The 72,089-nt window shown below is 40.1% G+C and overlaps 2 long non-coding RNA genes across 2 annotated transcripts; one reads left to right on the forward strand and one right to left on the reverse strand.

The window, feature by feature from the left end:
- Positions 1-26,110: 26,110 nt before the first annotated feature.
- Positions 26,111-31,381, reverse strand: LOC127143076 (uncharacterized). Its single transcript, XR_007814248.1, has 4 exons — positions 31,291-31,381; positions 30,938-31,010; positions 26,711-26,859; positions 26,111-26,475 (listed from the first exon to the last, which is right to left on the reverse strand). It is a non-coding gene; the product is annotated as an uncharacterized LOC127143076 (long non-coding RNA).
- A 1,957-nt stretch (positions 31,382-33,338) lies between these two features.
- Positions 33,339-42,428, forward strand: LOC127143078 (uncharacterized). Its single transcript, XR_007814250.1, has 3 exons — positions 33,339-33,438; positions 33,629-33,739; positions 34,710-42,428. It is a non-coding gene; the product is annotated as an uncharacterized LOC127143078 (long non-coding RNA).
- The last annotated feature ends 29,661 nt before the right edge of the window (positions 42,429-72,089 follow it).

Raw genomic sequence — 72,089 nt, forward strand, 5'->3', positions numbered from 1 at the left:
AATTAGCAGATGTTTGAATGCCAGCATGCTACACTAAAATGATGAACATAGTTAACTTGCAAAACATCTTGCATGTTAGCACTGCGGCCATGTTAGCATTTAGCTCAAAGCACCACTGTGCTAAAGGGCAGAGAGTTCTTAGCATGCTTGTCGACTCTGATGTCTATTTTTTGCTTCTTTTTTTTCAAGTCTCTCTTTGCTGCTTTAGCAGGTTTGTCTATGTGTGAATTTTTTTTCATTCAGCTGCCGGTCCTTTGCCGCAAAATGTCAGTTGTCTGCTTTTAGACTGAGAGGAAAATGCAAGAGCCTTTAGAGAAAACAGGAAGACATCACTGAGACCCCACACCAACCCCCGACACACACACACACACACCTTTTATTGTAAGACTTGATGTGTTGATGGGAACTCAAACGGAACTGAAAGTGGGCTTCCAGTGGGTGTGTGTGTGTGTTGTGTGTACGCGTGCGTGAGGAAGTCACCAGTGGGCTGGGTGAGTACTCACTAACGGATTGGGAGGTTGGGGTCTTGTGTGAGTTGTAACGGCCTTTTCACACACTGACAGCAGCAGCAGCCTCTTTATTCATGTCAGTGAGACCACTACGTTGGTGCAGTGGGGGGGTATGACCACAAACACGGGGAAAAAAACACAGTGCAACGTCATCTGACAACCACACACTCTGGGCAGCGAGTGACCACAAATCTCTAAATACAGTAACCAATAACAAGTCTAGAATACTTGTATTTACTTTTGGTGTGGAGCTGTTTTCTCTGGTTTGGACCCTTTAGTTGAGGGGGAGTCAAAATTCTCCAGCGTACAATCATAGACAATAGTCAAACTTTGTGGCAACAGTTGGGGGGAAGGCCCTTTTCTGTTTCAACATGACAGTTCACCAGTGCACAAAGCCAGGTCCAGTGTCGTTCTTTTGTTTCACTCGCTGTATGTCTATATATGTGTATACATATATATTGAGAGTCAAATGTCTTGTAATGTGCCAACAAAAGAACACAAGGGAAATTCTGTATGTCACATCTAACCTATTTCATTTTACAAGTAAAGGTTAGATATTAGTGTCCAAGATCACATCACATGTCTGACCAACAGTTTACAACCCACAGATATTCAGTGTCCTGTAACATTGTGATATTCTGTGTGATATGACCTCTGACAGGACAAGGCAACAAACATTCACAACTGTGAAGCTGGAACCATCAAATGTTTGCATTCTGCTTGAAAAATCCCTTAAACAACAATAGTTGCCAATAAAATATATCTCAAATCAATTAAATGACCAATATTGTAGCTGTACTTTAAATGAATGCAGCATTTGGGAGGATAAATCATGCACAATAGTTATTAATTTCAGGATAAAAACTGCTAATTTATAACATTAAAACTCGCATCAGCTCAGTACATACAAGATGATTTCTTAATTCGTATCCAGCAGCTTTCTGACTGAGCTAAACCACATTCAAAAGCGGAAAACCTTGCACTGTAGTAACCTTTTAATCAGTGTATACATGAATAATCAAATTCATCAACCCTTTCTCTACAATCAAGCACAACTAACTTCAGCTGGATATCCAAAAACCGCAGATGCCAGATGGGAATTTATCACATGAATTGCACTGATAATGCATGTGATAAGTCTACTGGGGTAAACTATAAATCTGGAGGTGTGTAGAACTGCTCTGTATTATCTTGATGTTTGATAATCCTTCAGACTGGACACCCTGATCTGTATCTTATACCTGTGCCCTGTAGTGACACTCCCACATCAGCACAGACCATTGTGTTGTGTTGCTGCAGGGCTGTTCTTCTTATAATGTAAAGAAATTCCACCAAATTACTGCCCCCCCCTCTAAAAAGTGTGGTGTGTGTGTGTGTGTGTTTTAACACCCCTCCCAATCCGCCAGCTTGTCTTCACTTGTCTCCACCAGAAGATGAAAGGCTTTTGTTGAATATCAAACAACCTGACACTCGACCAGACTAACACCTCTCCCTCCAACTCACCTTCACTACATTCCACTAACTCCTCTAGCTTCCTCTGAAGTTGAAATGTATTTCTCAGTCTGATCATCCTTAAGCACTTTACCCTGACAATCATCCTGCAAACTGCGACTAACACCTGAAAGATGTGTGTGTGTGTGTGTGTGTGTGTGTGTGTGTGTGTAAGGTTGTCTCAGGTCTGGACCTTGCCTGTTGAATATGCGGGTTGTTTCTCCTTTGCACTTTTTCCATCTCTTATTTTTTTTACTTTTTCTACTCTGGATGCATGCATGCATGTGTCTTTGTGTGTGTGAAGTCCTTTAGTAGGACATTCCAATTCCACACACACACACACACACACACACACACACAGACACACGGTATGTGGCTCTTTCAGTTTGACAGCAAGATGTATGGAGGACAGATGGACACACACACACACACACACACACAGATAACTTTTACTTTTACAACGCTCCTGTTCTTCACATTGCACTTAAAGTATTTTTCTTGACTTGATTAAAATGTCAGTTGCTGCAGGACATGTTGTGTTCCATGTGTGTGCTTACTTCATATTTTTAAGACAGAATCGTCTCGTCAAATACAGTGCTAGGTGTAGGTTTAACATGCAGCTTGTTTACTGTGGCTGCACAGCTCTATAAGGTCAGAGTTTTTGGTAAATGCAGTTACAGTTACTACTGACATTTATGCTAGCGGAATAAATAAGTTATTTGAGGCATTACAGAAATAAAAGTCCAGTTTATTTTCTCACAGACAGTGTCAGGTGATTGAGAAGTCTTTTGTGGAGGTTGAATCCAAAAGATGAACAACTGTGTTAAAAAATATATTAGAAAAACAGAGCTGCCATTACAACAGTTTGAAACTGGTCAAATCCTTTTTCAATCTGCCTGTGATAGCATCTTGCTGTTAGCTTCCTGCTGTTAGCATGCTGCCATATGTCCAAAACCAAATGGCTCCAGTTCACCTTCTGACAGCAGCAGTGACATCTTCAACAGTCTGTGAGGGGAAGACGAGTGCACAGCTGCAACACACACACAAACAAAACAGCTACTGAGCTCTTATAGATGTGGACACGTATTTGACTTCTGACCTTATAGATGGATGAATATAAAGTTCTCACGTGCAGAAAATACACACACACACACTCAGTTCACAGCTGCATAGTAGGTCAAACACACACTGGAACATACTCACGTGCACAACTGACACAGATGCACACACACACACTGACACACTTCTGAACAGACAAGGAGGCTTCATTCAGTGAAGTCAGCTTTACTTCACTGAAGTAAACACACAAAACCCTGTTAAATCTGAGGCTACATTAAAACGCATCAGTGTCGCCACGTTTATGCCTGGTGTCTGGTACATGCCCTGTTTTAGACGCTGCATTTTAGTCTGGACAGACACAAACTGAGACATTTGGAAACAGTGACACAAACATCCACGTTCGCTTCCTGATTGGGTTTAATCACTCACAATGTATCCTTCCCCCGATTCGTTGTGCTTGTATCATGTGACCCTCCTCTGAAAGAAAACAAGCAGCATCAGCCTCATCTACCACTGGTGAATGCAACACAGATAACAAATTACAAGTGTTGCTGATCTTGGTGTCTTTGCCAGCAACTGTTGTGCAGTTAAATTCTGCATTTTATAAAGCAACAACTGCCTATATGTACAGGAGACAAGTTATTATTTGTTATCAGCCCTACATGGAACACACTTACGTGCATGTCCAGTTTACATGAGTGATCATGTGATATGCATTTACAGGTGTATCAGTATTTAAAATTAAAACATAATAGTGTGGATCTACTGATCAACTAAGACCAGACCAGAGTGATGTACTGACTCACAGGTTGTGATTTGTGCAACAGAAGCAGGAGACAGGTGAGGGGTCACTGGTGTGTGACAGTGTGTTTGCACACAGTGTGACGACAGGTGTGTGTGTGTTGGGTCAGTCATCACACACACAGTGGGATCCTTCTGTCTGACAGCAAGATGAATGGAGGCAACAGATGCACACATAACTTTTACTTACAAAACAGTGAGTGTGGATATAAGAGAGAGATGTGTGTGTGTGTGTGTGTGTGTGTGTGTGTGTGTGTGTGTGTGTGAGTGTGTGATGGAGGAAGGAGAGGAAGAGTTGGTTAGAGATGGGTGGAGGGTGAGAAAAGATAAGAGTCAGAGAAAGTCAGAGATGAAGAATGTTATGTGAAGGGGAGGAAAAAATTGAAAGACTGATTTTTACTCTTCAATAATTTGACTGATCCTTATCAGCAATAACATCAGCTGCAAGGCTACTTACCCATGTAAACATCTCAGAGGATCTGTGTGATGACTATTTCAGTTTTTAATAGCACTTTTATTTGTGTGTGAGTGACTGATGATGAGTTTCACATCACAAACTGTGGCAAAAGAGGATGGAAAACTTCTGATAGCAGAGCTAAACTGAGAGATACTCTCCAACAAAATGTACAAATGATGATACAAACCTGACCTATATTAACCATGAAGCTACACATGTAAACAGATGACTGATGTCTCAGTGTCTTGGAGCAATTGAAGGGTCAGATATTCCAGATCTCTGGCCTGAGGACTCGCACTCTGTCATACTACGAGCAGTCCTGGATGGTAGTGGACACAAATAATACTTTCAATCTGCAATTTATTTATTTTTTCCTGCGTAACAAATAACAAAATGTCTTTTCCTAATAGGAAGTGAGTTTGAATAGAACCTGAACACCCAATCTAGTGAGGACACAGTCTCCATCCTAAACCACTTCACTGTCAGGACTTAAGCTGACCTCAGGGGGTCAGGGGGGTGGGGAGGGGGATGAAGAGTTGGGAGATTTGGGGGTGAAAGGGTGAGTTAGGTGTTGAGGGTACTGGAGGGAGGGGGTCACCGGCTAATGATCTTAAATCCATGACAGGTCAGAGGTCTTTTGAGGATCCACTTCCAGGACACAATGGAGTCCTGTTCTTCCTCTGAGCTGGAACAGTCTATTCAGCTACAGAGCACCAACCTTTGACCCTCGAAACCTCCTGCAGAGACGCTGTTTCTGTCTCTGACTTTAATATGTAATTGTTGCAGTAATTTTCCATGTTGGCGTCCTGGAAAATGCAATTAGCTTTTCAAAAGCAGCGACAGCAGTGTGGAAAACTTAGAAGTCTTTGATGAGTGAGCCTTTTAGAAGAGACTTGGTCATGGTGTTTTGAAACAGATTCGACTGTACAGAAATCACCAGAGATCATTAAAAGCCTCTAATGAACTGTGTTAAGCTTAAGAGGTGTTTCGCAAAAGGATGATAACTTAAGGTGCTCTTAAGGTGACCACTCAAAGGAAGCTAAGAGCATCTTAAGAAGCTCTGAACTTCAGTGAGCTGATGCGTCGGTCAAAAAGAGCCCGAGTCAATTTGCATTTTGGTGAGGAAAAAACATTGCTCCTTAGCAGTACTGGTGAAAAAAACATTTTTTTTTTTTTTTTTTTACATAAAATTAAAATGAATGACTGTGAGATAATAGATGAAAGTCACAAATCACAATTATTACTTCAGATACAAGAATTCAAATTCATGAGAAATGTTCATTTCCCCCCACATTATTTCCCTTCACATTAACATTTTTCCACATGTTAACACACAGTTAGTTTCGTATCTGAATTTCACACACAGAGGGACAGTTCACAGGTGGAGATGTCATTTTTAGAGGAAATAGGAAACTGATATTCATATGAAAACCAACAGATGTCCATAAAACAAATGAGTGAGAACTCAGAAGTGAGTATTCACACCAGACCTGTTACTCCAGATTCAGTTTCTTTATTAATATTTTTAGAGAATAAAAGTTCAAAGAAAGGTACATTTCCCACAAGGAAATGATGTAAAGTAGCATTATGAAAATCTTTGGTGAGAGGTTTGAGAATCTCAAGGGATTCACAAATTTCCTGTCCTCATCTCGACTGCGTTACATTCCCCTGTTATTTTTAAATAGTTTTCCAGTCATTTTGTCATTACAGTTGATGCATGTTGCTTCATCGCTGCTGTAATGATACAACAAGAAGAAACAAAGCAGTGTCTGCTCTCTGAAAAATGTTTCACCTCAAATAAACATGGAATTTATTGGTGCTTCCCTAATTCATAATGCATAATTTAGAAAAACTGATAAGAGTGAATATCAATTGACCAAACATCCATCAGTCAATATTTCTCCTTCTGCCAATAAATATTTACTGATGATCAATACTGTTCCAGGAAAAGTTGGCAGCTGTTTTTTGTTTGTTTGTTTGATGATAATATAATTCAAGTTGCCAAAACATAAAATAGAAGTGTCTGTTTTGATAAATCACAGTAAATTACAAATTTTTAAATAACATTATATAATATGTTTTAGAAGACATTTTTCATCATGTGCCATATATCTCTCTGTCTTCACACACTCTCTCAACACACACACACACACACTCCACACAGTATCTAATTCACAGACATTCCTCAGTGTTTCGATGGCACAAGAGTCTGAGAAGAGCTTTTGTTGCTGAGATCCACTTGGTGTGTGTGTGTGTGTGTGTGTGTGTGTTGCTGTGGGAGGACAACACTTGTGCTCTGAAGACTGAGGGGTTGAACAGGAACACTGTTCTGCAAACTGTGTGTGTGTGTGTGTGTGTGTGACTGTGAGTGTGTGTGTGTATTTCTAAATTCAACATCACACTATAAAATTACAGGGACAACTCTGAGGACTGAGGGGATCATGTTTGTGTGTGTCCTGCTCTTTGCAAACTGCCTATAAAATTATAGGGACTGACTGTGGGTTTATAGAAATGTACAGTGTGTGTGTGTGAGTGTGTGTGTGTATAAATGTTCTCTAACAGCCTGTAAAATTATAGGGAGAACAATGAACTGAGGGTACACATATAAAGTGTGTGTGTGTGTGTTTATAGAAATGGACAGATGGTAGTTTCAGACATTATGATAAAATCCTCCAAAAAAAGAACTCCTGCTTGATAGGACACTGATGTTAGCACATTAACATGCAGGCAGTTATTATGCTAATGTGTTAATTCAGTCACCTTAATCTCCTGTTTTGTTAAGATAAGTGTTTTCCTGCTACAATAAAAAGTTGTAAGGAACTTCTATCGATCAGGTCACAGTTTATACTAATACTAATCAAACTATAACATATCGCAAATAGACATTCATTTATTAACAAAATACCACAAATAAATGCAGAGAAAACAACAAGACAAAACGATATGTAGCAAGAACAGAAACGCCTCGAGGACTGAACTGTTTTTGAATTGCTCACATTAAAAAACTATGTGTTTATCCTTTTCTCTCAGAGGGTATTTCCTCAAAGAGGGGAAATACTGGTGAAAATCATCTTGAACCTTGACCATGTAGCTTTAGTGGCTGAAACATGAAAGAAGTCCTGTTGCCCACTAAAAATAATATAATTAACGTAGCGTCAAACACTAACATCCCACTACAGTCATTTGTTTAGCAACTTATATTTTGTGTTGAGCAAGTTGGTCCCACCTCATCAGTGTGAGTGAGTTTTGATCAAAGTGTATCAGACTCATCATTTCTTTTGAGTTTTCTCAAAGGGTGCTGCGTTGATTTAGCACTGCACCTCTGTACGAGTTTATAGAAATGATCAAAAGTGATGCAGCAGAAGCAGAGATATCGTCTTTTCTATTCCATGCAGTCTTCTGTGTCTGTGTCTTCTCTGTCAAAACCTGGCTACCCACGATGCAACTCAGTCACCGTCATTTTGGCCAGAGATGTGGGTGTGTTATGCTGTAGGTAATGATGTAGCCTCAAGCAGAGGGGAGGACAGAGGTCCACCAAGCTCACGCCTTGCTAACGTTCAGACTTGTAGAATTCAGTCAGCTCATGAGTGTGAGCAGATCAGCTTTGACTCCATATAATGACAGTCAGACAATCAAAGAACATATCAACAACTCATGAAATATTCAGATACAAGTAGTTTGTCCTGCAAAAGTAAACATTCATCTTGTGGATTTTAAAGTGATATTTCGGAAATACCACCAATAAATGGATTTATAACATTTTCAGGAATTAATGAACACAAAGAACAACAGACCAGTGTATGAGTGTTTCATTATAATACTAAGAGTAGGAGAAAGAACAGTAGTTTGCATTAATACTGAAACTGACTCACTGGTCAAAGCTTTAACTTTGTGGGTGATGCACATCAACTTTCTTAACACGCACACCAGATAGTCATGTTGCCTGATTGTTGATTGGAGGGCAGGTGGTTGAGATTAGTGCGAGGCCCACCTACTAATCTCTGTAGTTGGGGAAGCACTGGAGGAGGGTTTTTCTTCTCTTCAACATTCCTTCTAAAAACAACAAAAAATAGCCGTTCAGTAGCCTGCAGCAGTTTGTAATTTTGTTAAAAGTTTAAATTACACCACAGTTGTCAGTGATGTTCCTGTGGACAGTTTCCTACTGTCCGAAGGTGTTTTGTGTTTTCGTGTGGTGATTTGCATGGTGTTCTGTAAAGTCTTCACAGAGAAAGCAGTCAGTGAGGCAGGTTAGAGGATGAAGGAGGCCCAAGTTTTTCCAAAGGGGCCCAGAGAGCAGAGCAGTCTGGGATCCTGAGGGACAGGCAGGGAGATCAGTTATGAAGCACATACACTGTGAATCAGGTTACAGAGAAATCAGTTAAAAGGCTCAGTGTACTTCAAATGAGCTAATCTTCGTGAAGCATTGTTGAAGCATGTCAAAAAGCTAAAGTGTTTATGCATGTTTGTGCTGTCACAGAGAGGCAGTGACTAGAGTATAATGGTGCACACCTTGAAGGCGTTTGTGCTGCACTCAGTGGTTCACATGGAAAGTAGTTGTCTGAAGAATGGTGAGGGAGAGAAACCAGAGTCACACCAGGTTGAATTTGTACTACATGTGTCAGTATGTCTAATACACAAGTGAGTGGATCTGTCTGTACTCTGTATCTGCTCTGATCACACAAAGCAAAGTCTCCTACACCACAGTCTGGAAGCTGAAGCAGGCACAGTAAACATGTGATTTGTCATTGAAAAAACTGTAGGAAATAAGTGATTGGTATTAAAAATGTATGCTTTTAAATGACAATTACTTGTTTGAATTTGTGTTCACACATCAGCTCAATTTAAAGGGAGACCGTGACCTACTATATTACAAAGCTCTGTGCAGAGATTTGGTGGTTGATAGACCTTCAAACAATCAGATATATCACTCAGACTTCCTTTCCTGGGGACGACTTTTATCAGTTTTGCAACATGCCAGCTTCAGTTTGCAACTTGCAAATATTTCTTCGTGCTCAATTTAACACATTTAAATGATAGAAATAAACAAATACTTGCATCCTTTGTAAGTGCAGTCCAAAACCCTTTAGGATTCACAGATCTATCTCTAATTTGCAATAATAATTTGTGGAATGTACCTGAAGCTGCGTGCCCACACCAGCACAGCTGCTTGCATTTTTATTTCATTAGTAAACCCCTTATTTATTGCAGTGTTTTCAAGTTTGAAAACTCAGTTAACACAGATTCTGTCACATTTTAATGAAACAACTTAAAGCAGCCTTCACTTATTGAATGTAATGTTTAAAATCACTAAAAACATTTCTGCAATAAAACTGAAGAATCCATAGCACCTAAGAGAAGACAGAATACTCACACAAACATAAAATATTTATAAGATAAATATTTTTAAAGAGCATCCACCAGTGTTAATGTACCAGTTTGTGGGCCACACACATGCCAACCCTAACCTCAGCTAAGAGAAAACAAGCTAGCACATTTTTTTGGGAGAAGAAATCCAACATGTGCACCACTTTTCTTTCCAAGAAGCAGCCATATTTTCCTGGTATGTGTCCCACTCCTTGAACCCCCCGCCACTCATAACCACAAACCTCTGCAGCGTGGCGTTTCCAATGTGTTTTTGGGGTAGGTATAGAGAAAGGGGGGGTTGTCTTTAAAGCTATGGCATTTCTAATCTGCAGGGGCCCAAACTGTTCAGAGGAACTCCCTCTCTGTTCTGTATTGTTGAGTGTGTTGTGAGGTCGGACCTTGAAAGTGTCCTGACTGGTAATCAGCAGTTTTTAAGATGATCAAACAGCCTCCATTATGATGGAGGACAATGGGGCTGACAGGAGATGTATGGGGGGTGTAAAGCAAGAAAAAATGACAATAGATTTCCTCTTTCTTTGCCTCCTCCTTGTTCTTTCCTTTTCCCTTTTCACTATTCAGAAGTTTTTTTTTCTCTTGCCATCCACCACTGAGCTGTTTACCAAAAAACGTCTCCAAAGTCCTGCTGCTGTCACAAGTGTTTACGTTATATTATAGTGAACACATCAAATTTAATATGAACTCACTATACACACTCAAAAAAAATCACATTTTAGAACACAAGATGTTACAATTCTACTCGCACTTTTCAGTCTCACAAATGCCTCATCTGTGCAGGAGTTGATATTTCATATATACGTTTAAGTAAACAGGTTACGTGCACTGTGGTGACCTGACAACTGTATCTGTGAAAACATGCACCCTTAATCAGATTTCTGCCTTTTGTGCCTTTTTTATTTGTCTGAATTTAATGAATAATTGTTTTAAATATGAAAAAACAACCACATAGAAGCCTCATCATTTCCATACATGGAGAAGAAATTAGTGCTCACCTGGAGAAATCTAGCAGGTGACATCAGGTTTTCTCCCCTGCACCAGTTATGGAAACCCTGTGGTTTGATGTTTAAGAAACTGGTTTACAGAAAAAGGCTGCCTGTAATGTGGTTAGATGAGTGCTTATTAACACTTACTGTAGTGGTCACTGCAGCAAAAGCACATGGGAATACTGATCTTCAAATTCACATTAGCAGGAAAAGCCAAATGTAACTCTTTGTGTTTCATATTGCACACATTGATTCCATGTGCCAGCCGTAGCTCCGTATTTAGAGAGGGTTGCAGATATGTGAGATGTTTCCCTCAAATGTAAGGTGAAGGGCTGTTCATTGATACAGGAAACAAATATAGCTACACAGAAAACGAAAATGAATGTCTGTGATTCTGCGGTGCACCGATAGCTCATTTGGTTAAGCACAAACTACATATCGAAGCTGTGGTTTGCAGGGGTTTGAATCTGAACCAGTCCACTGTCACTGGTATTAAAGACAAAATGCCACACACAATGTGTGTGACGAAACCTTTCTCATTTGCAAAGTAAAGATGACGCTGCAGCCGGTCAGCTTAGCTTAGCTTAGAGAAAACAGCTAGCAAGGCTCTGCAAGCGTCTATATATTTGACCACTCAGTATTTTCTATCTAATTTGTTTTGATCTGTACACAGACATAAATGCAAGTTGTGGTTTTAGGGAGTTTTTGCTGCCGAAAAATAAAACATTATGAGCTTAAGCAAAGAGAACAGTTTGTGCAGTCCAGGGCTGGTAAACACTACATACCAACGCAGGATGCTGCATCATGGGAGGGAAACGTTGCTAAAACAGAAAAATGTTGCAAACTGGAGCAAAAAGTTTTCAACCTAAATGCACCTCACCACTAAATGAGGTTGATGTGGTTAAAATCAGATTATTGCAGTGGATGTAAACAGTGGGTGAAGCCCTCAGCCAGTCAGACCACCTGTTGAACTTTGAGTAACCAGAAGACAGGAACTCTTCCAAGAAACACACACACACACACACACACACTGTACTGAGTGTTCCCGCCTGCATGTTAAGTGTGCGGCTGCATGTGAGGAGAGAGCAGGAGGCGAGTTTAACCGTTTCCCTCCCAGCCAATAAAGATGTGGGGAACCCTCGGCCTCTCAGCCTATAACTTATGAATAAGCTCTGCTCTTGACCAATGGGGGGCAGAGGAGGGAGAACTGGGCCACGTGGAGCTGAACAGATCCCAAAACACTGAAAAACAGGAGATACTAGGAACTGAAGACCAGAAAGAAAGAAAGAAAGACCACATGCACATTTGCAGAAAAGACAGATATTAAGAACATGTTTAGGAGAAAACCAGAGAAAAAAATATGAAAGATTGAAAAGCAGACCTATAAAAAGACAGAGAACAGGGCAGAAAAATAAAGAAAGCAGTATGGAAATCAATCAGCAAATTCGTTGAATGAATCTTTTTCTTGTTTTCTGACTGTGAGGAACTGTAACACAAAAACACAAAAAAAGCCAAAATGCAACACTGTCAAGAACAAGATATTTTTTATATCTTACAAAGGAATGAAAAAATGGAAACAAAAACTTCTCAACACTCCTCACATTCCCCCGGTCAGAGGCTCTCATGTTACACACACACACATACGCATTACTCACAGTTTAAATTGGATGCCTGTTAAATAAAAATTGCCCTAATAATAGTGCAGTTTCTTTTGGTGTCATACACAGACAACAAAAGTCGTGTCCCCAGTTTGGAAGAAAGCAGATTCTTGGGTCTCCAGGACATGAATGCAAGTCTGTATAATGTCCTCACAAGTGACCGAGATCGACGTGTGTGTGTGAGATGAATCAGCGGGACACTCAGCTGTTAATATTAACACTGTACAGGAAGTCATTTGTATGTCAGAGCAACAGCAGCGGCATTTTGTTGTTTGTTTGTTTGTCAGAGCCAACACGTCAGCGTCAGCTTTCCTTCATCTAACAGCTGCATGTGTGACAAATGTTCTGACAGTAAACTGTGAATTGGTTCAGCAGCACTCAGGCTTTTATTCCCCTGTAACAGCGACTGACCAGTGTCAATGACCATATGCTCACAGGAGAGGAAGCAGATTTCAAGAATTCGGGTTTTTATTTCTCAGTGGGAGATGAAAGATCTTGTCACTCATCGTATACGTAACACTGTTGTTTCAAAGAACTACTTGTGGGTTTGGCTTTTTCTGTTTCGTCTGTTCTTCACCTTCATCGGCAGCTTGTTCAGTTTTTTGTTGTCTGCGAGTTTCCATCCATTCATACATTTTCTATACCGCCCATCATGTTCAGGGTCCAATCTAAAGGGGTCAGGGGGAATTTCCCCAGCAAGCACTGGGCTCCCAGTTCATCACAGGGCTGATACAGACACATCCACACCTACAGGCTACTCACCTTTCAGTTTCCAGGGTATATTGAGAAATGTTCTGCTGGAGGTTGCCTCATATGCTTTATGTAGCAACCACACACACCCATATCCTTGTACACCTACCTGTGGGGGACCCAACATTGACATATTGCATTCCCTTGCCTCTTACCCTAACTGTAATCATCGCCACCGAATGCCTAACCCTAAAATCAAGTCTTAAAGCTCTAATAGCCATTTAAACTTATGGGGTCTAGCACTGTGGCCCCTACAGAGCTGCTGGACCCCACAAGTATAGTTGGTTCCCACTTTTTGGGCCCCACATATACAGTAAAACAAGCCCACACACACACTCGCGCTGTGTGTGCGTCTGTATTTGCTGTACTTTCTTGTCCATTCATACAGAAACCATGTTGACGGTTTCTTTCTCTTCTCACGTTCAAACCATTAAACCTCAAACTTCCAAACTGTGCTGCAGTGGTTTCTCAAGCTATGACTCTGGGCCCCAACTGGGTCACAGGTCTGTTACTGGAAGGTCTGACTACACACTACAGCACCAGCAGCACCTCCTGTGGCAGCAGGTTGCTAATGTAGGACTGTGGATAACGGTCATGCACTCAGTCAGTTTATGTATTTAATGTAATGTCATAAGAAACCTGCAGCATAGCAGTTCTGTATTGAGATCAGTTTCTTCTTACCGTGTTCATCAGAACTTCAGTCTTCTAGTTTTTAGTCAGATGTATTTTTTATAATGATAAGACGCACTGTTACGCCCAGTAATGTTTCCTTTCATCCCTCCACATTGCTCTGTTTCTTTGTCATATACCTGCTTATAAAAACCACAATTTGAAACCTTGTTAAGCGTCTTCATGATCTGTTTTTGAGGGGTTCTCCTTCAATTTTACACATCAGAGTCAGTTTATTAGTCATGGGGTGTCTTCTCTGCCTGTGAAATGACAAAATGTGTTCTGTGGTTTTGGAGGGGGCTTGTCAAATGTGTGGAAATTACTCAAGTGACATTATTTGAGTTTGGTTTTTGGGTACTGATTTATAACAGAACGTCTGCATTATAGACCGAAGATGTAGATTTTAAAAGATGTGGGTGTTTATCAGGCAGGGAGAAGCTGTTATAAAAGATTTTATTGAGTTGTTTTATGTGAAATGTCCCAAGGTTTTTGAAGTTTAAACCCATTCTAGAGACTGAAACAGGGTTTACTTTTTTACCTCAGCAGTGACAAAGCCCAATGATCCTGCTCTTTATAACTGTTTTCACACATGTTCTGCAACTGAACTTTTCTAGACATTACCTGGACATTAAACAAACTTTACTGATTGAGTGAATAGAGCTGGTCATTGTCTGGAGAATTCAGAGCGAGCTACACTCTCTGGTCGAGTGAAAGCATCAACATTCAGAGAATCAAATACAGACACTGTCCAGAGTTCATATGACTTCATGTTACACCTGAACACATCATGAATAATAATAAATGTACACACTACATCTGTGTGAGAGGAAAATCCTCTTCATGGCCCTAATTAATAATGAATGAATGATTAATCACTGATACAAAATGTAAAAGGAATTGTTAAGTTTTGCTTTGCAGTTATGTTTTGTTTGTGGAAAAAGAAAAGAAGATCCGAGGGTTAAAAATAAGGAAAAGCTATTGAGAGACTGTTGGCTGATAATTGTTTACTGAATCATTGCACAGACATTTATGTTTTCTTTTACATGAATCACACAAACATTAAGTTAGTAAACAACATAAGTGGTGTTACATGTGATTCGGTCTTTGACATTTACGCTGCTGCCAGGTCAGCGACTTCCTCTTATCAGAGTTACACTGTACATACTGCAATTGTAATGATTGTGTATAATGGTGACCGACAAACTGTAAATACTGCGGTAGATGGTCAACCACAGATGCTGAATGGGTGCCAGGTTGACTGTATAACGACACTTTTTTCCCTATGTATTGTATCTTCATTAGATTACATCCATCAGGTGCTTTTGTCCAAAGTAACTTGCACACTTTTTTTCCGTACACCTACATGGGGAATAAATTTATTGTTTGGTGTATTCAGCACCCTGTGGTTAAGTGAACTGCAGCCAATGACTGGACAGTGACTCATAATTTTGTTCTGAAGTATTTTCAGTTTGTTTTGTCTCCATTTTGAATAAAAAGGCTGTGTTATGGTATAAATGGGTTATTTAGTTTCTGTATAGTCGTGTTTATTTCCAGAGAAGCTCTCTGTCCTCAAAGTGAGCCTGCATCATGCACCACGGCTGCTGTAAATACAGTTTACGGAAAACAGCAGGAAAATTACTTGTTGCTGCTTACTGGGTTTTCAACGTCACCTACTAAAAATATACAGACTGACAGATCATTTAAATGGAAGTAAATGGAGCTGAACGCCCAAAAAGCCACTTCAGAAATAGTTCAACCTTTGCTGTGGGCTATCGATCAGCCCCCAGTAAACACAGAGGGGTTTGCCACCTCCCTAGACGCTAGCGAGACCACTGATTGTTCATTTTCTCTATCGTTCAGCAGCGAGCTGGGAGCTGAAACTGAAAAACCCGAATCAGTCCCGAACTGACAGTGTGTGGTTTCCTTCACTCAGTCTGTGAGTCACTGAATGAGCCCGACAGGCTGGAAAATACAGCAGGGGAACTTTCTCTGCCTCCTTGCGCTGACGGTGTACATTGACAGTGTGTGTATTATGTGTGTCTGTGTGTGTGTGTGGTGAAGCATATAGAAAGAGGTGAAGGGTATGTGTCAGATGTGGCTTCTGCTCCACTAGGTTTCAGTCGTCGTTGGTAGAAGCCCACTCAGTCCTGTGCAGTCCCTCCGTCACAGCACCCTACTGTCACATATACAAAACCGAAAACACACACACACACACACACACATCGACACAGACAGACCATAGTCTCGATCAGCCGATCAACTTCAGCTTAATATTTCAGTTCAGCTGTGTTCAGCAGATTGTAGTTTCAGTTCTACATTTTTTTTTTCTCTGAAGCTGCTCTGCTCTTGGAGCAGAAATACTGTGATCTTGTGGGTCCAGGTAATCATCAGTGGGTAGATAAAGAAGAACAACAGACTGATTAACCACCAGACAGTTGCTGGTTTGATTCCTGGCACTGGTGGTCAGGTGTTTTCTAGTGATGAGCAGACAGACAACCACCAATAAACTAAAACAGAACATTTAGTGGTTTTGCAACTAAAACTTGGAGCAATCAAGCTGAATGTCTGAATGAACTCAAGATGCTTTCATGTTGTGGGGACATAGATCTGTTTACACAGTCACATTGTTGGGGCTTGACCTCCTTTTAGGGACAAAAACCATTAAAATTTAAGGTGAACACTTGGTTTTAAGGTTACTGCAACATTGGGGTTAGGGTTAGACAAATAGTGGTTACGGTTATGATTAAGGTAAGTCTCCAGGAAATGAATGTATGTCAGTTAACTTGTCTAAATTCCTGGTACCAAATCTTCACAACGGTTGCAGCGCTATGGCTGAACCTGATCTCTAACCCTGCTGAAATTCAGTTTCCTCTACATGTTGGTAGGAAGGTTAAAGGTTTAGGTTCTGTATATGTGAATGATAAGCCTTTTGGGAATATTGTGTGTATGTATAATTTGTTGGGTACACAGTTCTTGAGAACTTGGATGTGCAACAGTATATACAGAGGGTGGGAGATGGGCAGGTCAGTTGGAGCCCAACAGCAATTCTCTGCTCCCTATGGCCTCCCTAATTCAGCCATGATAAGTAATTGCAAGAAACAAGTCTCTCAGCAATTAAAAAGTGCAGACATAAGAAACAAAGAGCAGTTCATGTGCACATAAAGAATCTCTAACTTCAGTGAGGATACTATCTCTGTTTCTTTTACTGTTAGTCTCAGAGATTTTCTATGTAAGCTCTTAACAAAATGTAATAAATCTGATTAACTCATTGATGAGTATATGGGTAATAAGGCTGTCATAGTGTTCCTCACCGTCATCCCTTTTTTTCAGCTATATGTTAAACTGCTGTGTATTATTCACAACAGATGCATGATTACAGTGCAGTTTCTGAGACGGAAATGCACTTCCACTGTCATCAAATTGGATTTAAAGCCGTATTTAGACAGATTATCTTGTTTTCCCTCTTTGTAAAAAGACAATAACCCTTCACTTTCTGTTATACGGAAGCAGATGGGGTTGTTCCTGCAACAACAGAAACAGCTGGTGGTTTTAATAAAGTTTAGAGGATTTTATTTATACGATAAAAAAAAATCCAGAATAAATCCCCAAAATCCACATAAAACAAATCCTGTGTTTCTTTGTTTTTCCCAGATGTTGTTTCTCTCTGTGTAAAACTGCTTTTGTTGCTCTTTTTTGAAATGTCATCCATTGACAGATGGGGCAGTTTCTTGTGGCAATGTGGATGCCCACACAGACCGCTACAGACACCATGGACATGTAGTTGTTCTTATTTTACTGTTTATAGTATGCTCGGAGGATGCGTGCACTGACAAGTCCATGTGAACCTCACATACTTGCGGATGCAAAAAGAATAACACTGGTCTTGACCTCACTCATTGACATAATGTATTCCCAAGCCCCTTAGCCTAACCTCAACTACCCCAACTAAATGCCTATCCCCAGACCTTATCCTAACTTTAACCCTAAAACAAAGTCCTTAATCCTCAATCCTCCTTTAATGTTATGTGTACTGGACAAAATATCCTCACCTACCCCTAATGTCCTCAGTTTGTAGGGTCTGCTACTTAAACTGGTCTTCATAATAATATAAGGATAAGTACACACACACACATTGTTCTGACTGACCACTCTACAGGGGGTTAATACTTCCTTTTTCATCACCACTTCACACTCACACACACTCACTCTCTGATGACTCAACACAGTTTCATTTTCTTCTCAAACACCCCCATCGCCTGGAAACACCTCCAGCCTCTACAAACCTCAATAACTGAAGTTATTTTTATTGTCAGAGTGAAGTTTCAGTTGTTTGTACATTACTAACGTCCTCTTATTTAACTAGAAACCATCAAACCAATGAGAAAAATATGCCTTACATCAATATCCCAGTAAACCGAACCTCTTGAAACCTGCTCCACCCATACGTGACTACATTAGCTGTACAAACCTAATGAGAAACATACATCTTGAGTAGGTGATGTCAAATGTGTGTGTAGGTGCATTGCATCTGTCAAAGAAAATAAAACTATGGATGTATTTTCTTATTTTGACATAGAATCTTATAATTATCTCACTGGCTTTTTCCACCACCTCACTCCTTCCTCTGATCTCCATTTCTGTCCCTCCAACCTTCTGTATCCTCCACCCAGGGTCAAGTACTGGACGTGGGGCGACAGTGCCTTCTCCATATCCTCCCACTTTTCCCTGGAACTCCCTCCCAAACACAGCTGTGACTGTTCCAGTCTTTTTATTTTTTATGTCCATAAATGTATTTCATATCCAGCTGCTACAATTCTGCACTGTGTCACTCCCCGAGTTTGTTATGTTAATGTAAAGAACCTTTAATTATCTAGAAAGTCACTCTATGTATAAAACTTAAGTAAACTTAAGACAGAAGATTAAAACAGGATATTGGACTGCGTTGGTGATGACATGTTTAAGATACTGTCGATGCAGTAAAATAAAAATCCATGAAATCCAGTTGGAGTAACAGACTTCAGTGTTTAAAGGCTTCTCAGACTTTTACAACTCTGGAAAGTTATCATGACCACAGCTATTTTATCTTTCATTACAACAATTGCAAGATAAACAATAGCAAGATAGCGCTCATGTTGCAAAGGAATGTGTGTGTGGTTCTATTTGTTTGGCCACTGCCAATTGTCAGCTGACGTCACTGCAGCAAACATCGAGTCTGGTTGAGTTTTTTGGGGGGGCATAACCCTGCGTTGTTTTACCAGAGCCCACTGCATTGCCTCGCTCACAGCGAAGTTGGACTGGCTTTGTTCAAACGAATGAGAGGACTGCGTTCATAACCTCCAGCCTAAATCTGACGAACCGTAACGACAGTAATGTTGGATGAGAAAACTAATAATTTTGGCAGGCTCTGATTAACGATGCTGTCCTATCTCTGTTGTTCTGGAAAGCATGGACATGAAACATATTTTGCTGTTTATAATGGATGACATTTTGAACAATCAGTAACTAAACATCTGAGACAAATGTCCAGGAAATACAATCATGAACTTTATGAGAACAGTCATAACTCTGTGTGACCATTTCATGAGAACTACATCATGAGAACTATATATATATCTTTTAATAGCTCTATGCAGCAAACGATGCAACAACAAAATCCATTTATAATGTTGTTGCTTAGAGCTAAGAAATTGACCACAGGAGCTACAAGTCTTGAACCGCCAAAAGATTTCAAGCAGAATCCTCTTAATTACCAGAGGGCATTTTATACTTTATATTCTTTTTGTGAATGAATACCATGCCATAGATTTATAATGAAACAGATGAAATTCTGTCAGCCCACAGGGAGATCAATTTCATGTGTTTCAAGAGGATGACACTCTGGATTTGAAAACAAAAGATTGGAAATGAGAATGCAAACATGCCGATTACGTTGGCGGTTATGATACTTTTCTTACGGTAATTAAGTACACAGATGTTTCCAGTGAATGCATTCAACGGTTCAAATGATATCTGATGCTAAGTAAACAAAAAAGTCCACATCTTGTCATATACATTATGTATGTATATGACAATATGTGACCAGATACATTATGTCTCACTAAAATTTATGGTGCTATTTATAGCCACAGTGCTGTAGCTCACTAGATTCCCTTCAAAGGTTACATTTTGTGGCTGATGATCAGACAGATTAACAGTAAACAACAATGATCACGGAGGGTGGGGGGTTAAAGGGGATCTTTTATGTTGTCAATGCGCACAACCACAACGTCACAAAAGTTCTGCAAAACACCCACTTCCTCATCTGCATGTTTTAATTAGTTCAAGTTTGGGGTTTTTTTGAAGCAACATTTTTCCCCCTGGAAGATAACTGAGCATGTCTTTTCTCTCTTCTTCTTTTCTTTTTTTTTCTTTTTTTTCTTGGACTGATTCACAGTCACTGGAACTCCACATTTATGCCTGAAGTTTCAGTAAACACTTAGCAAGAAGCATTTACTTGAACGCCCCCACAAAGGGCAGTATATATCAAAGTTTGTTTGTTTGTTTTTAAAATAAGTATTATATGTTGTAATTAGTCACATTCTCACATTTTTTTATCATTAAAATCTACATGTTTCTGAGTCGAAATCAATCTCCCTAACCACCACTGCAATTGGACAGTACAGGTGAAATGAGAAATCAAGCAAATGTTTCCCAACCCACATCTGGAAAACTCAGCCACCATTTAGAGGTATTTAAATAAAGGAAAGAGGAGGTGAGACAGAGACAGATGAGCAACAAGGCTGCAACAAGAAACACAGGAAACCACAAACAACAATATACCTGTGTGAGTGGGGGTGTTGGGGGCATGGATAGAGAAAAGAGAGCAAGAATATAGACAGATACTAGTTTAGCACTCTGTTCTATTACTATGCTATAATGACTATTGTTAATTAACTAATTAAGGCTAATTTGTCAGGTCTTCCTTCACATTATTATAGTGTTTCTGTTTCTATTCACATGAATTAGTGCATCTTCTGTATTTTAATTGCTCAGATTCTTTGGTTCCTTGGTTCATGGTGCTGTTCTCGTTAAGTGGTGGCTGACCCCGACTGTAATCCATGTCCTCAGTCCATCTGTCGTCTGTCGTCCAAGGGCAATCATGAACTGGCCTATAAACTGGAAAGAAACCAAGTAAATACTAAAGAAATATAAAACATTTTGAAGAACAAACAGAAAGCTAGAAGAAAGCTAAAATATTAGAAGTCTGTCCAGTGGTCAGGAAGAGCAGGACACATTTGCTCTGTCAAGTAAGTAACAACTCATTGATTTATGTTTAGGAGTCTTATCTGCCGTCTATTTATCGGACATTGTTTGGTGCTGCTTATGATCAACACCTCTGTGGGGTTTTTTGCACACCTTGTGGTTTTCTTTTGCACCAAAATAGTTGTAGTATAGTGTATTCAACCACAGGAGAATAAAACAGAGCAGATATGATCACCAGTAAAACCCTTGAGACTGTTACCAAAAACAACCATCAGGTTTTCTCACCTAAGACCAATCACCTCCATCAGCTGTAAAAGTGCATGTTCCTAAACAAACACAATAATGAATATATAGATTTTGATACTTTGCACAACAGCTTTAAACGTGTGTCAACTTAACTGTGTATGTGTGTGTGTGTGTGTGGCGTAGGTTTTACTAAAGTTGTGGGGACCTTATCGGGACTTCTCATCAAGTCCCAATAATGAAAAACATTACATTTTAAGGTGGAAGACATGTTTTATAATTAGGATTAGGCAAGTAGTAGTTATGGTTAAGGTGGTTAAAGTAAGTCTCTATAATGTCCCTTGAAGTCATGGAGACGGACTGTGTGTATGAGTGCATGTGTGTGTGTGTTTAACTTTATTTATGTGTACGCTCATGTCCTTAACTTACCTGGGGTTTTTTTTTTTTTTATCAGACTCACTCAAACAAATACAGACTGCACATTTCCTGGCGTAGCCTTGGTTTACTATTTGGTGACTCATTCCTCTACAGCAGGGAGCGCTTTGCTAAACGACACAGATACGCCTATCTACACAAGTGTGACAGCGCAGTCATTCGTAAACCAATGTGAAATGCTTTTTACCCAAGGTCACTATTGAAGCTGTGACCTGAAAGTAGCTACTTAAAAGACAAAGCGTAGAGGTTTCACAAAGTCTGTGTATCAGGAAATGCACTTTTACTTTTATTCCTGATAAGCTACTGTATCTCTGCTGCCTCAGTGACAACTGTCACATAATCCAATACAATAAAGATGTAAGCAAAAGCTTTCATTCATTTTTGTTTTGTACCTCTGTGGGCATTTTCCCCACTGGAAACAATTACCCTCCCTTATTTTATCTCAATGATAGCAGGTAAATGAAACAGTCATTCAGAAAGCAAGCATTTCACACCTCATGATCAATACTTCACATTTCCTTGTATCTTTGTTCTTTGAGATTTTTCTTAATGAGCAGGTTTTCAGACTGACTGTACAGAAAATAAGGGTCTTTATTCAGCAGGAAAGAATTAGCTAATGGAAATAGTATAATAGGATAATGAGAGAAGAATGGGTCAGTATGATCAAAGTAGTAAAGTACTGGCCAACAGCTACAGCAATTTAGATTAAAATTTATTTTTGGGTTATCATTGTTTCCAACATTATATTTTTTATATGAGTTAATGTCTGTTTTGCGGTTATTTTCCATACCACTGACCTCATTTTAACTTTGAAATGTCTTATTTTCATTGTTAACAAATCCCCAAAAAAGATTTAAAACTCCAATACATCTCTCTCTGCCCCAGTACTTTCCAGTCTGTCTCTGGCTCTCAGTCTCAGTGTTTTTTCCTCAGATAGGGGGAAAAAGCGCATTTGATGGGGACGATTTTAAATTGGGGTGAACTATATCTGCTGTGGAAGATCATTTGATTAAAAGCTCCACAACAACTGTTTTCTCAACTTTTGTTTTCAAGGTCCAAAATGAACTTTGCAAAGTTTTAAAGCAACAAACGTCAGTTATGTGGGCTTTACCACCTTTATGTCGGCAGCAGAGGTAGTCACAGAGCCAGATCGAGGTATAAGAGTCAGAGCTGGCACGATGGAACAGATGCCAACTGACACTGAGGCTGCTGTGTTACACGTCACACCTCTGATTCCCACCATTTTGGGGTTCAATGTAAACAAGCAAGACGGAATAATGAGGGGTATTCTTAACTACAATATAGCACGACCTCTGTGTTAAAGGGGCTAGCGATTAAGATTCTGAGTTATCAGAACTGTTGAGATAGGCAACTATTCATTTGCTTCATATGTTGGCACAGTCGGGGGGGCTTATCCCAGCTGACATTGGGCAAGAGGCAGGGTACACCCTGGACAGATCACCTGTCGATTGCAGGTCACCTCTAATTGTTATTGATGCCAAATATAAGTTGCAGTTGGGTCTTGGCATGCTATCAAAGCCTAATGGGAGCTGTAGTTTTGCACAGTTGAGATTTTACTAAATACTGTGAAAAATTAACAATTAAACAATGTGTCAAACAAAGATAAATGAAAGATAAATTATATGCAATCAATATGATTTACTCACTTTCCTGTGATTAAACTACATTACACATTAATTAAGTAAGGGAAATAATATGCCAGCAGCAAAATGTTAAAAGTGATAGATTTTAATGTGATGAAGCAATTGGACATTAAACATTCTGAAGTAAAGTTGGCTCAGTTTGAGAACTTCTTTAGGCAAAGTACTCGCTTTTCATTTGCTGCCCCATCCATAAATATCCACTTGAATGGGTTAATGGTCTCTTTAGTTTCTTTTTACTGTGAGACTGAAACAGCTGCTAAAGGTCTTTGTGTGTTTGAGTCATTAAGTCTCCCAGAATGAGCAGAGAGTGGATAGGCAGAGTCAGAAAGTGACTGTGTGTTGGTGGAGTGAGTTTAATCATTGACAGCTTTTGTCTTAGTTAGAACTGGAGAACATTTATTCTGAAAGTCATGGTGGTCTCTGTTGTAGCTGTGAGTCCACTTCAGCTGTCAGCCAATCAGATTCCTCCCAGTGTGAGCTCATTGACTGATTGGCTGGTCAATAATTTGAATTCAAACAATGCTGATTTTTCTTCTTCATATTTTATAAGTGACAGTGAATCTCTAAACTCAACATTTATTGCCCCTGCAATACAGAAATACAGCACAACAAGGATGTACCAAAAAGACTGAGGACAAAAGAAGGGAGAGTCTTTCATGTTATTTTTTCCACCCAGATTTTGATTTGTCCCTGATTTGGGACTTTTAACTTTGAACTGTTTTTGAACCTTTCCTCCCCCTTAATGAGGCTTTCATCTGTTTTTATCCCTGCTCTCGATCACACACTGATACTGCGGAGGAGTTGTGTTGTCTTTATTTCTGTGCAAAAGTCGTAGGCGGGTAAAACCCCCATCAGACTGTAATTAAGCTCAATTGTCCTACAAACAAAATAAACGCAGATGAAGGCCAATGATCATCAAGTAAAACACCTTCCAGCTAAAGTCTAAATCCACTGTCATGAAGAGGATTGATCGCAGGGCGGTGGACTATTTCTGCCCAGACCTGCACTGAAAACTAATTATATTATAACTGCAGCTGGTAAGAAAAAAAAATAAAAATAAAAAGAACATTTCAGTCCCTTCTTTTGTCCAAAGCGTCTTTCAATAGCTGCGTTCATCCTTCACATGAAAAACAGCTAGATGTCATCAAAAAGATGAAATTCAGCCCTTTCACACAAACTATTTGTGGAGCTATTTGTTATCTATAAGTTTTGCCAACGTTAGCATTAACATCTGTTTACTTACCAGCCTAAATAAAATATTGCAAGTTCAGCATCAAATTTCATTCTTTTACTCGCTCAGTGTTTTGCTTCTAGTTCTATCACTTCTTTTCTTCTACTGAAGTTAGCATGCTAATGAGTTAGCCCTGTCCTATCACGTTCCGATAGCAACTCACTGTAGCGCCTAGACTACCCTGAGGAAGTAGCGCTGCTCAGAGGGCACATTATAACTTCTTTTATCATAAACATGGCTGAAACTCTTGGCAAGCGATCATAACCAACACCTGCTCCAGGCAAGAAACCACATTGAGCAGCAGAGAAAACGTACAAATAGTCAGTTAATCAAAACTTTCCTTCTAAAGTCACTTTTCCAACTTTGTTGCCGTAATCTCTGCTGTGTAATAAAATTCCCTGCTCCGCTGTTGCTGCCCATTTCAATATTGCACCAGTCCGTCTAGTTGGTGACTCTGTGAACAATTATCTTTTTAAATGATGGTTTCACTTTTTCTATTTCAGATTTGGACAAAACTTATTATGGGAAATACAGGACATCAATTAGTACGTGAGGTTGAGTAGGAAGAAGACAAACCAAAATAATATTACTTCTCTTGCATGAGAAAGTAACTGGATCATGGGGCAGGAATCTGATCTACAAAACTATCAACAGGGTCAATATAATCTTTAATGCTAGTAACACTTTGTGTCATTTGAAAATGCCACCAAACAAGTTTGCAAAGAGATGCATTAGAAAACATCCACAAAGACAATTTTAACGCTGAGAAAACTTTCCTTCAACATACTATTTTGTCATACATTCACAGCAGGTATCACAGCAGAACATAACAGTGATTTGTGATCTGATTACCAACAGGTTTGACTTAACGGATGGCAGGGTAAACAAAGACATAATGTCCCACCCCCGGGAATCCACATCACCTCTCAACACCGGCCGCAGATAGACAGATAAGCGTTGCCCCGGCAAGAATGTTCTCCACGTTTTTGGTTGCTTCATATTTCAGAGGAAAAAAAAAACAAAACACAATGGTCGCCTTGGGCCGATTTTCCACTTACACGCAAATACCATTCAAATATTGATCCTCTGGCAACACTGAATTTGAATATCAACTTTCTTGAGCAATTCTGGAATCCTGGTGTATAGTTTCCTGGCAGCTGCTGAACATGTGTCAAGACATCAGTGCCTATAAGGACCCACAGGGTTCATGTCAGATTTTTGGAGTGTGCTTCAAAAATGTTCCTCAAAGCATTAGAACCACCTTAATTCATATTCTTATACTAAGTGTATGAAACGATAACATGCAAACAAAGTAATGGTGTGAAAGATTTCGCTTGTTATGTATTCCCACCTGAAACTGAAGCAGTGTCAGATCCTGTTGTCTGTATCTCAGGTTAGAGACAAGCAACTTATATGGGTGTTTAAGGTGGGCGACTTGTTGACTTAGCAGCACATGTGTGGTAGTAATTTGAGGTGAATAAAAATTGCATTATTGTCTTAAAATTGGATAATTTTTCAGAAACCAGAACAAAGATCTTATGGTTTTTGTAGGATACTTGCAAGCTTTTAATATATTTTTATGTAGTATGCAGTACATTTTAGATTATTGTATTTTGCAAATCAAATCTTTATCTTGAAAGTAACTTTAGCAGCTGTTAAGCAAATAGAGCAATAAAGTGTTTGAGAAAAACACAAAAGTATGGATGATTAAGACAGGGCTGTTTCAGCTCAAAAAGAAACTTTTAAAAATTCAGGTGGCAATCCAGGTGTGAACCCAGGAGGACCTTTTAACGCAGAGAAGTTGTGTGGTTTTTAATGTCAGGCTTTTCTTCAGCTCCCTCAGGATCTCTCCTCCTGTACCTCTGGTTTTCAGAGTGTGCTGTGCACTGCTGGGTTACACCCTGAGGGAAAGTTTACAGGAATGCAAATCTTATTCAAATATTTCTGTCAAGAATGTAAGATTAGTTATCTTTGAATGCAGGAGGAATTACAGGCTGTCTGTCATTAACTGTAACTAACAGTAACTGGAAGCTTTTGTGAAGCCAAACAAAAAAAGAAAAACATCTGGAGGCGAAAAGGTCACTTTGGTGGAAAATGTCACACTTTAGTGTATTTTTTTTCACTTTCATCACTGACCTTTTCAGAAAACACCTTCAGCAGAGCAGCTGAGTTGTGATTTCCAGACTTTCAAAGTGTCGACAGGATGGTTTCCCTCAGATGGTAAAGTGGGTGTGATGTGGCAGTGTGGGAGCTTTAACAGGTAGTTTCACAACCTCAATGATGCACTGCTCAAAATGAGAGAACAAAAGTCACTCAGTTGTGTAGTTTCTTATCAAGAATATCATTAGGAAGAATATTTGTGATGTTTCATTTTCATTCAACTTATTGGCGTGTTGTTGCAGTTGCAGAGTGTCACAGTCCTCAGCAGCAGGAATAGAAACAGTCTTTGTTCCCAGGAAACAAGTTTTGAGATATTAATGAATTTCTAAGCACCAACTGTAACTCTAAATCATTTTTAGCTTGATTGATGGGATGTAAAGGCAAAAGCTGCATCCCAATTCAGAGGACATGACCCTCCCAAAGGTGTGTCCTTCCGTTAAACCAAAGAGACCAAAACTAATGGTGTATTCAGGTGCACCCTGTTATGTCAAGGTAAACATTTGCATGCTTATCACCAGGAGATCTATCTCAAAAGGTTGTCAAATTGCAAATCCCAGCAGTTAATTGTTTCCATGATAAAGACATTAACAGTATAAGGTGTAACTTCTATGTCAATACAGAGTGGACAACAAACTAAATGAGTTTATGAGAGTTTAATTGAACTCTGTTATTTAAATCCCTTAAATGCACAGAGAAATAATCTTCATGACTGAACCTTTGCTAAGCTTCATTTGTCATGTTCAAGTATTGTAGAAGGTGGGATTTTTAAAAAGTCATCAACGGTTTATTGTGTGTTTAGCAAGCTCAAGAGTCTACAGCAATGCTAGCGATCCCAAAGCAAAGTATTGAACAAACTGACCTGTGGGTGGCACTAGATAAAAAGTCAGAGGATCACCAAAGTCAATAGGGTTCATCCTCTGGGGACCACAAATGCCCATACCAAGTTTAATTGCAATTCATCTGAAATTCATGAAGATATTTCATATCTAAACCAAAGTAGTGGACCAACAACATGGCCATCCGTGTGTGAAACCTGTCACTGACTTTTACCACCGTATGGAGAAACTGTAGGGATTAAGCAGCTGCAGGCCAGCTGCCTGTGGTTCAGATAGTAACACAGAGTACTGTCACACAGCCAGGAGGTTATGTAATATCACACACTTCTTCTAGGAATACATACCACACACAGGTCTGTGTCCTTACTGCTGAAGGTCCTGACTCCTCTAACAACTTTCCAGGGATTTGGAAGTGCATGTGTGTGTGAGAGAGAGTTTCCATGTGAGTGTGTATTTTGGACAGCCTCTGATTTCACTGGTCCTTGGTGATGTGGAAGTTGAAGCTCTGTTTCTCCTGCCAACTTCAACGTCATCAGAAGGAAAAACTAAACTAAAATGGACACTGAAAAGAGGCTGTGTGAACTCAGCTGTCCATGCACATCTGCAAGGGAGTATAGAATGAATAAAATGCCCTTTATTGTCATTATACTAAAGTACAATGAGATTGGAGTATAATCAATGCCTTAGAAATGAAATGAAACTATCAAACATCTGTAGCCTGCTTCTCATTTCTGCTTGAGGCTTTCGACTCGAGGCTACACCAGCTGGCACTAGCACAGAGTGGGTGTTTAAGTTAAAGTTGCATTTTGGGTGATAGAGGCTCCAGATTCTGACAAGGAAGAAGAATATGTCATGTCTAGTGCGGGTGCATCAATTTTGACCCTTACATCATCATCATCACAACATTGTCTGTTATTCAGTGAGAGGACAACCTGGCCTAGTAAGCTGGATCACAGCCAACATGTTTAATCCTACTTACTATTAATCATTTTCAGGAGTCAAGTCGCATGACTTTTTCTTTTTTTTTTCCCTGGAGAAAAGATCTGGTATCTCAGCAGCAGCTGCTTGCTTCAGGCAATAGCGTAAAAAGCTTCTGCCTGTTACCTGCATGTGGTAGTTAAACTGCTGTTGACATACCTGTTCCTGATGTCAGATGGCTATAGGAGCAATAAATAGCGATCTAATCACAGGTCATAAATACTACCTGGCAATCACAGATGATTGTAATTCTTAGACTTTCTATGAAACCACTCTTTCATATTTGACAGCAGAAGTATTTGACTGGCCAGTGGCAAGTGAAGGTTTCATGTTCTGGTGGATATGTTGGGAGTTTCTGTGGCCTTACTGAGCACTTGTACATGATATCCAGCGCCACCAGTGATTCTGATCCTCAGCCCCTTGCTGTATTGTTGGGAGATGCCTTCACCTCATATTCACCGGTCAGGAATTTACCTCCTCCATAGCAGCAAAACACATTAGATGAGCTGTCAGATACTCCTGTGGGTTGAAGTGGGTTTCCTAAACACTGTTAGGGCTGACTAGATCCAAACTGCTCATAAAAAACAGGCTGATAAACTCGCTAGCTTAGAGACATTAGAGCTGGAAACAACTCAAAATGAAAACACTCTAAATGTAATGTAAAGTAGGGACCAACACCCACTTCCTATCTGCTAGTGTGAACATGTAAATGTCCAATTCTCAAAGCTCATTTTCTCAGGCTTAATATGTGGAAAACATATTAACATATTGTCTCTTTGCACCAATATGTTGTTTGCATGCAGTCATTTTCCCCTCCGAAGTATTTGCACATTTGTTTGTTCATTGCTAAGAAAAAAATTACAAAAACAGCATTTATTAGATTTAAACAATACATCTATTTCATGTAATTCCTTGGATACTGCACCCAAACACACAAAACACACGCACTTACACAATTTGGCATCTGCTGTGCCAACTCCTCACACTTGGGCTTTCTGTTTGGATGGGCTCACAGCCAGAGGACACACACACACTGTACACAGTAAACTGTTGCTCAACGAGCTGTAACCAGGAAAGCCTCTGAGCTCAGCAGGAGGAAATATGAACCTTCAACCCCTGAAGGAATGAAGAGACTGTTTCAGATAGAGATTTGGAGAAGGAGAGAGGAGAGGAAAGAAGAACTAAAAAAACACAGATAAAGACATTGAATAGAAGAAGCAAGACAAAAAAAATATAGATAAAGACTATGAAAGACAAGGTGAAGGAGAAGAGAGGTGACAAAAACAATAAATAATAAAAAGAATGAGAGAGCTGGAGAGGGAATTTTCTGTGAATGTCAAAAACAAATCCATTTTGTTTCCCAGAACTGATGTATTTAGCCTGGATGTCAATGAACCATCCACCCCTCTGTATGTGTGTGTGTGTGTGTGAGAGAGAGAGAGAGAGAGAGAGAGATTAGCAGAACTACAAGCTTCAGTTCCTCGATGACAAAACATTGCCACCATCAGCCGAGAGTGAAGAAGTCAAAGGTTGGAGGTTGCAGAGTCCAGACAAAAGTCTCCAGGACCTCAGAGTGACCTTGTGAGGGAGGGGGAGAGATTATCGTCCATAACACAGACACAGCTATGTTTATATTAACATTGTGCGCCTACATACATAGAAATATTCTGTGATGTGACAGACGTATGTGCACGTGTCAAAAAGGACAAAACTTCTGTTTTCAGCCAAGAAAAAAAAAAAAAGATTTTTCTATCATTTTGTCGATTTGTTTGTGATTCATATCCAAACTTTGCAGATTTTATATTGTATTAAAGCTCAGGAAAAAAAGGTCAATAAAGAAGCTCTTTACCTCCTTTATTCCACCACTGGCGAACAGAGACTGTCCTGCTAACAACAGCACAACAGCACCAGATGTGCAGCCAAGCTTAAAACAGGTAAGAGTCACAAGCTGAAAAAACTCTTTTTCAGACACCTCAACATGACATGCTCGCACTTAGTTGCATCTCATTTCCCTACATTTCTTGTGTCACATTTCATTTCTTAATTTCTTTTGTAGCACCTGATTGCTAATTCTAACAGAGTCAGAAAATTCCCCTTTTTAACTATAATTAAATAATCACTGAGGTATAAATGAGGACAAACCAGTCGCTGTTCTGAGCAAGATTAAACGGCAGCAAACGTCTCGGTCAGAGATCACATGCTCGACTCTGCAGAGAAAATCGGCACTGTTGACACTGACTTCAAAACCACAGGTGTTATCTGTACAAACTGTTCAGAGTGACGTCCACTGTGGTCAGACCAGGGTTCAGCTCCTTGATGTACAAAACAAACAAACCAAAGTAAAGACTGAGAGTTCAGCTCCTGCTGTTTACCTGAACACACTGCTTACCTGAACAGGCCACATGACCCGCTGCGCCCCTGTGGAGCAGCTCAGACTGAGGCGGTCTCGTCTTGGGATTTACCTGTAAACACACACACAGAAAGAGTCCTGAGGGGTTTTACTGTGATCAGCAGTGTTTGAGTAGCCATCCATTTAACAGGCCATTTCCACAGAGCGGATGTATTTACATACATGCCCTCTGTAAAACAAACACACACACTCTCTCACACAGCAGTTAGCTTTCTCTGCTAATAGCTAACAGGCTGGGAGAAGGGATGGTGTAGTGCTGAAATCATTTACATGATAATCATCTGTTTAGTCTTCTGTGTGTTTGTGCTTCACACACGCACATGTTTACTCACTCTTTTGTAGACGTTCCTCTTCCTCGTTTCTTTCACATTTAAGCGTGTGTCATCGTGCCCTTTGGCAACATCACAAAGAGAGCGTTTACATACGCAGCATGAACTTGACCTCTGACCCACTTCAGGCGAAACGATTGTTTAAATTGTGGTGTAAACACTTTCATCTGTCTTCATCAGAGCAGCAGCTAGATCTTTTTTGTCCAGTCTCCTTTTTGGGTGTAAAACGCCTCAATCAGTTCAAACTGTGCAGGTCAAAGGTGATTAAACGCAACATTACAGATGTTGTGTTCATGGATCAAACAACACAGTGCACGATTAATTGAATCCACGTGAACTGGTGCTATTTGAACATTGTAATGCAGAGGTTATCTTACATGGATTGTATGTGATGTTAGCTTTAAATCTGATATTTATTCACAAAATCATTAACATTAGTTGTCAACAGGAGGTGAATCCTAATGATTTAGGGGCTCAATGAACTTTCCATCTAGTGCCACCAGCAAGTCAGACTTTACTCTTGTCCTTCAGCTCATGGCAGGAGACCTCTAAATCAGTCTAAAACAGCTAAACATTAACATGTTAACATACTAACATGCTCTGTTTGACCTGCTGAATGTCCAGATGTTGACATTTAGTGGTGGTTAAAATGCTAATTGTACACATGCTAACTTTCTAATGTGGTAAAAACAATCCTGATGTCTGCTCTCAGGCCTTTAACCTACAGCATATGCAGCAAAATTACCTCCTTGTAGATTATTACAACATGAACGAAGCAGCTTTCTCTGCTCGTTCAGGCTACAGAAGCTCTGTACTGACAAATCGTTAGCCTTGGTTAGCAGCTTTAACCTTCAGTTCAATAGATATTTTTTGTTCTTTTCCAGCAGTCTGACGAAACAGAAATGTCAGTGTCAGCTCCTGGATTGTGTGATCAAATACGTCACATGACAAAATAAGTGATCACACTCACAGAACAGAGCTTTGAGCGGCTGAGTTTAGAAGGTGATCAAACATTTAGAGGGTGATCCAAAAAAGTCAGTTTGGACAGAAACACCTTTTGACAGTTCGGCTAAAGCTGTCACTCTGGTGATAATGGATATAGATAGGTAGATGTCAGCGGTTCTGAGCAAACAGAACACACACAAACTTACAGTTAGAGCCCACCCTCTTTTCTTTCTTTCACTATGTATGTTTGTCTGCTGTTTTGGTCCAGAGCTGATTTTCCTGGTTTGACCCTCTCAGTTCCAATGAAGGGAACTCTTATTGTTACAGTTACATTTTAGACAATCGCGTGCTTCCAGCTTGGGAAAGTCCTTCCCTGTTTCAACATGATAATGCCCACTGTACACATGTCCATAAAGTTACCATTTTCCCATAACATCCCATTCAGCACCTTTGGGATGAAGCAGAACGCCGACTTTGAGCCAGACCTCATCAGTGTTAGACCTCACTAATGCTGTTGTGTCAAATCCCTGCGGCCAGAATCCAGAATTTCGTGGAGGCGGTTTTTAAATCGCACATATTCAACAGTCACATATGGCTGGAATGTCCTGGTGTCCACTTACTCTCAGCCATATGCTATAACTCATTCCCCTTGTCATCCTCATGTCTGCTCTTTCTCCCTCTCTTACATACATACACACACACACACACACACACACAATGTAAAATTAAAAACAGGAAGTTGCTCACATCCCACCGCACATTCCTCATCGCACACACACAACAGAGAGAACAAGAGGGGGGGTGGACAGATGACAGAAAAAAGGAAAAGCAAACCACACATATAATGCTCAGCACTCAGGAATGAATGGAATACCGTCTGTGTCAGTCAACACTCGCCTCTCATTGGCCGAGAGGAATCCTGTAGGCGGTGGAGAATGTTGTGATTGGCTGGAAAGGAACGCCGGGGCCGTTTGAATTGGCCGAGATTTCAAGCTGCTGCGTAATTCAATATCAGAATGACTAACAGGCTTCTTCCTCTTCTCCTCTCTGTGATAAAAAAAATTTTTTACTTACGGGAAGGCTGGCAAACTGGAACCACCCTTTTCTTTTTATTCATTCATTCAACAGAAAATGGGATTACAACAGCCTAAGTCATCTGCCACTGGCAAGATAAGATCACGTTTGTCAAACCACAATACAAGGAAGGTACAAGTCAGCCTTTGTTTTCAAGTTAAGGTCAAATGAGAAGACAAAAACACTGCACAGAGAGAAACATAACCAAACATTTTTTTTGGCTCAGTCAGCTTAATGTTTTGATAAAGACACAGGACTGAATGAATGAATTCACTTTTCCCAACTAACTTTCATCTCAAACATTTGTTTCCAAAAATGCAAGAAACAAGAGATTTTTTGAGGAGACAACCTGAAGGAAGCGAGAGATATGAAAATGAGAGAAGAAAAGAGAGAAAAGGAGACATATGAAGAGGACAGGAAAGAATGTCAGCAGGTAACACAAGAGAAAAAGAGGAAAGAAGGAAAAGAGAGAAGAAGAGTGATAGAAAAAAAAGAGGAGAAGAGAGGAAAAGAGGAAGGGCGTAGAGAGACACCTACAGAGGAAAACAGAAACAAGTAAGGGAAAAGGAAATGAGTGTGAGATGGAAAGGAATAAAGGATATTAGAGATGAGAAACCGCAATCAACAGGAAAGGGGAAACAAAATAGGGGGAGGAAGGAAGATCACAAGGGGGAAAGAGGAGGAGATGAAGGAGACACGAAGCGAGGATAGATTGTTAGAGTAATGAAGGGAGGAGGAGGAGCAGGTCCTCCTCTCCTCTCACCTGCTCACCTGTTCCCCGTTCCCTCGTTAGTTCCCTGAGGATATATATACCGCTCCATTTCCCCCATTGCTGTTTGCCACATTGTCTTGGTGCCATGTGCTTAGCTCTCTGTCTCTCTGTCTCTCTGTCTCTCTGTTCTGTGTTGATTCTTCTTGTGTTTTTGAAGTTGCCTTTGTTTTTTAGATTTTCCCTCAGCCTGAACTTTTGTACTTTGGATTTTCGTATCCTTGTTTTTCTTTTTTCTTGTCTGTATTTTTACATCTGCCTACCGAGTTGTGTTTTTTTTTTTGTGCCTCTCAAATCAGAGGCAGCAGTTCTGTCAGTAATATATACTGTCCTACGGCCTTCATATAGTAAAAAATCACCCATATCCATTTACTTGTATATTAAACATGTCTTTTATTGAATTCTTTTGACAGTTGAAATGCATCTACTGAAGTAGTTGTCTTCTGTTTCAAGCCTCAGACTCAGACTCAGCAGCTGAGTGCCTCATTTGAATGAATATCCCTCCTGTTTGTTCCTCTTCTCCCACCTGTGCACTGCACACCAAAATACTACATAGACATTGACATTAAACTGTCTGCTGTCTACTGGATGATGCATAGTTTTACATCAGCTTTATCTACTTTTCTCTATTCAGGAGGCCTCACGAAATGTTGGACCGCTTTAGGAGTTTCTACTTGAGATGCTGTGATAACATGGGAATAACTGACTGTAGCAGATTGCTGTGGGCTGATAACACTAGTCATGCATTTGTCACTCTGCAGGACTTCTCCTCATCACCATATTTGTATGTTCTGTGTTGACTTGGTTATGGATTAGTAAACTTAGTAAAAAGTCAAATCTTCACACACGATCTGCAGTAGCCCTGTTATTCTTCTCGCTGTGTGGCACGTGCACGCTTATGAGCTGCATCATTAGCACTGCTCGACCTCCTGACCTCTGCGCCGACTCCCATCAGCTCAACACAGGCACAAACACATGCACAGCAGGTCGTAACCCCCCCCCCCCTCCATCTCATCGCAGGTCACGGAGGGTCACTGAGGATCAGAAGGTAGTGGGATTTAAAAGCAAAGGACATGAAGAGTATCAGAGTGGGGGAGGGGGGGGACAAGAAGCGAAGGAGGGAGAGAGAAAGCTTTTGTTAGTGTTTAAAAATGGAAGAGACTGAGAAATGGGAGAGCCTTCTAATCAGTTTAGTAAAATCAATTTATCATTGACTCAGTATAATTATGTGGTTTTTCGAGTCAGTTTAAAGGATCATCTTGGTTTATTACAATTTGGCTCTTAGTTTATTTTGTAGTTTTTCCAGCATTTCTATCAGTCAACATTATAATCACTGAAGTTATTGCCACAAACATGAGCCAGTCTGCTTTTATCAAGCTATGAACATGTGTTTCCACTGCAGTAGATAACCACTCTGAGTAACGTCCAACCTGAAAAGACCCCTCTCTCTCTCTTTACCATGTCTTACACTAAAACTGCTCTCTATGTTCAGCTCTTTGTGCTTTGAAGTTCCTGTGTTCCTGTTTGTACTTTCAGATATCAGCCTTATTTTGCTGTTTACTGATGGCTTTCAGTCATTCTGAAGCTGTGTTGAATTACTGCATTTTACACTGCAGATGCTTCACATTAAAAGCTTTACACCAGCAAACCAGCGGGACGCTGGCAAAAGTATTTCTCATCACAGTGCCGTTCTTCAGTGAAAACAGGTTTACACAGCAAGATATGAACATGATAAGTTCTGTACAGGAACAGTACAGACAGACACAGCCACAATGAGCAGTTAGATGAGGAGATGCAGACAACAGGTTCTTACTACAGTCTGTGTGAAGCAGCACAGCACCGACACATTATCAAGGTGAACAACTGCTTTTATCCAAGCCTGCCTGAGGAAAAACACTTGGCTTGAAAGTCAGAGTATTCCCCCAGCTGAGATCTGGGCACACAGTGATCACTGAAAATAATAATAATAATAAGGAACACAAGCAGTGGGACGATCAGATGGGCTTTAAAAAACAAACAGGTGAAGGTATTTTATCAGGCAGGTAATCCAAGTGTAACGGCTAAAATTCAAAGTGATTTGAAATACTGGGAACAGGAAAGTTTGGTTGCAAACACTGAATTTAAAGGAGAAAGAATGAAAAGACAGAAAAATAGGCTTAATCTTGAGCCGCGGAGTGTCTCCAGCTTTAAGCCAGATCTCCCATTCACTCACACAAAGACCCAGAGATGCTCTGCTTTGTCCATCCCCTAAAGCAGTGGCTGCGTTTGTGTGTGTGTTCGCTCTCGCTCTGCTCACTCTGTGCTTGTGTGAGCAGATCTTTAACTCTGTGGTGACCTTTGACTTTTGTGTGTGTGAGTGTAGCTGCAGTCTCTGAATAAATATCCCTCCACCGACACGGCCGGTATCAGGGTGTCGATCTGGTCTATTGTGGCGCTTATGATAACAGAGGGAGCTGTCGACCTTTACACCTCAGCACACACAGTCGTACTTCTTCATGAGCTTTGATCAGAGTTTCCTGACGAGACAAACGCAGCATTTCTCAAAGTGAACTGGACTTTTATTTCTCGGACGCTAGAAATAACTCGACAACTTTGCAACTCTACTCATTTTGATATTGATGAAGACACGCCTCCTTCTCCGTCGCCCCTCCCACCGCTCTCTCTCTTTTTTTCTCACACACTCATTCCCGGCCTCTATCATGCGCCAAACACTGGAAAAACAAAGCAGCGGAAGTCTCATTCATCTGCAGGACTAATGTTTACACAGCCTCTGTTGTTTCACTTGCTCGGTCACTCTCTGTCCCTTTCTCCCCCTCTCTCATTCATTCATTCACTCACTCCTTACTTTTCCTTTTCCTTTTTTTTTTTTTTTTGCTGTTTTTCCACACAGGGTGTAATTGTGCTGTATGGGGGTTAATGTTGCAAGTCTCTGAATCCGTTAGAAATCAGATTCATCTTAAGCAAACAATGAGTGGATACTTTAGAGGCCTTGGACAAAATCTGCAGAAATCAAAGTTTAAGTTCAGAACAAAAAAATTCAGTCAATTAAAAAATAAAACTAGTTTTTCAGGACTTGAGGTTTTCAGGACTTTGTTTAATCAGATTTTTCTGTGCTGGGAACCTCAGCAAACAACCTCACAACTGTCAGCAGATTTAAATCCACACACTCAGTGATAAGAGCTCACAGAAATGTGAAGTAACCAAAACAAAAACTGTGTTCACTGTGAGAAGCTGACTAAGTGGTTTAATAGACTTACTTGCATTGTTGTGTACATATCTGAGAATGTTATTTTGTGGTTTAAAGATGTGACTTTATGTCGACACGACTTACAAAGTGAAAGTGGGACGTCAGCAGCAGCAGCCTCAGTCTTCCATGGGAGTTGACACAGGAGTGTGTTCAGCCACAGTGTTGAGTGCAGGTCACCTGTGCTCTCAGAGCCAAACACACAGCGGCTGAATGTGCAAGTTACAGGTTAAGATAAGACGTTAAGCACATGAGATGGAAGAAAATAGACCTGTATATGTTTCATTCAACCTTTATGGTCCAATCAGAGCAGCTCACTCAAAGCTGTGAAAGCAGGAAAGCAGAACTGACTCTCCACATGCACAAGCCCTACTTCAGTTCAGTTTTTAAGGTATTTGTGCTTTACTTTAGTATTTCTACTTTATACTTCTACTGTCCCACATTTTAGAGTGGAAATACTGTACATTTTACTCCACTACACACAAGGTTCCCAGAAGGATACATGATAATTATAATTAGCTTCACTTTTATCAACTGCATCATTCATGATCCAATGATATATTTAATCTGAAATAGTCATTCTGCATATGAAGTACTTTTACTTTTGGCACATTATATATATTTTGATGTAGATTCTTGTGTATTTTTAAATTAAATGACTGAATGCAGAACTTCTACTTGTAACTCATCTCAAATTTCTACACTGTGGTGTTGCTGCTTTTACTAAATAAAAGTGCTTTTGGTGCTTCTTCCACCACTGGAATGGATTTATAGTTCGAGTGTTGGATTTACTCGGTCAGTTGTCGTGATGTATCACTGTACAGGGGTTACTGTCAGTTCTCAGAAACATGGTTCCTGGGAGAACGTGGTCCATTTTCTCATGCTTCATTTTGTACATTCTGTGTGAAAAAGAGTGTGAAAAAGTATTTTTTTTTCACTGATTTCCTGTTGTTGAGGAAGCTCCACCCTATCAAGAACACACTGATCTCAAATAAGAACCACACATCCTTTAATGTTTTCTTTTTCATTTCTTGTTTCCCCCCCCACCCTACCCCACCCTCCGTGTTATTTTTGACGACACTTTGACAGCTGAGCGTGGAGCCGCTCTGTTGCCCAGTTAAAGGGGATTCAGTCATTTTTCACGCTGTGGATTTCAGATTTGAAATATCTTCCTCTTACCCTGCTACCCTCAGCTCATTAAATCAAGCCTGTGTGAAGGGTGCTGGGGGGGCTAAGAGGGGAGGGGGGCCACCTGTGAGCCATTTGTGGGTCCTGACCCCTAATTTTGAGAAACCCTCTGCAGTAATGCAACACCTCTGGGAAAGACAAAACTTGAGCTACGCTTTGAATGTTGGAGGCCTCCAGTAGCTGATAATATCGTATCTGTTAGATGATGAAGTGAACAGATCAAATGAGATGAGGTGGGTCTTTACGGGGGAAACTGGAGTGAAAACAAATGTTCTTAATTTTAATACATCAGTTTGAAATATGTTTAAATAAAACTATTCTATAAAAATCTATAGAATGTAATAATGTCAGAAAAATGTCTTTCTTGTGCTCAACTCAAAAGTTTTTATCCTCTGTGGTTGTTTTAGGACAGTTTCTACACTGTCAGACTTAGATTGATTGTCTAAGCTGCTTTTTTTTTTTTTTTTTTTTTTCTAAATGTACCTTAATTAAAGTTGTCCTGTGGAGTTTTCCCATAAACAAACAACTATGACATAAGGTTCATTCCTGAAAACTGTGTGATAGAAAGCTCTGGAATAGCTACTAAATGGACTTTGTGGTGTGATTGTTTTTTTTTTTTTTTCAACTGCTGCCAAGAATAAAGTCAGTATTTAGTTTTACACCAACATGCAAGTCCTTAAAATGCTCAAAGAAATGAAATGGAAAGATCTGTGATTCCATGATGACTGGATAAACTGATGAAGATCACCTTTTATGATCAAAAGCTCGTTTCAGTCTGAGTGAAACCAGTTTACTTGCAGTTGAACGTTGTACAAAATAGTTGCCCAATGAAGACTGAACAGTCTGAGGAGGATAACCAAAAGAAAAGTTGTTGTTGAGTTTTACAGATGTTTTTTTTTCAAAGCTTAAACCAACAAAAATCAAACCACATTCTTGTCATTTTATATTGGTTCAGGCAGCAGCAGTCTCAGTGTTGGACAGTTTAAAGCATACAGCATGAATCCAAAACCACTGGGGATAAGTGGGAAAATGTTTTTTTGTGATATGAGTGAAATGACCTTCATTCCTCCACTGGTGTTCTCTTTTCCCTCTGCCGTCCCCAGAGGTGGATTTCCTAAGAAATTCCCACGCCTTCTTAGAAATGGCTGAATGGAATTCCTCAAGCAGCTTTTCTCCTTTTCCTTCTACTTTTTTTCCGACTGTAAAAAAAAGACAGTGGGCCTCCATTCATTCTCCACGCCTCTCTTTCATCTCCCACTTTCTCTTTCTCCCACTTTTTCTTGGTCCCTTGCTCCCACTCTTTCAAAACCATCTACAATTTGTCTCACTTTCTCTACCCACCTTTCTGTCTTTCTTTCTTTCTTTTTATTCTATGATGTCTGTAGAAAACCTGAACCACTTTAAAGCCCTGCTCTCTTTCTTTAAGATTTCAAGGCATGTTTGTCACTTTGTTTTGACTTTGACAGGAAGTTGTGGTAACCATGGAGATGGTGCAGCTTCACCTGTTTCTGTGGTCTGTGGTACCACATGCAAACACACACACACACACACACACACACACTCAGTGACATCAGCAGTGTCTTTCCAGCGTGTTCTGTGATGTTCTTGCGCAGCCACAAGACGGCATGCTGCAAGGAAACTTTTTCTTGTCAGAGAGGAAGTGGACAGACATGATGCTGTATTTCTAGGAAACACATGAAGAAAAAAATCTGTCACTTTTTTTATCACATCAAAGTGGCTGCAGGAAAACAGCAGCAGGTCATGTTGTGTTCAGGTTACTGTTCACACATGAGATGTCTTGAGTGTTGTCTTCACAGGTTGACACATTCTGTATTTGCAGGCTCTGTTATTTTGTTCATCACTTCTGCACAAGGTCTTTGTGTTTTTGTTTTTATCATCACCTGTTTCTGACAGTTTCCTGTCTCATGTATGCAAAGACCCACATCACATGTGATGAAAGGAAGTGGCACTTTTATTATACTTTCACTGGATAGATTTGATACAAGCAGCACTGTTGTTGGCAGCTGTTAAGAATAAGAAATTCATTTATCTGGTTGAAAGTTGCTGAGAGTTTATAGGAGACAGGATCTTTGTCTGAATTTGAATTAGACAGAATTTAACATGATTAAAAAGTTTATTGTAGAGCTCTCTCTAAAATCATGCACATTAACAGCAGGGAGATGTTTTTTATCTGCAGTCATAGCAGATGAACTAAAAGAGCATCACCTCAGAGAGACCTGAGCTTGAAAGCTGAGACTCACCGTCCGTCATGACCTCTGGATAGTGATCATGGTTTCCAGGTTTTCAGATCCTTGTTCTACCATTAACTCGTTCATTCCAGTTTCTGCAAGATGAAATGAATAGAGAGTTGTTTTTCAGTGGGTGTCTCTGCTCTCTGACAAGGTGAAAACTGTAAGCTGTTGCTGTATCCTTTGAAGTGTAGGGATGTGATTAGCACATGGCAGGAGTGTTGGATCCATCGTTTCCTCTTCCTGGCAGTTGGTCTGTCTTGACTTCACATGAGTACGACATTTAGCTATTAGAGTGATCCTGGATGAAGTGAAAAGAGAGGTGTTTTTCAATAGAAAATATCAGGGGTTTTATTGAAGGTAAAACAGATATTAGAGGCGTTAGTCAGGAAGTTGTTGCCTATATAAAGTGAAGTCCTGTCCCAACAAAATTGCACACAGTTCTCCCAGGAGACGTCTCCTACCCTACCTTCACTGGCAGGAAACAGAGTTTGTAGAATGTATAACATTATTTTATGAGTCAGTTTATTGTTTGTGGATGAGAGAGGAGAAGAGGCGTCTAAGTGATGAAATTCCTGGAAGAAGCGATGGCAAATGTTCTTTATCTTCAGCTGCAAACACAAAATCCCTGATCCAAAAATCACAGTGGTTTTTCAGAATCCACATGTGAAATACATTCAGAATGAATAATTAAATAAATGTGACACTGTGTTTCTTTTTTTTCTTCTTAATTAGTGATATTAAGGAGATGTATCGAGTCCAGAATCAGAACCAAATCATGCTTGGCTGGACAAAAATTTCCAGGAAAAGGAAAAGTAATTAGAGTATGAGGTGTTTTGAGGATGCTCCGAGTGTCTGATTCAGATATTTGCTGACTGATTATAAAGCCAGGACCCCGACCACCTGTGTCTCGTGCTCTCTGCCTGTAGAACAAATAAAATCATGTCTGAGCACTTGAGAAGAAACTTGTCGTTATTAAAACTCCCACAGAACACATGAATGAAATGTGTGTATGAAAACTTAAAAAGAAGAAGGCTGGGATTAGACAGGTCAAAGAAAATGAATAATTAAACAAGTTTTACTTCAGGTGACATTTATATTCATTTTTCATTAGTTTGTGAATGTGTGAAACAAGTAGGAAACATGCTGTAGAGTTTATATATTTCATCTGGTTTGCAGGCGACACTATGAAAAGCTGCAAGGATCTTATGTTTAATATGGTTTTAGCTGTTCTTCTGTATCTCATACCGAGTAGTACACAGGGCGCACTGTTTCAGCCTATACAAATATACGTCATGTAAGCAGGGAGGAGCTGGAGAGAGGAATATGCTTCATCTGCAAACATTCTCTGTGTAAATGAAGATTAAATAAACTAAACAAGTTCTCAGTCAGACAGTATTTCTTTAAGCCGTGTCCTTTTACTCCCGTCAGTCATCTGTCAACTCAGGTGAAAGGGAATGAAGGCACTCCCACTGTTCATACAGGTAGGTATTATCTGCCTGTCATTTATCCATAAGGCCATTCATCTGTACAGTGCTGTATATTCAGGGTTAGAGGTAATACTGTGGCTGGGAAGAGTTACAGTAACGACGTCATTACCACTCTGTCAGAGTTTTACTTTGACTTTTTACTTTTTAAAAGGTGCTTGTTTGTTTCAAAGGTTTATAAGTTGTAATTGATGGTTTTATTAATTGCAGGCAAATAATTTACTGATGAAGATTGACGGTTAAAGCCCGACTCCTCTAGTCCACCTGTCAAAGTATCGATGGGCAAAATGCAGACCTCCAAACTGCCCCTGATGCAGCATCAATGTGCATATGTCTACATGCGTGTTAAAGATGTGTTATACATATAGAAATGTTGTGTGAATGTGACTTGATTGGTCATTATAACTTGATGAGCTCTATATAAATGCAATCCACACACAAGGTGACCTTGACCCTACTGAGCAGTAAAGTTTGAGCTATAAAATCAAAACAAGGAGCTGAAAGTGGCTGAAGCTGCACAGAGCTGAAGGGAACTGCAGTGTTTTGGTTTATTGCTACAGACTTTACAGGTGTTCCAAACTTTAATACACAGAGTTTATCAGCTCTTTATCAGGAGATCAGTCCATGGGAGGAGGATAAACATCAGCCAAGGGAATTGTCTTAAAGCATCTGCAAATGATTTACTGACTAATTATTTACTGACCTGTAATAAAGCTATTAGTTACAACTACAAAGGTGTGTAAAAGGTGCCTCATTTCTTTTCTATCACATATGAAACACTACACCGCTCAGAGATACTGACACACACCCTAACCACAAGCCTTACCTGCACAACACACACACACACACACACACACACACACACTCACACAAAGGACAAATCCCATGGGAATCTGTGTGTGGGTGTGTTTGACTTGGCTGATTTTCATCTGTATGTGTTATCTAATGTACACGGATCAGGGGTGGGTGTGTGTGTGTGTGTGTGTGTGTGTGTGTGTGGATGAAAAGTTAAGAAACCGGAAGTTGCTTTAATCTGATGCCAAAACTGCATGTGTTTGCACACTTAGTCCAAAATGGCATTACCTGTGTGTCTGTTTATGACCTGGAGGTGCCTGTCTGTGTTTCCAGTCAGATCACGATGTACCAGCTGGTGTTATCGCAGCTCAGATCAGTAACACCTTGCACGCACACACACATGCACACACACACACACACACACCAGTTTCCTGTTATTACTAGAAAGATGCCAAGTCATTGAAACAAAACAATCAAAGTGGTGTTAAGGATTGTGTTTCGCCTTCAGTTCAGCCTCTCAGGTAAACCCTACAAATCCTGAGACCCTAACACCTTCACCTTAAACAGCCCAGTGTTATTCAAACTGTTGTTTCATTCAGGTGTGACACTACAGGTGGAAATCATTTGTTGGTTTCTCAACCTTTTTGTTTTATGAGCTGTGTTACACAACTATTTTTTTGTCACGATCTTTGTCAGACTTGGAATAAATGTTATCCTATCAGAACAGGTTCCAGCTGAAACAGGAAACATCCGAGTCAGTTCATGAAATAGTGATGAAATGTAATTCAAACTCATACACTTCAGTTGGAAACATGATTTTTGAATGAAGTGCTACATTTATTACTGGAAGCAGAGCTGCAGGGAGGCAGGTTGGGGTGGATGTCGGGCACGCAGAGTTCCTGCTCGCTGTCACGAAAAAAAATGGCACCTATGTGTGTGTGTCCATAAAATCAGTGGGTTACATTTCATGACTGTTTCATGATTTGCAGTGAGAGCAGTAAGGATTCATTTAGACCGGTAATGAAGGTTGTGATGTCCAGTAATTTACGACCACATCAAATTATCTTGTCATGGCTCCACGGCCCTCTAAGAAATGTTGTGGGCATAATTGAGCCTCAAAGACTTGCTGACTAATGAACTACAATCACTTGTCATCAGTGAACTGAAGCTCTTACTGTTACAGATTAGCATTAGAGTAACAGACCAGACATGTAGATACAGTTTGCTGCTTCCGCTTCAGAGACTCTTTTAAAAGGGAAAAAGTCTTATCTCCATCTCCAAACCAACTGCTGCAACTGTTTCTTTCTCACACCCACATTCAAATTTAGCTGATTTCTTTTTGGTGAAATGTTTTTCAAAATGATCGATGTGAAGAAAACAGATCAGTCTTATGATTACAATCATAAGACTGATCTGTCTGATTGTTCTCTCTTAGGTCAGTGTGTGAATGTGTGTTTCACTGACACACACACACACACACACACACACATAAGAGTGATACCTCTGTTGTTCAACGACCCAGCTCTGTAAATAGCGCCTGCCCTCTCTCATTGTTCAGCATGGGAAAGTATTTCAGCGGAGGAGTGAATTCCACCGTCAGCTCCTCTGGTATTCAAAGAGTGAGAGCCAGTGTGTGTGTGTGTGTGTGTGAAACCTTGTTCTCAACAAGTCTGCTTCACCAGAAATAATTAGACATATTTATTTCATCTGAAGTGACTCAGAGAGCGTACGACCTCTGATTTTAAATATCAGCATCAGTTTTCCACCTTGATCGTGAACTAAATCGACCTGTTCATCAGCAGAGATTGTCGGGATCTCCATGCAACTTGGAAAGAAGCACTACCTGGCAAGCTAAATTTTCTACAAGTGTTTTCTACAAATGCTCAACTTCAGATATTGTTGAGTAAGGCTTGTTAAGTGTCTCAGACAGCTAAATATTACTCTTACACCTTTGACGAGTGCCCCAGGACTATCTGATATCTGATATCTGTTTAGCCCCCTGAATTGATCTGATCAGTCCTTTGCAGACTTGACTAGTCGGTCAGGCGTTATCTCTGTAGTCCCTCAGAAAGTTACCCAGTCCCTGAGGCTTTATCTGACTAATCCCTATGACAACTGACTAGTTTCTGCAACATTCAGCTAATCTTTCTGACCTTTAATTAATCCCTGAGATATTTGATTAACCCCTCAGACTTTTGACTATTTCCTCAGCTACAGTATTATCTGATCAGCCTCCTGCACTCTTCACTAAATTATCACTAACTCCTACATTTATTGATTCTTAAGATCCGTTATTAGGAGAATTGTTTTGTTTTTTTGTGCTTTGCAAAATAAGATAACGTTACACAAATCAACACAGATGACATGATGTTTTATGGAGTGTGTGAAAGGATTATGAGTCAGTTACATAGAAATATAGCTGTGAGGAATTATATGTGTAGCCCTGTTGTTTATTGTGTGTTTGAGGACAGCATGACACAGAGATGAATCACTTGTGTATTTGTGATGTGGAGGTTAGTTTGAGCAGAACAGGTATAAATAATCCAGTGTGTTACTGTGTGTGTGTGTGTGTGTGTGTGTGTGTGTGTGTGAGAGAACTCCTCAGGGGAGTGTATCCATTTTAAGGGCGTTAGTCGGGAATGGAGCACAGGGGTGTGGACGTGTCCCACAATCCTCTGGGAGCAAGAATCAATTTCACAACCCATACGATCATGTTACTCTCTCACACACGCACACACACAAAATTATAGATGCATTACTCACACATTAAATAACACACACACCAGCAATATCTTGTTCTTTCTTTCACGTGCACACTCATCTTCCCCTTTCTCCTTCTTTCATGAAGTTTTTCTCTCTGCCTGTTACTCTGCTCTTCTTCTCTTATCTCTCAGTTTATCTGTTCTCCCTGTACATGTACAGTTTGCACATAAATTCTCCCCTGTACATCCACGTAACAGGCAGGAACCTGCATGCCGGGTGTACATACTCTGTTAATCTCCTCAGGCTTTACCGTACAGCTTTATTAGTGCTTTCATGTGAGGAATGTCTTTGATTCATCATCTGAAACATTGCACAACTTACTCAGCAGTTGAGAGAATAAGTGTAACTGTGCAGGCTTCACACAGCAGGAGGAGATGGACGTGTTTCAGCCTCAGGCGCACTCATAAGCTGTCAGTCGATCTATCAATTGTGGTTTTAAAGTTACGAGTATTTGTTCTAGAGGGTGAAAAGGCCTGCAAATGAGAAAGAAGGGGTTTGGACTCATATCATCAGGTGATTATTTAGGCTTTATAAAGGTATTATAGTCATTTTCAGAGAGGTCAGGTGTCTCTTTGATGCTACTGTAAAAGTTACAGGGGCAGGTGCTGGGACAGCAACTGAGGTCTGAGGAATGAAGAAGTAAAATGTCCAATTAGCGTAATTTTTGACGCAGCATTTTCATAAGTACAACAAAATGAAATGATCCTGATCTGACGTCTGTCAGTTGTGTCTGTGCCTTTCTTCACTGTGTCAAAATCAGTCAGAGTTTGGGTTAAAATAAGTGAAGGGAAATGTTTTGGTCATAATGACTACTTTGTTAGGGTTAGGGAACCTTCATCATCATGATTATAATAATAAACATGTGGTTGAGGTCAGAAAACAATCTTGGCTGTGCTTTAAAAAGCAACAGCAAGAGGGCTTTGTCATGTTCCTCTTTGGGCAGTCACTGTAATTAGAAGCTAATGTATTCATCATCTTAAACACAGATCATTCAGTTTTATAGCTCCGTTAGTCTGACAAAAGCTCTGTTTCTTATTTAGCCAATGTTAGTCATGATAGAGCGCGTAGCATTAGGTCACACAGAGTGTTGTGAGTGGGTTGGTTGATTGGCAGCAGCTGCTTCATTCACACTTCAAAATCACAAACATCCAGTGATACTGATGCAGGTGCAGAGTGTGGCCATTATAACCTGACACGTCTCGCCATGACTCTGCTGATACACTCATGACAGCAGAGTTTGTTCCCTCATCCTTCTCCACCACAGTGTCAAGCAAAGAAAATTTCTCTGTGCTCACCTGAAATCACAGTTTAAATCATGATTTTATGACAAGTTTCAAAGCCAGTCACCGTTGTGCAAAACCACAGTGTCTTGGTTGGTCTACCGTGCAAAGTTGCAGGTCAAAGTTCACCGTTGGTTATGGCCCCATGGTGAAACAAGACACACATTCCTGTATTTGTCAGTCACACAAGCTTTTGAAACGAGTTTAAATTAATGAGAATCAGACAACTATTCACACAAATCAGTTTTTTATTTCCTTGACTTGTACTTTGAGTGCACAAAGATTGTGTGACTTCCCACCTCCACCAACAAACAATTACCCCAGTGTTACACATGTGGGCACATTTTCAAATGGAAGATTGTAGTTAAAGTAGGAGGTTGTAGTTAAAAGAGGCCTCAGGACCCGCCTTTCTGCTCGTGCATACTCCTGGTGAGAGCTTGGAGGTGTTGACGTGAGCTGACAGGTCAGAGAGACATTCCCAGGCGTAACGCACTTTAGTTTTGCAATTCAAGTAATCATCAGTTAATGTTTCTGTTACAACAAAACCACAATGAAAAGACATTTGCACATTTGTCTGTTTCTTTCCTACAGCGCACTAAACCTTGTAGCTGTGAAAATGCCAGGGAGGCTCTGCATAAAGACTGTGTGTACACAAAGCAAGCACAGAAAAGCTTGTTACACACACACACACACACAGAAGGAGAGAGTCTGTTGAAGCTCGTTCAGAAATGACTAAAATAACACCATATCTCTCTGCTGATGATGAGGATGCATGTTGGAAGTGCAGCAGAGATGAAACAGACGCAGTGCAGCCTGAACACAATGTAGACAGGCATCACACGAACAGATACACTTCAATTATAATCAATTCAGAGGTTTACAGCAGCTGCTGAACAGCCTGCACTTTACGTGCACAACTGTGGCCCAAAGTGTCTTCTAAAGTTTCAGCTGTGGAGGAGCCTCCAGCTCTGATTTCTCTTTTATCTTCTGCTTTTCTATTGTTTTCATTGTAGTGCAGAAAACACACCATAACCATGAATGCGAGCCAGTGCTATTACACCCCCTGTGCTTTAACATTTGCTCAAATAACCACATGATAAAATTTTTAATCTCTAAGTAGAAACCAATTTATCTTATAATAGGGACAGAAAACAGCTGCATCATGTTTCAACTCATTTATTCTACAGCTGAAAGATCAATGACAAGAAACTGTTTATTTTACGAACTGAAGGTGACGATGGATTTTGAGTCAAACCAGTTTTAAATCCTGGAGGAACAGCAAGTTATTAATGCTGCAGGACCTTTGGAAAGACATGCTGTATCTGACACACACACACACACACACGCCCTAACGGATGCCTGAGCTTCTTGATGCCTTATATGGCATTTCCTGTGACACACTGCACTGTTACACGTGACAGTTTTAAAACGGTTTCTCCCAGCTGCAAGATCATATTTCACACACACACACACACACACACACACACACACACACACACATTGATAGGCAGGGCGTGCATGTAACAGCTGCTGCACGCCAAGAAATTTCTCTGGAAAAGAGATAGGGAGAAAAGAGAAGACAAGAAAGCAGGAAGAGATTAAGAATGGAATGAAGAAAGGAACAGAGATAGAGAGAAGGAGAGAGGGAGGAAAGAAAGAAGGAAAGGAGGGAGTGACAGAAAAGGAAGGAGGGGGAAAAAGAGAAGGATGGAAGTGTGAAAGTTGGTACAGAGGAGGACAAAGGACAGCAGGAGGCAGGTGCAAAGAAAGGACAAAGAGATGAAGGGATGAAAGGTGCAGTATCATGGACAAAGGGTGTAACTGAGCTATGGAAGGAGGGATGAGGAGGATGAAGGCGTGATGCAGACGCTGTAAAATGGCTGGAGGTCAGGAGGTTACGGCTTTACACAGCAGCACTGACAGCTTTACAGGAAGAGCATGCAGCAGCAGGAAGTCATCAACACTTTGTCACACCCGCCGCAGACTCCCACGAGACACCTTTTTCCTAAGACGACAGCGAGAGAGCGAAAGAACAACAGAGTGGAGCGATGAAAAACATGGACACCATCAGTTTTAATAGAGACGTTTGCGCTGACAGGCAGCGTCTGGGGAGAAGCTGCTTCTTGTTTAAAAAGAGGAAGATGGTTGTGTTGGTGTTGTGTTGTCCGTGGACCCTCATAACTCTATGACTGGTTTAGCATTACATTCTTCATGTGCAGTTAATTGGCTATTACAGCTTCTTTGTGCAGCTCCGCTAATCAATACTTTTATATTAATAATAGATCAAATGACTTGGCTCAAGGAAGGGAGCAACTGAGTAGTTTCCCCTTTAGCTCCACAGAGATTTGTGGCCTGCTTTACCTCCTAGCTTCAGTTTTCTTGCCAGTAAATTCAGTTTTACCTGCTCAGCATCAAACAGCTGACGGACACAGTGTTTGATGATGTTTGTTGATGTGTCTAAAAACAGTAGCTATGGTGATGACTACTAAAACTGTCGTTAATAAGAGTGGTCAAACTTTCCAGATTGACATCGAGCTTCCAAATGGGGAATATCTTTCACAAAACTTCCTAATCACCAGCTTAACCTGCTGCAATATGTTTGACTTTGCACAGCGTCTGACAAATAAATATAATAAAATAAACTAAACTTGTTGTAATTTAAAGTTGGGGAGACAAAAAGGAATTTATTAATTAATTATTAATTAATTACTACATCACCCACCTAGTTTAAAAAAGATGTAAAAGCCTCGACAAACTGGTAACAAAATGCCTCCATTACTGTCAGATACATCGACATAAAACCCAATGTTAACACTCATTTATTCAGCTTATCAAAAAAGGAGCTTCACGCTGTTTTTATCTGGTTTCACTTTTTAAAGAACCACTGCAAATGTGTAATTTCTCCTTCATGGTGTGACTGGTGTGTGGTTCTCAGTCATTCTCAATAATGAGAAAAGCTTCTTGTACAAAGCTTATAGGAAATGTTACTCCTCAGACTTTCAGCTTCTTTTGAAGGGGACAATAAAATGACTAACATCCTGTAATAATTCACTGCAGTGCCTGATGAGAGTCTCTGAATTTGTTGCATTGCATTTTCATTTCTATACATTTATGCACATACTGATAAATTAACAGAGGACTGGAGTTGGCCTTGGATTTACTCCAGTTATCTCTGGATTATTTTAAAATCAGCCTTCCCAGTTCCTGGTGACACACCGTAGAGCTGTGCTTCCTCCCTGTCTTTTTAATGTCGTTATTCAGTGTGAAAACCATATCATGCAAAGAATGTGTGAGACAAGTTGTAACACACATTGAGCCGGATTCAGGGACGTGTCAAGGATGTTTGGAATATGACATACAGGGGTGTTACAAGCACCAGGAAACAGCGCCCACATAACGGTTACTGTACAACGTCCTGAAAAATGAGGAGTGTGTCTCAATAACTGTGTGTTGTTCTGACTGTTAATATTTTGTGTAGCTGCAGCGTCGTACAAGAAGTAACTGAAGAATTAGATTTTGTCTCCAGAGGATGCAAAATGTAGTCTGCCTCCAACCTGCCTCACAAAAGGGTTTTGTTACTGGGGTAAGAAAAGTCCAGACACTGAATATCAGTGGTGAATGGGCAATGTGGTGGTAAGAACAGGCAGTTGGGTTGGGGGGGGGTTGAATCCACAGACCAGCAAGGGATCTGCCAGGACATGCCTACTCTGTGTCAGTAGAGTGAAACAGAAAGCCAGAGACACTCATGTTAATTAAGTTTGGGATGTGAAAGAAACAGACGGCAGCACAGCCTGATACCAGAGGCAGCTGCTGATGTTTCTGAAATATCACACCAAACTTTGTGCTGATTGTCCTCGATGGAGCTGCGTCAGACTTTGACAATGTGACTTTACGACATAAGTGAAGCATTAGGATTAATGGAATAAGAGATTAAACGAGGCTGAAAGAGTCAGATGTCCTGTTTTTGCAGCTCCATGGGGATGTGATGCTCCTCACACCAAACTGGACAGTAGTGGTTGATAAATTGCTTGTAAGTGAAGGTTCACTTACTCAGTATTTTGTGGTTTGAACCTAATTAGAGGTCAGTGCTTCACTGATGTACAGTTAGTTCTGATTTATAGTCAAGGATAATTCTGCACATTTAGTCAGTGCACATAAGAGTAATGCTTTTACTTTGGAGAAGCTCCACATTTCAGCCTCTTTACTTCTTGGTCAGTTTTTCTGTGTATTGAACTGTTGATTTTTGATGAAAGGCTGGTTTCCAAAACACAAACCCAGTCATAATTCTTTTCTTCCTCTGGGATTAATAAAGTGTTCTGTCCATCCATGTCCTCGTGGTGAACGAGGAGGCTGTGTCACTCATGTCCTTCCTGTCTCACCTGGACATCTGCTCAGCATCCTCTCAGATCATACTGTTTCTGTGAGACTGTTTCTCCCTAGTTTAATATTATTAGTTTGGTCTGTTCTGTACATAAAACATCTGCTGCATGTCCATCCCTTTGAAAAGAAAGACCCCTCCTCCCGAGGGTTCCTCCTATGCTTCCTTATTAATTGTTTTTTTCAGGACTTTTTCCTCACATGAACTGAATTAATACACTCTCAAGATTCCTTTAAAGTTTTTAAATATGCTCTTATTTTTCCATCTATGATTCCAGGGATTCAATGACCAGGAAGCTCTTACAAAGCCAAAGAAAAGGGAGGAGCAGGGTGAAAGACAGAGAGACAGGACGATGAATGTGGCAGAGGAGCAAACAGCGCTCTCTGCACATCAATCATTGTATAAATGTCAAAAAAGAGCAAGGCTTGCAACACACACGGGCATGCACATACACACACACATGCACGCGCAGCAGACTGGTGAGCACAGCGAGTGCGGAGGATGTACACACAGATACATAAAGGACATAAACACACACCATTGAACTCTTTCATATACACTCATTTATACACACACACGCTGTGGTAGCCTGCACATGCTCTGTGACATCTCAGCTGCTTTCAGCTCCTGTGTGGCAGCTCGGAGGAATTTCAGAGTCAGCAGCAGCTCTGAAACAGCAGCACATTCAACTGTGGGTAGAACAGCACAGTGCCACAGTCGCAGTCACACTGTGAGCTGTTTAAATATATTTAATATCGTGTCGCAAGCAGAAGTTGTTTCTTCTGACCCTGACAACATGAAGCTGCTGTGGTAACTGCTCAAAAAAAAAGCCAAATCAGCAAAAGCTGCAACATGAGGTCATTTCCTCTCGTGTTCATTTTGACATGTTACTAATAAAGGCCCAGGCCACGCTTTAAGCTCTGTAGTACTTACTGGTAAATTTATCACAATTTGTAAATGAATCATTTGTGAAGTGACACTGATGTTAAGACCATTTGCACTGGTCCTCTTCTGCCGTCCTAATCAAAAGAAATCATGCACATCAGATCTGTTCTCACAGCATGGGGGGAGGGTGCTGGAGAACATAGACCACCGAGGGACATGCCGGGACATGCCTACTGTCCATCAACAGACAAGAGACAGAGACACTCAGGTTAACTGAAACAAGGACAGCCTGATACCAGAAGCAGCTGCTGATATTTTTGAAATATCACACCAAACAAACTTTGTGCTGATTGTCTTGTTCCTGAATTTTGACTCCTCGATGGAGCTCCGCTGGAGCTGCGTCAGTCTTTGATGTGAACTTACAACACAGCAGATTTTCAATATTACAACACATTAATCAAAACTTTAGGATTAAAGATTAAACAAGGCTGAGAGTCAAATATCCTTTGTCCTTTCCTTGTCTGTAACATTTCACTGATATGTCCAGTATCATCATGTCTGCAACTTAGATTTTACTCTCACCGTTTTTTTCTTCATTATTTTTTCTGTCTTAACAGGATGTTCACTATTTTTCTGTTTCCATTCAAAATGTTTTACAACAGTTTGAGCAGCTCTGAACACAAGTGAAGTCACCTGTTATGTCGTATTGTACTGTTTTTTTGAAGGAAACAATGAGCTTTTCCTTGTCTTACATTGTCTTACATGAGTCAGACAAAGTCAGATATTTCATCAAGTCACGTTGGGCTCTTGGAAACTGTCGTGTGCATTTTTCACTCTTTTCTGATCAAACAATTAACTGATTAATTTAGACAATAACTGGCTGATTAGTTGACAGTAGAAATAATCATTAGTCGCAGCCCCACTTTAAACTCATTGTGTCCTCAGTGGTGCAATGTGGGTAACAATTATTCAATGAGGGCAGAGAGGAAACAGACATGTCTGGACATGAGCAGGGCAGAGAGAGAGAGAGAGAGAGAGAGAGAGAGTGACCCTCAGAGAGAGTAAGAGGGGGGGTAATTAGAGAGAGAGAGACAACACATGAACTCTTCATTGTCTCCAGCTGGTGTGTGTGTGTGTGTGTGTGTGTGTAGAAGAGGGTGAGAGTACATCAGATGTAGCTGTCAACATGTCAACTTTTATTTCTATTGTGTTTTACACACAAAGAAAGAGACACAGTTGTGTTTCTGGCTGAACAAGCTGGAACAAAAGAAGTCAGTGGTGGTTTTTCACTGATCTCCACTGAGTTCTGAAATGACCCTGCCTCTGTGTGTGTGTGTGTGTGTGTGTGTGTATATGTTTCCATGGCTGTAACCTGCTCTGACACACACACACAGGAAAAGGAAATTTCTCCACTTATTTTCACCGTCTGTTGGTCAGATTGGAGGAAGGAAGAAGTTCATTATGACTGATAACATACACACAGCTTTATGTTGTAAAGGTCAAAGGTCATGTCCAGGGCTTATATTTAGATGTAAAGAAACATATGCACAGTGATGTCAGATCTCCTCTCAGGAGTTCCCCCTTCACCTCAACATCCAGATCATCATGTTATGTTTTATTGTGTTATTTTCTTCTCTGCCTCACTTCTTAGTGAGAAAGCTCGATCGGTGGATTTACATGAAACAGTTTCTGGAGCAGTGACCCTGCTCAGGTCAGGTTTCCCAGCATTAAGTCAAAAGCATAAACAGGAAATTCTAAAAATTTGATCACAATTGCTACCACCTCAGTTTTCCTTGACCAAATGATGCTATAGGATTAAGTCACATGTGAAATTGTCAGATAAAAACCAGTAATGAAGTGAAACCTACAGTATGAATTAAAGTCATACTGTCATCACTGCAACATGCAGGTGCCTGATATATTAATTAATTTATTAAGAAAAGGTGTCCAAGTCTCCAGAACAGCCTCAAACAAGAAGTAGCTCAACAAATGTCAAACCTTTTCAATTCAATAACTTCATGGGCAGAAAGACATTTCTCCATAGTGCAGCAGTGCAAAGGAATTGAGTTTGTGTGTTAATTGTTTTGGTTTTTGTTGTTTGTTTTATGTCATGTGGAGTGTTGAGTGTTATTTTAGAGGACCGCAATGGGAGTAAGTCTTCTGGGTTTATTGTGTTTTTATCTTTGGAGATTTTTTGATGCATGTAACGACTGCAGTGCAGTGTTATATGTGTTTTTTTAAGCATCAAATAAATTCAATCGATCAATCAAAGACTGCCCAGGTCTGAGGAGTGAGGAGAGTTTCCTGGGGAGGCAGGGAAGTCTTTTATCAAAGGTCTGTTAGTGACTGGATGCAGCAGCTGATCGAGCTGCTTTGACACTGAATGACAGAACTAACTCCAGTTATTCCCACTGTCTAGCCTTTATTTGTTTTCTGTCGAACATCTAGTTAAAACAGTGTGTGTGTCTGATTAACAAAGGAAACCATACAACTATACTAAAGTGTTCAAATTATTCTTTGTGTGATTTCAACATGCCTCTTGGCTCATATCAACTTGTCACTGCAATTGTCTATTTGCATAATTTCCAGAGGATGCAAATTCACACACATCAATAAAAAAACAAAAAAAAAAAAACACTGGTGCTTTCAGGATCCCTCAGTATGCTCCCGTCTCTCCTTATCACCTGACCTCCACGCCCACCTGTACACCTGCTCCCAATCCCCTCGTCACCTTAACAGTACATCTGCCTGCCAGATTGTCCTCAGTGCCTTTCAAGCTGTGTCAATCCACTCAGTTCGCTCCCATGTTTTCTGACTCCTGCTGTTACTCCTTTGGTCTCTGTTGTCTGTTTAATAATCTAACAATCTTTGCATATTCTCAACCTGCCCTGTCTGTGATTCATACATTTGAGTTCACACCTCATTTACCACAACTGTCGAACAGCAATGATGGCAGCAGTGAAGTTGAAGTTATTTGTTCCATATATCTGCAGTCGTTTCGACACAGCTGCTCATTGTTTGTTCTGATGATACAACCAGGAGAGTTTCACATTTATCCAAGTGCTGCAACAGTCATGTAAAACTTCCAGTCAGTTTAATGACCTGAGCTGACACTCCTCAGTGTGTGATAACCTGTTCCACCTCTTTGATCTGATCTGCCAGCGAAAAGCAGGATTTATACTCGAACTGAAGGAAACCTCCTCCTCCCACGCCTTTCCGATGGTGGATGGAAGAGGTCTGTGTCTGACCTTCCGAAACTCGCAATCCAACATTCACAAGCAGAGGAGGCAGGCATTGTACTCCTCTCTCAGCACTCTTTATTCATTTATTATTCAACTACTTGTGGTGCTTTTCACGTGTGCAGCTCGATGAATGTCTCCCTGGAGAGACTACCTGAAAATGTGTGCCGTTTCCTCTCCTTTTCAAATGATATTATAACTCTGCCCTCTCTGTGACAGCTGGCTTTGTGCTATGATTCAGAAGAACAATAAACATTTGATTTCCAGTCTTTTCCAACGGCACGTCTTAAGTTGTTCTTCTGAGAGATCATAAACCAGCCCTAAACCTACTCACTGCCAGATTGCAGTTTAAAAACAACTGTAAAATCCCAGCTGTTTGCTACTTGTCGCAGTTAGTCGGCATTTGAGCTTTAATCTACAGCCAAAGGAAGACAATAAAAATTGCTTATTATTAATAGCCGACAAACAGCTAGGCAGTAAAAGTCATACATAAGCTGCCTATTGTATGTGTCACTCATTCACAAATACACAGTCATACTGAAACCAGCTCTCACACTCATGCACACGCAGACTGTATGGTTACAGTCATTGTGAAACCAGTTTTTAAGTGCTGATAATCCCAGTAAGCTCACCACTTTCCTGTCTGAATCAGAGGAGAACACAGACCACGACTGACATGACATTACATGCACCAAAGGTTGGATGGATGACAGTCAACCACAAGGGGAAAGTGAAAAAGGTTTTAGAGGCTGAGGCTGCATGTCAGTCAGGCCAACAACCTTTTACATGGATTAGTCATATGAGATTGTTACGCATTGTTGTCTGTCCAAAAAAAGTGAAATCTGACTGTTCAATTGATCTGTAAGATAAAAGAAAAATCTACTCAGTAAAGGTGAAGGAGACTACACATACTCCTCTGTACTTTTATGGACAAAGAAGGGAAATCTTAAAGCTACAACATATTGTACAATGATATGTTAGAAAATTGTTCTTCCAACTTTGCCCCTTCTTATTTCAACATGACAGTTTCCCCCAGCGCAAAGCCAGGTCCATGAAGAAATGGTTTTGTGTGGCAGAGGTTTGCTGGCCTGAAACAGAGCTCTGACAATAACTTCATCCAGAAACTGTGGGATAAACTGGAATGCCGAATCCCTGCAGCCAAAATGTTGTGGATTCCTGAAACCAGAGGCTGGTTTTTGGAATTTCAAGTTCAACTGTCCGCATTCTTTTGGCCATGTAGTTCATGGAGATAGAAATTTCAGTGGAACACTGACCAAAGACGTCTTATACTGTTCATGTTGTTCAGTGATTGTCTTTGTCAGCAAAGTAAACTTTTTCAACTTTTTCCCAATCAGAAGGATCAAAACACTTCAAACACACAGTTAGATTAAATAACGACATAACATTTATTCAGATGAGCAGCATCTTTGATTCGTGAACTCTTTAAACTTTGTTTTATGTGAATATTTAGCGTGCATGGAGGAAATTTGAAAACTGCAAGTGAACAGTGTTCAGCTCGGCCTCTGACTGAACTCCTCTCCTTTCTCTGTATCAAGCAGATTCATAAAGTGCACACATTTAAATCTATCTAAACACACAGTGACACATATCATCAAAAAATGTAAACGATAATCATGTGATGCGATCAAAAGCTCCTAACTGAACCTTGTTTAAAAATGAGTAAACTGTGATTTTTCTCACGTCTTGAACTCATCACTGAGAGATGAATCTGACATGAAATCACACACCAGCCATCAGACTCCAGAGTCTAAAGCTCTACCCTTTGCCCTTGAGCAAGGTTTTTAACATCACATCTCTTACACTGGAAACCTCAGATTGTGAATGTAAGTGAATGAATGGAGGGTGCGGCGGAGAAACAGCACCTCATTCAGTTCAACTTTCCTTGGATAAATAAAGATTAGTCAGTAGACGAATAACTTCCTCAGAAAACCACAGCCATAACCTCACAGCTACCTCTGGCTGACAATGGCATTGCTGTTAATATTTTACACTGTTAAATAATAAAACTCACAGGATCACTGCGCAATGTGTGTGTGTGTTTGTGTGTGAGATTCGTTCCAAGAAAAGGAAACTGATATCAAAACCTTTCAGGACCACTGCAGACTACAACAGAAACTATAGCCCATAATCTAAAGGCTGTCTGATAAAAAATAACACATAATTAATTCTATTAGATCCCATTTAATGTGTTTATTTATGCTATTTGCAGTCACCTTCTACACCAGCCAACATCAGCTAACCAGCGTCAATGTAAAGCTACTTTTTAACTTTAACAGATCCTGGTTATATATACCTCGATGTGAGTGTAAACCTATTCCATAAAGATGTACAAAGTCCATCAGTACATGAACTGTTTTCATTGTGCATGTAGAACAACAACAACAACAACTGTCCACATCAAAGTCCATCCACTGAAGTTCTTATTTTTGCCACTGACAGGCTCAGATTGTTGTTTTAAATGTCTGACAACATTATGGAGAGGATTCCTACAGAGATGGAGCTTTTTATTAAAAAATAAAATCCTTTGTTTAACCAGAAGCATTGCTGTTTATTACTACTAGACTCCATTGACAAAAACTTTTTACTGAGCAGAACACAGGAGCTGCTGGAATATCGCTGCTTTAATTGTGTAGTTTGTTTGTGTTATGATGAAGTGAAACAAAATGACAACTCAGTCTAATTATCGCTGCATCAATTTATTTACATCCCTGAAACATAAACTGCTCTGACAGAATATTACTATTATTTCATGTAAATCTCCTGATGGATGAATATGAGACTCTGTGACTTTGTGTTTTGCATCCATGGAAAGGAAGCCCACTTTTACAGTTAGCAATATTAAAATAAGGCAGACCACTGATCGAGTATCACTTGGTTTCATGTGAGATAAACTTTAACTCTGGAGATAAAGAGACATGTTCCAGTGGACTGTAGGCAGTTACAGGAAACAGAGAGGAAAGACATTTATTTGCCACAATTTAGGCAGAATTTCCCTCCAACCGTCACTCTGCCTGACAGGTGTGGACCAACACACCTGTAAATGTTTTACTGTCTTGCATAATAGTTGTGTGAAGGCGTGTGGTGTGTGTGTGTGTGTGTGCAACCTTTATCTACAGCTCAACCTCAACTAGCTGGAAATTTGCCCTCAAGCTGACATGCATACAAGTTAAGACACACACATACAGCATATATATAGATACAGATGTGTAGATAGAGACTGTGAGATATGAGTTCAAACTGAACCCAGTGAACGTGAGACATGAACTGTGTCTCAGTTCAGGAGTTACTAAATTAAGCGCACTCAAAGATTTCACTACAGAGACATTGACATCTTTATATCTTAACAAAAACATTTCCTGTCTCTGTTTGAAGTTTGTCTGTAGATTTCTAAAGTCTCATATTTTTCATCTATATTTACAATCAATGTGTTATTTTTGCCGTCCTGTTTGTCCAAACTGTTTTTTTTCTGTATCTGTTGCACGTCTGTCCATCCTTCTTCAGTTGGCTTTCTTGAACAGTTTTGTTCCTTCATTTAAGGGGTTTTGGGGGAATTTTTCTATATTCGTTCTGGGGCTGTAAGGATAGAAGGTGTCGTATACTGTACTGTAAGTGAACTGACTTGTCATGACTTGATTTCAGTCTGTCTGTGAGGTATTATGTCATATTTTGTCACTTAATTCTTGTCAAGTCAAAGTCAGGTTGTCTCAGAGGGCTGTGCAGGGTCGAGACCTGTCCAACATCAGACACCATCAATCATTAGACCCTCAGTTCCACAAAAAACTCACCAAACTAACTTCTCCACTACTACCTATGCTATATACACAGTAGTCTTTAGTGTATAGTACATTCTAATGTATATAATCTCTTATGTACATTTAACCTTTGGCACAAACTGTCTCTGAGAAGACAGGAGCCGTCACAGCATGTTCACACCTTACTGTGGGAGAGCTGTCATTGAACTCAGTGACCAGGGCATGAAAGCACAATGAACACCAAGTTGAAAAAACTGAAAACTGTTCAGATTCAGAGTAAACACAGCAGGGGTCACAGTCTGTAATCCTGTCCATCCGTCCTTTGTCTCTCTTCTCTTTTGTTCACCTTGGCTTTTCTACATCTGAACAGACCCCAGTTAAATACATTAACTTCACTTTGTTTCTATTTTTAACCATTTACATCTGTTACATACGCCATGGCATTTATCTGACACAGATACCAGTTGCTTTGAAGATCAGACCACAGCGTATAGTGGTTGAACTGCAATGTGAGACGCTGCAGTGTGGAGTAAAGCTGACAGGAAACACTGTCTCTATGAAGCTGTGAAGACTCCTCAGCAACATTTTCTCTTTCTCTATGTGCCAATACATTTGAGTCTGTGTCTGTGTTTGCTCATTTATTAACAGAAAGACTGCAGAGTACAACAGACTGAGGATGATGCCAGTCACTGTCTCCATCTAACACTTGCAGACCAGATTACATTTTCTAGAAACATAATAAAGAACTTTTCGCAAGTCGAAAAGGTGTAGAATTTATCAGCAAAATGTTCATTAATGAACCGTTTATTAGTTTGATTGAAAACAGGTGAAGCTCATTCTTTCCCAAACCTTAACCAAAGTGTTTTTGTTGTCTAAACCTAAAAACAGACAGGGAACCGACAGTTAAAAAAAAATGGGGGTCCCTCTGAAAACACCTACAACCATAGGTGTTGATTTATAGTTCAGCTTCAGATTTCACCCCAGGGTTCACATCCAGAGTCCTGTCATTGGTTATGTTTAAGCACTTTAGTTATGGTTAGAGAAAGAGGTGATTTTTGTGTAAGTGTAAATAAACAGATTATGTTTGAAGTCTCTGTGAACTTTTTCTGTATTAATCCTCTAACCTACAGTTACTGTGAGTGGTTATTGTTCTGCAGGATCAGGTATTTTTAACAGAAAACATGTTATATTTTTAATATCAGTGTGTAAATTAAGCATATTCTTATGATTTTTTACAGAAAATAGTCTATATCACACTTTAATTATGATCTGTACAGTAGTAGCTTTTTAAAAGAACCCTTTATAGGAACTGGGTTCTTCTAGGAACCTTCAGAGGTGCTCAAAGATTCACTCAGATTAAAAATGGCTCCGCCAGAGGCCGTGAGCTGAACCCACAGTGGTGCTCAGAGGTTCATCCCATGCAACGATAACTCGAAGCACTAAAGTCCTCTGAGTATCCTGTTGGAGTAACCTCATCATAAAGGGTTTCTTGAAGCACCCCAGATATATTTTTAAATCCCTTGGTATATATATATATTGGTATTTATTTTTTACAGTGTAGAGATATTTATTATTTGTCTTTTTTTCTATTTGTTTTGGGGGGTTTTGTTCTTATTTTGCAGGGACAATGCATATTGATCAACATCACTGTAAATGCATTGGCCAAAAGGATGTAGCCCTCCTCAGCCAGATTTGAATAAGTCACTAAAACGGCAATAAAACATGCAACATGTAAAGTTAGAACAAGAGGAAGCAGCAGAACTAGATACAAATCTTAGAGGTGAAAAGCAAGCAACATGCAAATTATGAAATTATCCTCTCTACATTTCCAGAGGATGAATCCTGGTCATTTTGGTGACACCCAGACCTTTCTCCTGATCACCATCATCAGGTCAAAATGACAGGTCATCTCATAGTCTAGTGGGAATGTTGTCATGATATTCAGTGTTTAATGCCTCTGTTACTCTAGCGCCACCTTCAGTTTGCTTTAATTGCTGTGTGTCACTCCGTCAGTCAGTCTGTCAGCTGGTGTGTTTCCGATCCACGTCAGCACTCTGGAGCTCCAACACTGCAAGTTAATGTGTAACTGCTGTGTGTGTGTGTGTGTGTGTGTGCAATGTACCTGAGCAAGGTCATAGTGACCAGTGTGTGTGTGTGTGTGTTTACATGCTATCATGTTCTAACAGAGTGTACTATCTGAGGAGCGGTTGTTTTATTGGCTGCAGGTGTGAGTGGAATACAAGTTAAAAAAATCAAAATGAAATGAAGAGAGAGCTGCAGCGAACCACTTTGACCCTGAGCTGCTCTGACAGAGTCACGTCAGGACTGTCGGCAAAAGCCCGGGGGCTTCTGGGAAATATTCACAACTATTTTTCCAACACATGGGTTTCATATGCAGCTATCTCCCATTACCAAAATACATTCTGAGGGAAACGTAACGCTGTCCGGATCAAGTTTTGTGATCAGTGTTATGACTCATGATGACTAAAGGCCAGGACAGTATTTATACCTGTATTTAGTTTTTCCTTGCCTCTATCACCTAATGCTTACTCACAGGGGGAACTGTTGAGTCTCTCTTTAGACCTGCTCCATATAAAAACAAATCCTCGAGGAAGATTTTGTTGTGATTCAGTGCTATCTAAATAAAATAGGTATTGAATTGAAAATGACTTGAAAATGATTTTTGCTGTCTACCAATAACAAACTGGCCTTTGAGAGAACAGAGGTATCAAAATGGTTTCATATTATACAGTATGTGTGGCACCAACACAGCTTTTCTCTTCATACCAACTTTACCATGAACTACATTAACTTCAACCAACAGTAGCTATTTCATCAAGTAGTCTTGGTATTCTGTTCTCCAGATCTGTGCTGAAGTACAAGATTATGTCACTTTACAACATTATATCTGTTTTGGTAGTTTTCTTTTGTCTAAATAATTTCAGTACTGGTTGTTCCTACACTGAACTCTAAACCGAAATAAACAAACCAGAGGCTCAAACTTCAGCTTTCAGGGTATTTTCCCAAATCCTGAAATCATCTGCTGGAGATGGAATAACTGTTAAAGAGCTCTGTGATGCAAGAGCTTGAAATATGTGGATTACTCTCCAAACCTCAAACTGTTACCCAACTCAAGTCTTTTCCTCCCAACCACAACCTGAAAATGAGTTTCAAAACAGATGCAGAGCTGGCAGCGGAGAGTCTGCGGAGAGTCCAACTGCTGTTAATGTGTTCTGTTTTTCTGGGGCTTTTTTTCTCACTTTATTTGTTTAAGGACGCAGGCCAGAGCCTCCGTTGCCTCAGTGCAGTCAGTTGGTAGACGGTGAGGGAGGAGAGCAACAAAATTACCTGACATGATCTGGGATTTGAACCCACACATTTACTCCTGGCATCATCTGTTGCCGTGGAAACGGCCCAAACCGCAGGCAGCAGCGTATGTTAGAGAGTCAGTTTGAGACTGAAACCAGTTTAGCTGTTTGGTTTTTTCTCTTCTTTACTTTTGTTTTTGGAAACTAATCCAAAACCATAAAAATACTGCTGGGACCTAGTTTAGTTTATCACCCTCTGGAGAAGTTCTTTTTCTTTTTCTATTATGTGTGTGTTAAGACCTCTCTGCACCCTGTAACTATGGGCTATCCCAGATGAAACTTGACATCTGTGAAAGACACATGGTGAAATCTTCAATTGTCAATCCTAAATCATGGTCTTATGCAACTTTCAGACAGAATTATCCTTACAGGAAGAGGTGGGAGATAAAATATTCATTGTACTCCTCTGTAATTTATTAAACCGGTTGGCATTTCAACCACTGCTCGATTACAGGATGTGGTCTGTAATAGACATGGACATGCAGCAGGATAAGACAAAAGACTGTACAAGTACCCACCTGTAGATGACATTACTGATTGCTTTCATTTGTTTCCGTCATCATATTGGTTCCCAAATGGCCTTATATGTTGCAGTCCCTGAGCGTACAATAATGTCATAGTGTGTGTGTGTATGTGTGTGTGTTTTAATGTGCAAATATTTGCTTTAGTTGCTCATGTTGTGAAACTGTCCATGTGTTGAAGTTGCAATTGTGTGTGTGTGTGTGTGTGTGTGTGTGTGTGTGTATGCATGCATGTTTGTACATGTGTGCAACTGCACACTCTCAACCATCCTGTTGAGAAATCCTGCCTGGGTGTATGTCTGTGGTTTCAGAGACAGATTCAGTGACAAGTCATTCTTCAGTGTCACTGCTGACTTATGCTCATCATTGCTGCCACAGCACCACACCCCTGATCCCTGACCCCTGACCTCTGACCTCACAGAGAGGACAATTGCCCCTGAAGTCCTCATCCTCTGTTACGCTGAGGTCAGATAGAGGTGTTCAGCACATGTACAAATGATTCCCTATCAATGAAAGTGAAACGCTCACTTAATCATTAGCAGCTTTTAGCCCTGGAGCTCCTCACTGGTGATTGAGTGCACAGAAATATGCTACTTCCTCATTTAAAGCATACCATATCAAAACCACAGAAACAGTTATAATGTGTTCATTCTTGCTGTTGAGCCATTAACCAACAATAATCAGTGCATTATATGAACACGCTTACGACATACGAGATGACATACTCAGTGACAGTGAATCTTTGAAATGACCTTTTTGAGTGATTCCACTTCTGGGCAACAAATTCACCGTCAGACACAGAAAATAAAAATCCAAAGGTGAATTTAGCATCTGAACATTAAGACGTTTTGTCTTGTTGTTTTGTTTCCTCATTTTTAAAAAACTGAGCATACCAAACCAGAGGTATTTGCATGGAAAGAGGAAAAAAATATGCTTGAGGTGTTGTTCGTTTGTTTGTTTGTGCAGCAGCAACCATCCATTTTTTTATTGACTCAGACTTTCTTCTCTCTGCTTCAATAAATATTTTCTGTCTCAGCTCTCCTGTCTCTCATCAGCTTTCAGCCTGTCAGACGTGAACTTGACCCCTTCCCTTCTCCACAGCTGAACCTTCTTGTTAAACCTCTTATAACTCCAGTGTTTAAACTTGACCCTTTGACCCCTTCTCTTGCCTCACGAGGAGCTGGAGCTTCCGCTTTTTGTTTTCTTTAGAAACGTGAACCTCTGCTCTTGCTTCATGAGTGAACTTTAACTTCACTTCCCACTTTGTTCTTTTAAATTTACAGTTTTTTTTATTATCAGCTCCTTCCTGCTTCAGATTCAAAGACAAGAGAAACTCTTTTCACCTCAGAACAGGGTGAGTCTGCAACTCTGTCTTTTACAGCTTTTGCATTTTTTCATATTTTCTTGCTGGGAGCAGGTGAACACGAATAAACCATTGTTGAATTTACAATCCAAGAGATTGGAATATCGCTCGCTGTGGCGTGTCACTATCAGAAAGTGACAAGACAATTGGGCAGGGGCTAGCTAGTTAGCATACTAATTTTGGTGGAAGAAAAGAAGTGATAGAAGTAGAAGCAAAACATTGGCATTGCCTCCCACAGCTGGATACAGCTCTTGGTGAGTGAAGGAAATTAAATTTGATACTGAACTTGCAACGCTTTTGCTAGACTGGAACATAAACAGCTGTTAATGCTAACATTAGCTATGTAGCTATAGCAAAAACCTACTTATAGTTCCTTTTAATGCAATGCATCTGGTTGGAAAATTCTGATGGCGTTTGGAACTAGAACTGTGTGATGTTTTTTCTCATTGTAATGTTGATAAAGTGTAAATGACTGTCACTGCAGGGACAACAGGTTTTGGTCACATCAGGTGCAATAAATGTTATCATGTATTGTCCCTATTAATTAAACAATACACTAAAAAGAGTAATGTGAGTTCTCTGCTTCTGCCTGTAGCACCACCATCAGACTAGACCTATTTGTGTCAGAGTGAAATGTCTCCATGATAATTTACTCGTCAGAGGGAAAATACACCTCAGGTTACTGAGAGTAGGTCACTTCAGAGTGTGTGTGACGGATACACATCAGACACACAGAGTTCAGCACCAGGTTAATGTTTAAAAGACACACAAAAGTCACACATGCTGAGTAAAACTGTCACTGCCTAAACAACAACAACAAATAAAGGCTGGAGAAAAGTGTCAGCTCTCTCACATGACACAGCACTGATGTTTTGTTTTGTTTTTAAAGGCAGAAGTTCAAAAAGAAAAAACTTCAGTTAAAGTATTTATCTTTTTGTTCAATTGGTTAACAATCAATAGGCTGATGACAGTGTTTTAGGGAGAAAATATTAAGGGGCCAGATTTAGAATTGATTTAAAGAAAATCAAATGTGAAATCAAATTAATAACTTATTTAATAATTTATTTACAACCACGAGTATATACAGTAATTTGGAACTACATAGTGTGTGTGTGTGTCCTTGTAAAATTACACCATATACAGAAATACCTCTGACGTGTTCAGAGCAGCAGACTGACACATGTTGTTCAGTCACATGTTCATGTTCACACACTTTCACTCACTTTCACCTCTCTCTCTCACACACACACACACACATACACACACACACAGAAACACACACACACACTGCACATTTTTTGTTATATATTCAACTGTTTTACTATTTAATTTTTGTTTCTCCACTGTGATTATGTGGCATATTGTAGGTTTTTCTTACGGAGACTGTTTTATGGCATCATTAATGTGTGTGTGTGTGTGTGTGTGTGTGTGTGTGTGTGTAAGACTAGCTGATGGACAGAGAGAGGGTTAAATTTCACCGTCGGACATGTGAAGTCCAAGTCACACCTCAGTCAGAAGTAGGCTGTAACCTGAAACACACACACATACACACACACACAACCTGGAGGAGGTCTTTAAGGTTTAGCTGGTGCTGTGGTTTCACACACTCCACAGGTGTCTCAGGTGTCCTCCTCCTCTAACCTGATGTGTATTTACTCTCCAAAACTTGAATCTTCTTTCTCACGTAAACTTTTATCTTTAACACATTGTTCCATTTTATTAATTTATTATTTACTCTCTGATTTTCCTGAGTGGTGTGCAGAGACTGATGCTGCTCGACATGCAGAGATGGTGAAGGTGTGGCTGCAGCTGCACATTAGGAGAACAGCTTTATTACAAACACTTCTACACACTCACACAACCTTTCACTCCTGTAAAGCATCTCATCCTCTCAGGGTTTTACTTGCAGGTGAAACTCAATAAGCATTTTTTTCTAAAGGCAAAATGAACACACACACACACACACACACACACACACACACACAGGGAAGCAGTTGCATACCAGGAGCATGTTCACATTTGTGAATGAAAGACTTTCTGTCTCCTTCCTCCTCTCTCTCTCGCTCTCTCTCTCTCTCTCTCTCTCTCTCTCTCCCTCTCTCTCTCTTTCTTTCTCTCTCTCTCTCTCAGATGAAAGTATTCTTGGCAGGACTCCAGAAGCTTCTCAGTGGCGGGAAAACACACACACTCTCTCATCCACACTACAGAAAATGACGAGTGAGGACTGAAAGTTTCTCCTAACCTTGTGCACAGGGCACAATTACTGTCTTCTCTGTGAATTAAAACTCCACATAGTCAAAAACACAAAGCCAAAAGTAGTAACCAGACACTGTTTACACTTTGTTTTTCCTCTCCTTATTTCTAATGTTAAAGCACTTTGAGCTGCATGTTTTGAATAAAAGGTGAGATACAAATAAAGCTCACCATCATAATTATTATCGATTATCAATCATTATTATTGTCATTTGAGCACCACAATGACAGAGGGAAAAGGGAAAATGGCAGATGGCCTCTGCATGACATTAAAATCATTTTTATATACATCTGTTGTACAGAAAATAGTAAGTGTTTTAAATCAGGAAAAAAGCAAACAAATAAACAAAAAAACTGTGAAATTTGTTTTAAAAAAGAGAAGAGAATGGAACAGTATCCTCCCTTTGCCTCCGCCCCTAAAACCTGACGTTGATTAGAGGCAAAATCTGAGTTAGAGCATCATGTCTGAAGAGATTTTTTATTTATTTATTTATTTATTATTTTAAGATTTACTGGAGGAAAGAAAGATAACAAAAATATTAAAATGTTTAAGGTCAAGGGTTTTTAAAATGAAACATTGGGCAAAAATATCCAGTTATAGTAAACAGTACAAGCATTTTTGGCAAATTTATAAATCTGCATAAACCTCATAAAAACTTGCTTATCATGTGTGATTATTGTTGAATTAATACATGTATAAGTGAAAATACTGTAGTCTGAAAAAGGAACATACCTGCACTCTGTCATTTTTTGCAGTGTGTGACCACCCAACCACCCACATACACACACACACACACACAGTCTCCCAGCTGCTGTGCTTCCCTGCTGCTCGCTCGGCCCCTCCTTCCTCAGCTCCTGATTGGCTGCTAGACTTTGGCGGGCTTTGTTCCTCCTTGTGACTACTACTGATGCAGTCGGTGAGGCAAAACACAGGAACAAAAGTTCAGCAGGGTGGTTGCCCCGGCGACGCATCCCTCGAACACAACCTGCTCTGTAAACAGGCCGCCCGGCTCGAGGCCAGAAAGCTCACAGGAACAGTTACACTGAGTCCAGAGAACAGAACAACGAGGAGTCTGAGATTAAATAAATGTTTATCTAAATATATGTTTTCAGAACACACCTGTTCTGTTCCTGGTAGATCTCACACATGACCACGAAACCATGAATGCACAGGTCTGTCTGTCTCTATGGTTAAAGCAGCTATGATCAATGTCTTTGTAATAACAGTTTTTAAAGCAAATACGTGAAAACAACTTGACAATGTGAGAGTGGTCACCTGTAGTGATGAACCCACAGAGAATCATCACCCAAATCTGCAGCTCCCCTCGGTTTTAAAGGGTTAATAGTGAGAGTCATTGTTTACCTGTCAGACACACACCTGTACCATTCTGGTTCACACTCACTGCTCTTATAGTGTCATTTTCAGCTTTGTGCTCTGCACCAAACAGCAGACAGACACCGTTAGAGACTAGCTGGTGCAGATTTAGCAGCTTAAGAGCCACATATTTCCCTCAGGAGATGGTAGAGACCAAAAACAGAGCTAAAAGGTGGACTTAGATTCATCAGGTGGACACAAACATGGCCCCAAATGAATGATAATGTTGGTTCATAACTGCTGGATGTGCAGCTGTTGACCATATTAATGTCAATGTTGTGTTTACAACTTGTGTCTGCTGCCCCCTAGTGGCAAGAAACAAAACAAACAAAATAAAACAGCTACTTGAATTTTAGGATGTTTAATGTCACATGTTGCATCAGCTCAGGGACGACACGTTATCCTGACACTTGTGTATGTTTAAAATATCATTTCATCACTGTATAGTTGGAATAAGACTACTTATCAGTTGCTCATGGTTTCTAATCCTGTAATTACCAGTGGTGGCTGGTGATTATTTTGTGGGTTTACAGGCACTTGAGACGTTGTTGTTTATCGTGGTGCAGAGAAGGCAGTTACATTTACACAACAACTGAAACAGGAAAGCAAACACACTCTATCCAACAGCTCATCTTGGCTTCTTACTCAACTTAATATCCATCACATGTAACCACTTTGGACTTCGGAAAAACAAAAGCTTATTTAAATTGAAATATTTAAATGTAACATAAACACCTAATATTCATTAATTTCTATAAACATAAGAAAATATTGTCTTGGCTTTGTTGTCAAATTCTGCTTTTCTGACACTGATGGGTTTAGTTTATGACCAAATACTTAATGAGGAAAGTCCAATTTTGACCTGATGTTGGTGAAAGATGAAAAGTCAGAGATTTTAGGGACTTACACTAGTACGACCTAAATAATGTGCACACCCACAGTTATCTGGCTTCATTTCTAATCCTGACATGAAATTAAAGGTGGCAGCTGTGGCTCAGGAGGTTGTCCACTAATCAGAGGGTCTGAGGTTTGATCTCCAGCTCCTCCATGTCTAAGTATCCTTGTCCCTGACGGCTGTAAAGCGTTCTGAATGCTCGACAAGACTGTATAAGTCCAGTCCATGATATAACCACAACCCTGACAAGAGTGCAGCTCATTTCAGTGTGAAATATGATTGCTTGTCAAACTGCAACATCATGATGATGATGGCGGCAGTTTATTTTAGAAGTAGGTCAGTTAAGTTGTCTTGTACTGTAGCCCATGTTACCATCACTAGGTAACAGAGTTCACACTTATAAATACCTTCGACCTTGTATAACCAGATACCACATGATGCTGTTTGTATCAAATATCACACACCTCATGACTAAATGTCCTGAGAGGGAGAGCTTAGTCATTCATTCATATCTGTCTATTCCTAGGAGGAATTTGAACTAGAAGTTAAATACAACAGGTTGCTGTTATACAGCAATTGCATTAAAATAATAAAAGCTTGTGGAAAATGACTCACAAATACATAACTCCATCTCTGAAAAAGCTTCAGTGATTTTCCAAAAGTGGACACTGTAGTTTTTTATCAAATGCTACTCAAACACAAGTAAATACTGCATTTATTTGGGAACTATTTTGAGCAGCGGATGAATTGGTAGGGGACGAACATGTCACCCACTGCAACTGTGAGTTTCACTGAGGTGTATTTAATAGTTTTTGGACAACAACAGACGAATAACATTTCAAGCTTTAGCTCTTATCAGTTATTCAGTTAAAGGTTCAATGAGTATTTCCTGGATTTTCTTTTTCTTCATCCCACCATGGACAATGTTCTGCATTACAGGAGCTTTGCTACTCTGAAGCCTTATCTCATTGCTTGAGTAATCATGGAAATTTTTATATGGCTCTGACTTCTTCTCCTAGTCCAATGGTTTTATTTAATGAGATCTGATCTATCAAAAAAAAAAAAAAAAAAAAAGGGCAGCTGGTCATCAAGTTTGTTGTGGTTTCCACTCGAATCAGCAGCTGGACGGATGAGCATACACTACATTTGTTCACTATGTAGCCCTGAAATAAAAGAAGAAAGGGGTGGAAGGAAAAAAAAGAAAAGGAATATCAGCGTCAGATCAGAGAGAGCAAACACAGTGAGGTGAAACTTGGCAGAAAGTTTGGAACAGAATGACGTCTGTTTACTGGACAGATCAGAGGTTTTGTTTTCAGTCAAGGGATCAGAGAGGACAGATGATGGGAGGGGGGGGGGGATTAAAAGACTTTGTGAGTTTCCTCCACACTGACCCACTGAGGACCTCTGGTGGTGAGGGGAGATTCAACTGTTTCCACTCTGTAGCTTTAATCACAATGTTATTCTACTCTGGTTTTGTTTTATCTTTTTCTATTTCTCTTGCTGTTTTTCATTCACTCCTCTCTGGGTAACACTTTACGTTAAGGCCCCCTATTTAGCATTTAACACCTGTCCATAAACATTTGATAAAATATTTTGTAACACACGATAATGTAGGTGTAAACCAATGTAATGACATTTTAGTGTTTACTGGTCAGTTATAACTTATGACCAATTATAACAGTCAGCTCTTCTGAAGACATATATTGGTACAAATTTCCAATAAAGCACCTGTTTATAAGGGTTTTTAAGTTGTATTTGATGGCCTCCCTCCAAACCACCAAGTCATCATTACAACTCTAGTTTTAGCTTCTTATAAAGTGATGCTGTTTTGTTTAACAACCAGAAGAGACTGAAGAGATGAAAACATACACACATAAGTATACGTTCATACAAACATGGATACACATGTATCCAGAAAAGTGTGTGTGTGTTTTCATACAACAGACTGGGTGATCAGCGGTGTGTGTCAAGAGTGTGTTTTGTGTTTGGAGAGTGTCGTCCGTCACGTGGCGCCACGGCAACATGAGACAATTCGTTTCCATGGCGAAGTCCAGCTCAAAGGATCAGTATGCTCTCCCCGGGCCAGAGGACAGGTTTGGCGGGAAACGTGTGTGTGTGCATCTGTGTGTGTGTGTGAGAGAGTTTATATGTGGCAGAAAGGACAAAACAGAGGCTGTTTTTCTGTGTAGAAAATGAAAAAAAGAATAAAAGAGAATCTGTTCTTTTGTGTGTGTGCATGTATAATATAACCAGGGAATGATCTCATCACCAAGGACATCAGATGAACTCTGAGCGTCTGTGTAGCCACAGATTTTGTGAAAATGCTTCAAGGTCAAAGGTCATGGGCGGATTTTTATATCTGGGGCATCCTGGCAGAGGTGAGAGAAGTTCTAACAACAAAGTCCTAAAACAACAGTCTGTATTTTGGTTTCCTTTCTCTAATCCATTTGTGAAAGCCTGGGTTATTTTCCCTCTATGGTGGAACAGCTAAAATAACTACCAGCCCCAACAACACAATACTTTATGCTATAATTTTGTTATCCTCCACACATCTACTGTACATCTGTCCATCCTGGTAGAGAGATCCCTCCTGTTCTTCCAGAGGTTTCCTCTATTGATATAACTAAAATTTTCCCTTAGTTAACTATTTTTGTAAGATTTCACAAGAGGTTCACAATTTCTCTCCTTCTATTTTTAAAGTGCGATATCAAAATAAAGTGTATGTGTAAGATACTGAAGGAAATGTGTTATATTCTATGAAAACACAGAAGTGAAGTGAGCCACCTGCTGGTATATTGACCAGTCTGTTATCAGCAGACTCACCTGTCTTCACACCAGTATAACCAGCCATAAAAAACACAGCAAATCAAAGGAAGAAGAGAAGTGAATTTGAACATAGTATTGGATCATTTTTATTCTGTTTATTATGGACTTCTTGGTGCAGTACTCAAACTGGCG

The sequence above is a fragment of the Lates calcarifer genome, linkage group LG12, assembly GCF_001640805.2.
Source record: "Lates calcarifer isolate ASB-BC8 linkage group LG12, TLL_Latcal_v3, whole genome shotgun sequence".
Classification (NCBI taxonomy): domain Eukaryota; kingdom Metazoa; phylum Chordata; class Actinopteri; family Centropomidae; genus Lates; species Lates calcarifer.